The sequence below is a fragment of the Podarcis bocagei genome (assembly GCF_964188305.1).
Source record: "Podarcis bocagei genome assembly, chromosome: 14".
Taxonomy (NCBI): domain Eukaryota; kingdom Metazoa; phylum Chordata; class Lepidosauria; order Squamata; family Lacertidae; genus Podarcis; species Podarcis bocagei.
The window spans coordinates 28,952,818-29,023,490 of record NC_138139.1 but is presented as its reverse complement, the minus strand read 5'-3'; the positions used below and the strand labels follow the sequence as shown (position 1 = coordinate 29,023,490).

The 70,673-nt window shown below is 48.8% G+C and overlaps 1 protein-coding gene across 8 annotated transcripts; it reads left to right on the top strand.

The window, feature by feature from the left end:
* Positions 1 to 21,108: 21,108 nt before the first annotated feature.
* On the top strand, positions 21,109 to 69,991 carry TLE3 (TLE family member 3, transcriptional corepressor). Of its 8 annotated transcripts, none has more exons than XM_081171125.1 (20): positions 21,109 to 21,247; positions 21,872 to 21,972; positions 23,257 to 23,320; positions 25,792 to 25,836; positions 40,955 to 41,017; positions 42,521 to 42,595; positions 50,568 to 50,769; positions 51,883 to 51,899; positions 54,298 to 54,417; positions 54,730 to 54,780; positions 55,376 to 55,528; positions 57,325 to 57,457; positions 58,812 to 58,996; positions 59,795 to 59,871; positions 61,481 to 61,730; positions 62,457 to 62,704; positions 64,033 to 64,180; positions 65,971 to 66,121; positions 67,648 to 67,724; positions 68,432 to 69,991. In XM_081171125.1, exons 1-20 carry the CDS (start codon positions 21,224 to 21,226, stop codon positions 68,537 to 68,539), a joined length of 2,292 nt encoding a protein of 763 aa, XP_081027251.1. In that variant the 5' UTR covers positions 21,109 to 21,223; the 3' UTR covers positions 68,540 to 69,991. The 8 variants fall into 8 exon arrangements, with proteins under 8 accessions (XP_081027251.1, XP_081027248.1, XP_081027250.1 ...); XM_081171122.1 differs by having other exon boundaries at positions 58,812 to 59,011; XM_081171124.1 differs by having other exon boundaries at positions 50,565 to 50,769.
* Positions 69,992 to 70,673: the final 682 nt, after the last annotated feature.

Here is a 70,673-nt window from a genome sequence, read left to right as displayed (position 1 = left end):
CGAAGAATTGATGCTTTTGAATTATGGTACTGGAGGAGACTCTTGAGAGTCCCATGGACTGCAAGAAGATCAAACCTCTCCATTCTTAAGGAAATCAGCCCTGAGTGCTCACTGGAAGGACAGATCGTGAAGCTGAGGCTCCAATACTTTGGCCACCTCATGAGAAGAGAAGACTCCCTGGAAAAGACCCTGATGTTGGGAAAGATGGAGGGCACAAGGAGAAGGGGATGACAGAGGACGAGATGGTTGGACAGTGTTCTCGAAGCTACCAGCATGAGTTTGACCAAACTGCGGGAGGCTGTGGAAGACAAGAGTGCCTGGCATGCTCTGGTCCATGGGGTCACGAAGAGTCGAACTAAATGACTAAACAACAACAACAACTCCCAGGTCTCCTAGTCTGACGCTCTAACCATTACGCCACTTGTTCTCTTAACAGAGGTACAGGGAATAACCGCCCTAGCTTCTTCGCCACCTTCTTGCATGCTGACATGCACCTGAGCACTTTGGAGCCAACTGAGCGTGATACGATGCGGTTTAAAGTCATTCCAATTACTGCCTAATATTTGTAAAAGATAGTTTTCACACCTTCTGAGGATAATGTAAGAGAACTAATCTTCCTTGATGCAATACCTGCCTTTCTCATGGCAAATGGGGAGCGGGGGATCGATCAGCTGCATGGCAGCATTGCAGAGGTAAGGATGCCTGAGGGACAGAGGGCCACATGAAGCATTTAAAGAAGGGGCAGAGGAACCCACCATACAGTGGCTGTGTGGGGAGGGAGTGCTTGGGGTGGGCCTGTTGTTAGCCTATCAGATTTGTTACGCAGCATCCACAGAAGTTCTTCATGCAGCACATTCCCTCACAATGGGGAATGATGGCTGCCAACCTAGATGGCTTTAAAAGAAGCTATCCATGGCTACTAGCTATGATGTCTCTGCTCTGCCTCCATAGTCAGATGCTTCTGAATGCCAATTGCTGGAAACCACAGAAGGGGAGAGTGCTCTCATGCTCTGGTCCAGCTTGCAGGTTTCCCACAGGCTTCTGACAGACCCTCAAAGCATCCCTATTTTCCAGGGACAGTCCCAGATTTACAGAAGCCATCCCAGTTTCTGATTTGATCCCGGAATGTCCTGCTTTTCCTTTGGACATCCCGATTTTCATTGGGCAGATATTGGAGGGTTTAGGGTAGGCAAACTAAGGCCCAAGGGCCATATCCGGCCCAATCGCCTTTTAAATCCAGCCCGCAGACGGTCCAGGAATCAGCATGTTTTTACATGAGTGGAATGTGTCCTTTTATTTAAAATCATAGCTGTCAACCTTCTCTTTTTTTGCGGGAAATTCCCTTATTCCAGTGCCGTTTCCCGCTGCTTCCCGCTGCTATCCTGGATTGTTAGATATCCCATAGACTGTCTCCGGGACAGGTGAGGCTGCTGATCCCTTATTTTCAAATCAGAAAGTTGACAGCTATGTTTAAAATGCCTCTCTGGGTTATTTGTGGGGCATAGGAATTCGTTCATTTCCCCCCACCTTCAAAATATAGTCCGGCCCCCCCACAAGGTCTGAGGGAAAGTTTGCTGACCCCTGGTTTAGAGCTATGCAACCCCTGAGCCAAGGAGACAAGTGCCTTTAGAAGACATCTGAAGGCAGCCCCGTAGAGGGAAGTTTCATTTCATGACTTTATAAATGTCCGAAACCGTCCAGAGTGGCTGGGGCAACCCAGTCAGATGGGCAGGGTATCAATATATTATTATTATTATTATTATTATTATTATTATTATTATTATTATTATTATTATTATTATTATTGACATCCCAATTTTCATTGGAGAAATGTTGGAGGGTGTGATCTTGTTGACCGCAGGACTAGATGGGCCATTGGACTGATCCAGCAGGTTCTTATTTTCTAACTCAATGGCTTCCAAGGTTATAGTTTGGGAGATCTACAATTAGTTGGGAGACAGGACTCTCTTTCTCTCACCCTACAAGACACCCGCCCCATGGGAACATTCCCTCCAGGCACTGAGGGACACCCCACTCTCTTGCTTCCAAACTCCCCACCCCCGTGATCCACCCACTAGCCTTCCCCTTCCTGCCGTTGAATGGACCCGAAGCAATAATTTAGAGACCTCCTATGCAAAGCAGTCTCCGTGGTTCCCAGCCTTGCCTTGAATTCCACCTAATAAACAACAACAACAACGGCGCAGGAATAAATTAAGCACAAGTTAAGACAGCTGCATTACCCAACATTGGCAGAGCTGAGCCATATAATTTCAAAACAATACTTGGCACTGAGCTGGCACTTTGCAAACATCAATTAATTAATCCTTTAATCTACACCCTTCTGAAGCAGGTGTGCAAATAGACTGTGTGCGTGTTTCGTGGGTGCCGCAAATTGAAAATGAGGGTTAAGTGCCTTGCTTAAGTGATTCCGTGGAAGATGCATAATCAAGATTTCTTATCAAGATGGATCGTCCTTTCCTGGCTGTACCTGTTGGCCTCCTGGTTCTGTTGGACTCCAACGCCCATCAGCCCCAGCCAGCATGGCCAGTGGCCAGGGATTATGGGAGTTGTAGGCCAGGAACAGGCTCCTCATCACTGGGCGATACAACCAACACCACACTGGCCACGCAACAGTTAAAAGGGGGAGGCTTCTTGCATGCACAGCATACTTAATAATTATAATTTTATTATCTATACCCTGCCCATCTATTTGTGTCTGGCCCATGAGCTGGTTAGCACAATCTCCTGCCCTCAATCCCCTGCTATCAATACAAGGGGCCTTTTTCCAGGGGATTTTGGGTGCTCAACTGGTTCTGTGGCTTTCTCAGTGCATAAGCAGATTTCGGCTCAGCAGGACGGCATTGTATTTAGTTTTCTTTATGTCCAAGTATTTATAAAATGATCTCCACTGGAATACTCTCAATCCCAGAGTGGGGAGTAACAGACTAAAGTAATTAATAAAAAGATACAGAAACGAGACAACAATAAACAAAACTTGCGGAATCCTTTAAAACATGCTGAACAGATAACAAATTAGCAGCGCTGCCATGAAACAAGCACAGCGAAACTGCAGTGAGGCCAACAGACGTTCAAATTCTGCCAGATTCTTGGGTAAAGAAAACAGGACATCCAAGATGAATTCGGGATGCGTGTCAAATAACCCCCAAAGTTACAATCACATGCCAGGATGACAGTGAGCGTCAGTGTGAGATGACTTTTAAATGGACGGTTGGTGGCCATCTGTCAGGGATTCTTTAGCTCCGATTCCAGCATTGCGGGGGGTTGGACTAGATGACCCTTTGGATCCCTTCCAACCCTACAATTCTATCATTCTATCATGTTGCATGAATCATCCTAATCCAGAATCTTCTGCAAGCAGCAGAGACTCTGAGATGCTCCAAGTGTTGTAATTTTTCAAAGAGAATAAAATGCCATGCAATGTGTGGGTTGTTGTTGTTGTGTGTTTTTTAAAGATCAATCATTTGCCAACCATGTGCCACCCCCAGGTGAACTATAATTCCCATCAGCCCCAGCCAGCGCAGCCCTGGAGGAAATCCCAGGAGGGTGAGGGAGACTGAAGCTGCAATTCTGTGACTTCCTCCACTGGAAGTGGCCCCATTGACACTTGAGCAAATGGTGGCTCTTAAAGCAATTTGCAAGTGTGAATGCACAAGGAAGTGTGTTTTAGCTGTTAAAAATATTAATGCAAGCACACACACACCCCATTTATGTGAGGGTTACGTTCCAAGGCACTGCATGTTTAAGTGAAATTGCATGTACTGTGGTACCTCTGGTTACGTACTTAATTCGTTCCAGCGGTCCGTTCTTAACCTGAAACTGTTCTTAACCTGAAGCACCACTTTAGCTAATGGGGACTCCCGCTGCCGCTGCGCTGCCAGAGCACGATTTCTGTTCTCATCCTGAAGCAAAGTTCTTAACCTGAGGTACTATTTCTGGGTTAGCGGAGTCTGTAACCTGAAGCGTATGGTAACCCGAGGTACCACTGTATTTGAAACACCATTGAAAAAGCCTGCAAACACCCCCATTCCTACCCTGCCCCTTCTGCCCCTTTTTGTGATGTTTCTGGGTCACTTCCGGTTTTGGCGTGTTGCGTGCATGTGCATGCAGTTGCACACATATTGCATGCATGTAAATGGGGGGTTTGCCTGTATCCCACTTTTCTGGCTTGCTTTCAAAGTGGCTCACAATAACAGAGACAAATTAATATATCTGCAGATGGAACACACCAAAACTACCCAGGACTACCTGAAGGCAACAATCCTCTGCGCACTTAGAAACATGATAACATCAGAAGAGCCTGCTGGATCAGGCCAGTGGTCAATTTAGTCTATCATCCTGTTCTCACAGACTGTATACACTCTGCGGCTTTAAAGCATATCTGGAGCACATGTCTTCCTTCAAAGAGTTCTGGCCACTGTGGTTTACCCCTTGCAGAGTTCCAATTCTGATCAGCACCTAACATAAGAAGGAGGCCACTGGATCAGGCCAGTGGCCCATCTAAACCAGTATCCTGTTCTCACAGTGCCCAACCAGATGCCATTAATGGGAAACCCTCTGGCCGGATTTGAGCTCAAGAGGCCTCTCCCCTCCTGTGGTTTCCACAAACTGGTATTCAGAAGCATTGTTGCCGCCAGCTGTGAAGGCAGAGCAGAGCCCTCATGGCTAGTAGCCATCTAGGTTGGTGGTCATCACTGCCTCCTGTGGAAGTGAGTTCCACCGTTTATGCACTGTGTGGAGAAGTACTTTCTCTTATGTATTAACAGTGCCCATAATTCTTTGAGGGAAAGAATGTGATTTAAATATATATTGTATTGCACAACCGCAGGGCCAGATGCTTATGGGAAGCCCACAAATGGCTGCTTCTTAACCCCTGTGAACTCCGTGGGACTTCCTTCCAAGTAGACTGGTGTAGGATTGCGTGACAGCCGGATAAAGGAAGCAAAAGACAGAAACGCCATTCTCCAGGCTAACCTGGCAGAGTAGGAGCTCCTACTTGTGTGTGGGTGTTGATGGAAGAGAGTTGCTGTTTCCTGCCATGTAATATGACAAATAAGAGCACAACATCTTGGATCATTAATTCATATCGGTACTTGAATAACACCTGCCTTCCTTTCCTAATCCCCTGGAGGAAGTTGTGATCTCAAAGTCACTGCGATGTCAGAAGAGGCGAAACGGACAACTCAGGCTGGTTAAGTGGTTAATAAGATAATCACACCTCTTAAAGCCAATCCATTTCAATTTATTAAGATCTACTTTATATCTCCTATCAAACACTCATGGCACTACTGCCTTGTTAGTATCATTCTAATTAAGACTTGAAAGTGTTGTTCTGAACTAGTTCACAGGTCAGCTCTGCTTAGAAGTATATGTGACATGTTGCATGAGAATATTTCATATTCATTTCCTTACCTTTTCTTTCTTTCCTATCTTGCATGAAATGTTTATATGATCATGTTTCATATTTCTGCCCTATGGTATAATGTAGTTGTGTGTTAGTTTTGAATATTTTAGCTTTGTGAGCAGCTTTGGATACAAATTTGTAGAAATGTGGTATGGAAATAAACTAACAAAACTTGACGCAGAATTTTTATCAATTCATAACAAGACTTTCCCCCTCAACTAAGGTAGAGGAGGCCCTCTGAGATAATGGGACATGGATCATTTAATTTCAATGGGTCTATTCTGAGTGTGACTAAAATGCATTGTCCCTGCTGAGGAAAAGTCAAAGCAATATCTTCTGCATCTAAAACAACAGCACAGCCATTCTATAACACCCCTAACTCCATTTTATTGACTAACAAAGCTTCTGCCCTCTTGAAAAAGAGAGAGCAAAAAGGAGGGAGTATGGGGAGAGGATTGCTAACGTACTGGTGCCCAAACTTTTTGGGCTCACCACTCCCTTGGTTCCATAAACTCATCACCACTGGCCCCTTCCCTTCCCTTCCCTTCCCTACCCTACCCTACCCTACCCTACCCTACCCTACCCTACCCTACCCTATCCAAAGCATTATTTAGAATAGGAATTTGCACGACCCACTAAGGAGGATAGTAACACAATAAAATTCAAAACAGTAACAACAATTAATTGCACATTTATTCAACATCCAAATGAAACTATTTAATTAACTCACCCAACAAAGTTGATGAACTTGATCTAGTGACAGCAGCTTTTCAGAGTCTGGTAGTCATTTAAACCTCCAGTGCCCCCCTGCTGCCCCCTTGCCTCTTAGCACCCCCCTAAGTAATCCCACTGCCCACTTTGGGAACCATTGGGCCAAACTGCAATATCTTCACCATTTAAAAGAACCGACAGTCCTCATTTTATCTACTCACAAAGCTGGTGACCTCTTAAAAAATAGAGAGCAAATAATACAGGGAAAGGGTTGCCTGTTGTCTAATGAGAACTGAGACAATAGACCATCATTTGCAGAGAACAGTGCTCAAGGAGCACTGCCGTTTTCTGCTTGCTGAGGTCTCCTCCTAACAGAGGTGCCAAATTGCCCCCCACATTGAGGGGTCATATGCATAATGTCATGTGCTAGGTGGGAGGGGAGCCAGGGCCCTCTGCAGAGATTCCCATTACATTGCACCCTGCCAGTGGCAGGGGCTGGAGAGCACAAAGAGTAATGATCACCTTCTGTGCCCCAAACCCAACCGGTGGCAGTGGGAATGGAGAGCCCCCGCCAGGATGCCAGCGCTCTCCCATATGCGGCAGGGGATGGGGAATGTGGAGGGCATGTTTGCAGGTCAGAGGCCGATCTGTTTGGACACCCCTCAATATTGGGGAGGCTCGGCCCCCTGCCCACAAATATTGAGGAGGCCAAAGCCCCTTCTACTCCCTAAAATTAGCACCCCTGCCTCCTAATGTGGTGCTACGCAGAACCTGGCTGGAGGCAGCTGAGACCCAGATGTCCAATTGGGCCAATTCTACTTTGCACAACACCTTTGATTGAATGAAATCTGACTTCCTGCATCTGGGCAGCTGTATTGAAGCACCAGGTCCTCTGTGAGTGTCCTTCCAAAAGCCATCAGTGTCTTTGTTCTAGAGAAGCCTTCTTTAACCTGATGGCTTCTCCAAATGTTTTAGACTACAGCTCCCATCAGCCCTCCCATCATATGGCCATGCTAGCTAGGGGTAATAGGTGTGGTTGTTCCTACAACCTCTGGAGGGCACAAGGCTGGGGGAAGCTGTTCAAGATGTGGTGCTCGCCAAAGGTGACCACATTCCTTGAAACTCTTAAATCCACTCCAAGGGTCTGGCATTGCTGATCTGGAGCAAATCTGCTTTCAATCACCACAGAGTGCTTTTCATGGGTTTCAGCTCCTAACATATGAGGTGTTGGATTGATGCACCCAGCTTGGTTAAAACCTAGCAGGTTGTAATCTATTAGTTATTAAGCAAAGTAGCCTTTGAGTTTTATTAACTACTGAAATGTCCTGAAAACTATTTTAAAAGCACCATGCAAATTGCAAGGATTACCTTCACTGCTGTGTAATGCCTAGCAAGATGGGAGGAGGAGCTTGGCAGATGATTTACAGAGTAGGCAGCTTGAAACATACTAGAAAATTCCCTCCTTATAATTTCAGGAAGTCTTGGATTAACTAAAAACAGTCTCCCCCCCCCCCACTTCCAGGTTTTGGATCTGCACTTGGAAGCAGAGGCCAGCAAATTTCTGAGCAATGCTCTGCAGCAGATTTCTAATGATCTTTTAAGAACATGAGAGGACCCTGCTGGATCCGGCCAGAAGGCCAAGGTTCTCACAGTGGCCAACCAAATGCCTGTCTTCGATTCTTGGCTAGTAACTAGATTTGTTCAAGAGGTTGGATTTGGCTAAAGGGCCTTCACAGTTTTTGACTTTGACTTCATAGTATGCAGTTAGTAGGCTGGCAACAGTATATGTCAGCCTTCCCAACCTGGTGCCCTCCAGATGTTTTGGTCTACAACTCCCATCAGGGATGTGTGATGCTGCGGCTGATGGAAGTTGTGGTCCAAATGTCTGCAGGGCCCCGGAATGGACAGGTACTAAAAACCAAGTTAAGTCCCACATATATTATTGTTAAGGCTTGCAGAATTGTACAAGGGAGATAGAACTGGCAAGTGCAGGGCTGGGGAGCCCAGGACATTTTTGGGGAGGCTGGGAAGGTCAAAGGCAAAAGACAAGATTCAGAAAAGTCCTTTGCTTCTTGGGGGGAAATAACTTGGCCTTCTGCTTTTAGGAATCCAGAGGATTTGTTTGTTTTCATTTTTGCTACCAGGGCCAACATTTCAGCCTCTCTCCTTTCATCTTGGCAACTGGATGTTTTCTCTGAACCTCTGGATTTGGGAGTTTGTAAGTCCCCAATGAGCTCTGGGCTCCTCCAGAGGAACTATTTATTGAGCATTCATCCTGACAGGCTTGCAGGAAGCTTAGGCAATGGTGAGATTAGATCATGTATTTACTGAGTATTAACTCTTCTTTGTTGATGTACTGGTTCAAGGTAATGAGCAGCCATCCTATAGTCACCCTGATTTGCTTGTGGGTGTTTATACACCTTCCTGTTAGTCATTCGTTAATCCCGCACCTTTCAATGCATTTCCCCATCACTTTCTAAACCACAAAATGCCAGGTGGTTTTTAAAAATCCACTTTAATTGCATGAACCTAAAGTTCCGGTATATGTGTTCACACACACACACACAAGAAAAAGTGACATTCTGGGGGCGCTCTTTATCTAGGTGAATCGGAATACAGTTAATTTTCCTGTCATACGTTTGGGAAGTCCCTCATCCACCCACTGCCACATAGAAAATGTTTCTAAAAGGTTCTGCTATGCACTGTTTGCTTATACTAATTTAAGACCTGCAATATAAAATCATTCCATTGGCTTTTACTGAATATATATTTTTGGTTAAAACAAACAAATCACAACTGGTCAGGCTGGTTTGAAGGTTTAGGATCTTCCCTCACAGGCCTGCCCCTCTTTGCTTTGAAAATTAAACACCACTTGACTTGTCATTCCTCAAGAATGGGGAGGTCCGATGATGTTTCTTAATGCTGCAAAGCCTGGCTTCTTGGTTGACAGCATCTGGAGGGAGCAAAGGAACACACCATATTATTCTGTGGCCAAGGAAGCAGCAGCCCAGACCCAGTGAGTCCAGGGAGGTTGTGCAGCCCTCAGCACGGAGAGAGTGTTCTCCTTCCCTTTGTAGCTTTAATCATAAGCAAACATGTTGTGTGACCTTAAACTATTTTAACAAGCTCCAGGTACATTTGTATTTACATATTTCCTCTTTGTGGAAAGGGGAGAGACTTGTTTGTCGAGAGACGTGAGAGGTCCCTCTGGACTGGAGCGACAGTTTTCAGGCCTTGTCTTTGCTCTCCGGCTTGGCACACTTTGTGGGAGTGTGAGAGCTGCGGCAGCGCATGTTTGCTCTCCTTTGAACACACACAGGTACTCAGGCAGGCAATTATCTCTGCCATCTGGGCCCTGCCTTGCCTGTTTTGAACCTGGAGGAGAATTTGCACAACCTGAAGGTGGAGGCAGCGCAACCGAGTCCTTTTAATGGGCTCATCCACCGAAACTATTAAAGAGGAGAAGCTGTTTAATGATTTAATGGAGCGCCGTGGAGACAAGCTCTCTCTCAGATGTCAAAAAAGCCAATCCAATGAATTATTGGTTTGAACGACTAATTTCTTCCAAAGAAATTGAGCTCCCCCCCCTTTTTTTTTTTTGCAGAGAGTAATGATACGACCAAAAGTGGGCTCACTTATGTCAGGTCATTAATCCTGCCATAATCAGAGTAGCTGAGAATAGCTCTTTGCCAGAGAATCCTTGCAAGACTGCAAGGGGGCTTTTGATCACCGTCCTGTTCCTGTTTCAAAATTCCACTTGAACTCGAGGCTAGGGGCAGCTCCTCGTGAGAAGCACTCTGACAGGGAGAGGCAGGCTTTGCAACGACATCATCAATGTTCCTTTCTGTTGCTAAGTCAGTGTCACTCCAGGAAGAACCATCCCTCAGAATAGCTCAGTGTCATTAGCTGGATGTGAAATAAGAGCCTACACAATTTGCGCCTTACCAAGTCAAATCCTATGCACCCAGGGATTCATAAACTTCCTGGTTCTGCTGCCCACCTGGGACTGCAGAGTCCCCCAGGGGTTGTTGAACACCTGTCAGGTCACAAGGCATCGTTGGTTTCTGGTGTTTGGCTTGGCTGGTCAAGAGTTGTACGTGCCTGTTTGGAAGGGAAGGGAACCTCCCCAGCTGCTGAGCCAAACAGAAAATGACAGGCCGACACATGAATGGCAAAGTAGGATAAACGACTGGTGGGATGATGAATGTTTCTATTTCTTGGTTTAAGAGAGAATAATGCTGCCTGTGTTTCAGGATTATGTGTCTTTAAAATTGCCATCGCTGCTCTCAAAATAAGTAAGGATATTACACCCTGGGGGAGATGATTGCACAATCCACAGGGGCTGTATCTGGGAAACAGAAGGTGAAAGAATGAGCCCCAGAAGGTAAGAGTTGCAGCTGGTACAGTCCTGCAACCCCCTTCTTTATGTTTTACTCGCCAGCAAAGTTTCTGGCACCTGCAAGATTCTACAGTAGACTTCACCTGAAAGCAACACCTGAATGGCCACATTGGGTGACACATGACCCTGGGTCCTTTTTGGCTTTACCTGGAGAGGCCATGGGGGATCGGACCTGGGATCTGCTACGTGCAATGTAGGTACTCTACTACTGAATTACTATTGACCCTTCCCCAGTTGGATGTTTGGCTCTTTTGACCTAAGGGGCTCATCTCACTCCCCGTTCCCTTCTGTAGACTTCCTACTCTTAAACATCCCTTGGTATAACATTTAGCCTTCCAGGCTGTAAAGAAGTGAGCAGATTTGTACAGCATTCTTGGGAATCCTCCATTTTGTGTAACAGTCTGGATACTCATCTCTTTTTGACAGACCCTCCCTATTTTGTCCTCGCAAGGGAGAAACAACTCCATGACCTCACCTCTCTTGACGTAAGGCTAGAGGAACGGAAGGGCTGGGTACCTCTGGCAGGGCAGATGCTATGCCTGCAAAAGGCCCTGGCTTCAGTAGGGCTGGTAGTGTGGTGTAGTGGTTAAATTGTCGGACTATGACCTGCGAGAGGTTGGTGGCCATCAACCTTGCACTTAGCTATGCACTGAGTGAAGAAGGACTTTCTTTTATCTGTCCTGAATCTTCCAACATTCAGCTTCCTTGGATGTCTATGAGTTCTAGTGTTAAGAGAGAGAGCTTTTCAGAGGGAGTGGGGTTAAGAGGAGTTCCAGCCAGCCTCCAGAGGGCCTCAGGGTACCTCTGCACTGCTGCTGAGACAACAGCTCTTCTTGGATGAGTCCCATGGTACTGTGATCTGTCCAGCGTCCTCTTGTGATCTCGCATATACAGTGGTGCCTCGCAAGATGAAATTACGGTAATTCGTTCTGCGAGTTTTTTCGTCTTGCGGTTTTTTTCGTCTTGCAAAGCACGGTGTCGGGAAAGTTTTGGAAAAGCTTCAAAAATCACCAAAGTCTTTAAAAACTTCAAAAAAGGCTACCACACCGCGTTCTATGAGTTGCTCCTCGAAGTCAAGTCGCAACTGTATTAACGGTGTTAAGAAAAGGGAAACAAACTTGCAAGACGTTTCCGTCTTGCGAAGCAAGCCCATAGGGAAAATCGTCTTGCGAAGCAGCTCAAAAAACAAAAAACCCTTTCGTCTAGCGGGTTTTTTGTCTTGCGAGGCATTCATCTTGCGAGGTACCACTGTAGAAACTTTTGATACTGCTCTGCTGGACATGCCCATCCAGTAAGGGCCTCTGCTTCAAAACCCAGCCTCCTCTGGGAGCCTTGAGCCAAACGAGATTAATTTTTTAGGGAAAAGCGGGGACTCCTCTGAAAAATAACTGAGCGTGCACACACACAGTGCTGGGGGGGCATTTACTGTGGATGCTGATCATCGAAGTCGCTTTCCACTTTGGTCATGGCTTCAGACCCTGCTCGGCCAGCCTTTGGAGATAAGTGGGAAGTAGCTGACCCCATAGCCAGACCCAGATGGGAAGGAAGAGGCAGTGCAGCCCATACTGGGGAGATGGAAGGGGGGTAGGCCTTGGGAGGAGGCAGAGACTGATATAGCAGTTTAGATGTTGTGGTCAGGTTTTGGGTGGGCTGTGCAGTTTCCCAAATTCAGGTGCCACTTGTAGGAACATCAGGCGCTGCCTTGTACCATTGGATCATCCATCCCAGTACTGTCTACACGGATTGGCAGCTGTTCTCCATGGTTTCAGGCAGGGAGTGTCTCCCAGCCCTATGCTGGGAACTGAATCTGGGACTTTTTGATTGCAAAGCATGGGTTCTGCTTCTGGGCTACAAGTCCTTCTGCTAAAAATGAATCAAGGTTCAAGTCCTTAGGGTTCTGAGGGCTGATTTCAGCAGGAAGCTGTCTTTTACCAAATCGCACCATTGCTCCATCTAGCTCAGTATCGTCCACTCAGACTGAGAGTGACTCTGGCAGACACCTTCCCACACCCCTACCTGGAGATGCCAGGGACTGAACCTGGAGCCTTCTGAGTGCATCACAGGTGTTCTGCCACTGAGCTACGGCCCTGCCCTCCACTCATTGGAAATATAAGCAATGCCCCCTGGCAGGCAAGAAGGATCTTGGCAGTGCCTTGGCTTGCCTCAGCAGCTGTCTGGGATCTGCTCAGGCCCATCCATCGCAATGCCATCGACATGTTCCTGCAGCTTTTCCCATGCAGAGATGCCTGAGAGCCGCAATGCCGTGCCCCTTCCAGAGGGATGATGTCAACACGCACCACCACCACCAAAGGCATTCGGAAGGAACTGCTGGCAAAGTGGCCCTCATGCTTAGTACATTTGGCCAGCAAATTAGCCCAGGGCAGGAAGGCAGGAGGACCTCCAGGAAGGTTTTGCAAGGCAGGGGCCAGCCCAAGTGACCAGTTTGCTTTGCAATAGCAGGAAGTGGTTCCCGCCGGCGAAGTCAGTAAACATGGGCGGCTGCCACTTGCAAGAACCTCTTGGATTTTAAAAACAAACCAATGAATGAAACCCCAGAGGGAAGACCTGGAGCTTGAACTGAGAATGTCCTTGTGTGTCTGTGTTACCACACTGCATACATTCATTAGCTTGCCAATCTTGGTGCCAATAGCACTGACTGCCACTGCACTGCCTCAAATGGTCGCTGTCACTATTTTGCTTTCAAGATAATTGTCACCGGTGTGTTCTTTTTCTTTCTTTCTTTTTTGCATTTTGGTTCTCTCTGAAATCAACCCTCTGCGATTCACATTTCGCACGCATGCACATAGAATTGTAGGGCTGGAAGGGACTCTGAGGTTCATCTGGTCCACCTCCTGCAAGGCAGGAATTCCAGCTAAAGAATCCTAGCCAACCTTTGTTCAGAAACCTCCAAGGAAGTAGAGTGAACCAACTTGCGAGGAAATCTGTTCCACATGTTGTGCTTGCCAGTTTAGGGTTAAACATCATGCACCTGATGAAAGTGGGCAGATAATAAAATTGCTAAGGCCTTTGTACGATGCCACAATATAGGAAGCTGCATCTTACCCTTTCAGACCAACAATCTATTTAGCTCAGTGATGTTGACAGTGACCAGCAGCCACCCTCCAAGGGGCATTCCTAGCCCTGTCTGGAGATTCTGGCAGTTGCACTCAGGATGCATGCATGCAAAGCTCAGAATTGTCCTCTGCAGCAGGTCCTCTGAGCTGCAGGAGGGGCCCCTCCCAACCCTTCCTGAACTTGAGACTTTATGCATGCAAAGGTCTACTGTAGCTCTACCGCTGAGCTACATTCACTCCCCACAACAATTACTTTTAAAATAATTTTATTATTTGTACCCCACCCCTTTGACTGGGTTGCCCCAGCCACTCTGCTGACTTTGGAATTCCTTTGACTGCATTTCCAGCCCGCGACCAAAAAGTTTAGGAATCCAGGAATGATAATATGGGGCAATGGTGGATGGATGACCTTCTGATGCTGCAGAAAATAGCAATTAACTCATGTTGGGCTGAATGATTCCTTTCTCTCATTGTAAACACTTCCAGGGTGTGTGTGGTGCATTACATGGACTTACTTCTGAGTAACAATGCAGGGGATTGTGCTGTACAGCTGTGAATAAAGTACTTTTCCACACACCCCATATTTAAACTGTGGAAGTTGCTCCCACGGGAGGCAGAGATGGCCACTAACCTAGATGGCTTTAATAGAGGATCAGACAAATTAATGGAGGAGAGGGCTACTGATGGCTCCCAACCATCATGGCTATCCTCTGCCTCCATAGTCTGAGGCAGTAAATGGTTCTGGAAACCACAGGAGGGCAGAGTGCTCTTGCGCTCAGATCTCGCTTGCTGGTTTCCCACCATTGGCTTGTCCAGCAGGCTTTTCTTATGTTCTGTTCTCAGAAACCATATTTCTTCTTTTCCGCATATTTCTGCAGCTCAGAGATGGAGAACATGAAGCTAAGCCCCCAGCTCCCATAGTCCCCCAACACTGGAGTGCTGAAGAGCGTTGCAGTCCAGCAACATCTTGAGGGCACTGTGTCTTCAGGAGATGGGGGCGAAAGGAGATGAAGTGGGTGGGGCCCTGGGCAGTAGCCATGTTAGCCTTTTGCAGAGAAACCAACAAGGAGCTTGTGGAACCTTGAGGACTAGCACCTTTATTCAACCACAGTTGTTAACTCTTGGAGCTGCTCCCGATAACTCTTTGGTCTTTCCCATTTTAGGATGTGGTTTCTCTTTCTCTCTCTCTGGCCATCACTAGATACAAATGGCATTTTTATTTATTTTTAACATTGAATACATTTTTGTTCTGGCAGGCTTTCCCACCTGGAGAAATGAGTCTTTACCACCATTGTCTTCTTGTTAAAGGTAAAGGGACCCCTGACCATTAGGTCCAGTCGCAGACTACTCTAGGGTTGTGGCGCTCATCTCGCTTTATTGGCCGAGGGAGCCGGCGTACAGCTTCTGGGTCATGTGGCCAGCATGACTAAGCCGCTTCTGGCGAACCACTGGAGCTGCTAGGTTGGCAGGAGCAGGGACCGAGCAACGGGAGCTCACCCCGTCATGGGGATTCAAACCGCTGACCTTCTGATCAGCAAGTCCTAGGCTCTGTGGTTTAACCCACAGTGCCACCCGTGTCCCTGTCTTCTTGTTAGGGTTTATTTTATTTATTTGCTACATTTCACCTCCCATCTTTCCTCCAAGGAGCTCATGACATACATCATCCTCTGTATTATATTCACGGCAACCGAGTGAGGTAGGACAGGCTGAGAAAGGCCGTGATTGGTCCCCAAGGTCACCCAGTGAGCTTCATGGCCCTGAGTCTCTACCCACTCCACAACACTGTCCTCTTTTAAATGTATTTACTGTTTTTGTGCTTTAAAGCTTTTAAAATGATCTCCTTTACCTGGGGAAATCGCCCTAATCAATAAATTAATCGCAACGATAACCATGCAGAAAACCAGGCCAGCTTCAGGGACTTGTCCCCACTTGATCCAGCTCCTCGTCTCCCTCCTGGATTCCATTCCGGAGTTCCCTGGCCGCCACCGCGCTCGGGGTGGAGGGCGGTTGTTGCGCGGTGTGGTGCCAGCCTCCCCTGCCTTGTGTCCCACGTGGGGCCGGCTCCCCGGCGCTCCAGCAGGCCTCCAATCGCGAGGCGGCTGCCCGGCTGCTTAGGCGGGGTGGGGGAGGGGAGGCGGCCTGCGACCCTGGAGCGCCCACTCGGCTGCAACAGGAACGGATCCAATTAGAGGCGCGGAGGAGAAGGCAACGTCCCCGAATCGGGTGGGGGTGGGGGGCCCTGAAGACGCGGGCGACTAATGAGCTGCAGGGGGGAGGGGGGCTTCGGAGGCTTTTGTTTTTTTGTTTTGCCCGGGGAGGGAGAGAACGCCTGCGGTGGGGGGGGGAAGTCCCTCCATACTCTCATTTCCCCTCCCCCCCCATGTCCAACTTCAAAGCAAGCAGAGACCCCCCTTCCTGCAATTCTGATTTGAGTCCCCGTTTTTTTTTTAAAGGGGGGGTCAATTTAGCAAAGGGGAGGGGAACGTGGCCTATTAATTCCCCCTTTCCTCAAATTCCTTTAAATGCACACGCACATTTCACTTCCTCGAGGCAAAGGAGAGAAACGGCCCCTTCATTATTATTATTATTTAAATAGAAGCTTCTCCCTTTGATGCATAAAATCAAATTGATATTTAGCCCCTCCTCCTCCCCTTTTTCTTTTCTCATTCTCTCTCTCTCTCTCTTTTTTTTTTTAAATGCACGGCTCCCTTTTTACCACATGGTAGTGACAGATTGTTTGAGCTGGAAGGAGAAGCCATTCAGAGCTAATTAAGCGGCCCTTTCCAAGCAGGATCCGCGAGCGCCAGTCTCGGGAAGGCAACCTATTTGTCAGCGCTCGGGCTCCGGCCGCCCCACGTGCCTTTGACGGACAGGTCTCCCGGCTTGGAGTGGCAGCGGCGAGGCGCCCAGGCCAATGAGGAGCCGGCGGAGGGCTCTCTCTCCTCCCATTGGTCGGGCGCCGCTTCCCCGTCTCCCTCCCGCGCGTGTGGTTTGCTTTCCCCGCCCCGTTTCTTTACACGGCCGCGCCCCACGTGGGACAAGGAAGACGAGGAGGGGCGGGGCTCGCGCCACTCTCTCTCTCCTTCCTCGTGACGTCAGGCGAGGGGAGCCATTTTGTGCTTAATGGGCGCTGCCCGGGAGGGGCGGGCGGGAGCTTGGCCTGGGTTTCTCCTTCAATTAATTACTGCCTCTGTTCCTCCGCAGCTGGGAGCCGTCTGGGCCGGGCCTGGGCTTAAGGAGGGGACGGCAAAGGCAAGGCGGGCCCCCTTCAGCACCAGCAGCAATTGCCATTTGCAAATGCTCGACAAAAGCAGCAGCAATTTGCAAATGCTCCGGCAAGAGCCAGGGCCAACGGAGGCCCCGCAACCGCTTCGTTAGCATGCAAATGCTTCCCTTTGTCTCGCTGTCGGAGCTCCAGCTGAACTCCGCGGCGTGGGAACGGCCCCCGGCCCCGCTTCCCGGAGGCCCGCTGGACTGTGCTCTGCGCCCTGCGTTGGCAACCCTCGGGGTCCAGGAAGAGCTGGGCTCAGCCCCCAAGAGACCCTGGCCTCCCTGGCTTTGGGAAAGGCACTCTGCGCACCGCCAGAGGCACTCTTGTGTTAGGCGCTGTGTAAGAAAGCTCTGCAAAGCAGGTTCGTGGTTTGGGAGGCTTAAGTCAGTGCTGCCTTTGAATCATCGTCATTGTATCAAGACATATCTAGGAGCACAACTCCAGCAATTAAGTTTTGCGCGCGCAACTTTAGGATTGCAACCTGTCATTTGGCTCATACTTGCTACCGCGGAGGAAAAGTGGCTTAGAATCCCCTGAAAGGTCCACGTTTCAGTCCCCCGTCTCATTGGTATCCCGGGGCACGTAAAGAGCGTTGTGAGCCCCGGCTAGGGATGACGCGGGACGATCGTGCCAAGAGGGGGTTTATCTGAAACAACTCGGGGTTCGGTGTAGCTACCGCCGCTATCGGCTCCCCCGCTTTTTGGGGATCACGCGCAGCTGCTGCGCCGGATCCGGAAAGGGGGTGGCCCGGCGCAAGCAACAGGCTGACGCTTCTTTCTGGCCCTTCCGGGGCCTGCCTGAGCGGTGCTTGGTTGCAAATCGGTGCAGCCGAGTGTGTGACTTTAATGAAATTACTTTCCTCCCCCCCCCCCCAATTGAGGGGGGGCCTCCATCAAAGCCTCTCAGACTTTCAGAAGAAAAGGGAGCGAATAACAGGTAGCGCAGTGGGGGGGTCGTGTTTGCATAAAGCACAAGGCACCCCCCTCCCCCCCTTCCTGCTGGTGGGCACATCAAAGGCAGGGGGAGGGGCGGGCCCAGCGCCCCCCAGGAATTCTCCCACCGCCTGACTGCTCCCCCTCTCCCTTTGCAGCCCTGCCAACCGTTTTATCGGCCCTAAATCTTCCGAAGTGAAAACATTAAAATGACAAAAGCGATTTTGTTTGTTTTATAGCTTCTAATTGGGGCTGCTTTGCAGATCTAATGAGATTAGGAGGGAAAAGCGCTCTCGCGTTCACACGGGCTGCGGAAACAAGCACCGCGATTGTTGTCCGGACCGCGATTGCCTCGTGGGGGAGGGGCATCCCCCTCGCCTCGACGGAAGGGTCGCCTCGGGCCTGGGAGACAGCGAGTGGGTGCAAGACCTTGCTCGCCCCTCGGCCTCGTGGAGGGCCCGGCCACCCAGCCTCAGTTTCCGTTCTGTCCAAACGCTTTGAATTACAGTCTACAAAAATTGTATCTGTATATTGCAGGGATTTGGTCTGGATTACCCTTGGGGATCCCCTTCCAACTCTACAATGTTATGATTCTGTAAAATTGTATCATGAGGTCATCTTCCAGTCTTCTTTCTTCTTCAATTTTTATTTTATTTGAAAAGCCTTCAATTTCCCTAGAAAAGTGGTCACTTGACTGCACGCAACCAAACAAGATCGCTCAGGGGTGGAGTTATTCTGCTGAAAATGTTGAGTTGAAATATTTCTAGGCGGCCTGCCCGTCCAAGACAGTTAACAATAAAAAAGGATAGAAAAATCAAGCAGAGGAAAGCGAAAACCTTCAAATCCTTCCCAAGTTAAAGGTGATAAAACATCCTTGGCCAGCTGCATCAAAACACTTTTCCATCCCAACCAGGAGGGATTCAAGGCTAAGCCGGTTTGAAGAAGCTTCTGAAGTGCAGTCGGTGTTTAGATGCACCCGCAGGGAGTTCCAAAGGCCTTTTAGATTCGGGAGGAAAATGGGCCTACAGGCCCTTGGCCATTCAGAAGGTTATGTTTGCTGATTCAGAGATCAAAGGGTGTTACCAGACAGGTGGCTATTGTGGGATGAGCTGGTATCTATTCCCCTCCTCCCCCACTATAATCCGGATTGTCCCCTTCTTAGGAAAATCTGATAAATTAAAAACAACACCCAGGCTGCCAAGGCAATTCGGTGAGAACTGACCATCCCGCTGCAATACTTATCTGCACCCAACACGTGGGAAGACAATTATGTTGTCTGTACTGCTGGGGCGGGAGGAAGAATTGGACTCCTGTCCTAAAAGCATTGTTACTAAAACAGCAACAAGATCTGGCAGCGCTACAAAGTCTTAGGAACGGATGAGGACGGCGGCAGCAGCAGCAGCAGTTCTTGTGTTATTACTTTGTATACCCCTCCAAGGTGGCGTATGACTTTCTTTGCCTCAGCCTCATTCAATTCTCACAACAACCCTGTGAGGTAGCTTAGGCTGAGAGAGCCCATGACTGGCCCAAGGGTCGCCCAGTGAGCTTCATAGCCCAGTGGAGGGGATACGAATCCTGGTCTCTCCCGGTTCGTAGTCCGATACCCTTAGATTACTATGCCATCTGACGGAAGCCCTGTTTAGGGAAGCTTTTAATGTTTAATAGGTTATTGTATTTTAGTGTTTTGTTGGAAGCCGCCCACCTTGGCTCTCGCATTCGATGGTCTCTCCTCCGCCTAACACGTTGTGCCCCCCCCCACTCCAAAACCTGGATGGGCGGGGCGGGGCGCTTCTCTTGTTGCTATTCCCTCCTCACCTTCCCCGCCTGCCCCCGGAAGTGTACAGACAAACATACACAGCTTCCTAACTCATCATCAGAAGCGGCCTCCCCCCCCCCACCGGGCGCGGTGGCATTTCACGTCGGATTATATCATCAGCCCAAACCGCAACCAAATGATCCCCGGGCAGAGAAGGAGAAGCCCCCCCCCCCACGCCTGGGCAGGAGCCGTGGGAAAAAAAGGAAAAGGGAGGGGGGCAGACTTGCTGGGGAGGGGGGCTGCAGCGAGGAAGGAAGGAAGGAAGGAAGCGGCCCGGCGTTGGGGGTGGGAGTAGATCGGGGGAGGGTCCGCTGCTCCGCTTCGCCTCCCTTTCCCCGGTTCGGACGCCAGGTGGCACCGAGAGGTTCCCTCCCTCCAACCCCCTCCTCCTTTCCCCGGCCCCTCCCGCACTCGACCCGGGCGCCGACCAATCACGCGGCGAGTGGCTGCGGCCCCCACGTGGGATCCCCGCGCTGTGATTGGCGCAGAGCTCGCTCAGCCCTTCAATTCATTTCTTCCTTTCTTCTCTGCTCGGCGTTTGCTGCTGCTGCTGCTGCTGCTTCGCCTTTCTCGGTCCTCCCCCTATTTGGAGCGCGACGCGGAGTTCTCGTGTTGCAGCGGCGGCGGCGGCGGCAGCAGCAGGAGCCTCGCCTTCTGTGGGTGGCATTGCAAGGCCGGATTGGAGAAGTGGGGGGGGGGTGCCGAACGACGTTTGCTCGCGGCTTGTTCGGGGTGGGGGCCGCCGCTACAAGCCTTTGAGGATTTGCCTCCTTTGAAGAAGCGACCTCCCCTCCCCCCCTCCCGCTCTCTTCGCCTCCATGACCGCGGCGACCCCGTCTGGATCCGGCTGCGCTTTCTTGCGACGGGGAGGACCGTGGGAAGGAGAACAAGGGACGGAGCCCGCCTGACTCGGCTCCGCGCGCGCGGGGATAGGATCTCGGTGGAGTTACTGCGAAGGAGAGAGAGTCCCCACCACCACCACCGAAAAACAACAACAATCCGGGCTTTGTTTTTCTTCTTCGTGTGGTTTTCTTGTCTCCCTGCGAGCGAGCGAGGAGGAAATCGTTGCAGCCCCGGCGGCCAGGGAAAGAGCAGCCGGGCGGATTTGCAAGGAAGTATCGCCCCCCTCCCCTTCCAACACTCCGCGGCGTTTGTCTCGTCTCTTGCTCTGCCCGAGGGAGCTTTTTCTGGTGGATCTGCTAACAAAAAGGAAAGCCCAGCCGTCCGCCGGCTTCGGAGTAGCTGCGGATTGTGCGTGTGAACGCGCTTGGGTGTAATACAAACGGAGGGGTGCCGTTGTTCGAGGGAGGCGATCGTCTCTTGCCTTCTTCCTCGAGCGGCGGCGGGGGAGCCTTTCCGAGCCCGGGGAGGGGGGTAGGATGCCCGGAAGGGGCGGCGGCTCCCCCTCGCCCGCCATCGCCGCTGCCCTCCCGGGGGAAGCCCGGCCGTCGTCGTCGCTGCTGCTGCTGCTGCGCTCGGAGGACGAGAGGGAGGCGCGTCAGGCTCCCGGCCGTGGCGGCGGCGGCTGCTGAAGCGCCCGCGCTCGCCTCCTTTGTCCAGGCTCCGGAGGGACCGTCGCTCCGATCGCGGGGCCGGCCATGTATCCCCAAGGGAGGCACCCGGTGAGTAGGTGGCGGAGTCGGGGGGGGGGGGGAGGCGCCCTGCTCGGCCTTCCCGTGGCCTTTGATCCGGATCGCGGCCCTGGGGGCTTGAGCCGCGTGTAAACGGAGCAGCGCCCCTTGGGGCCCTCTTGGGAACTCGCCCTTTGGGGTGGGGTGGGGTTTGTCGTGGTGCTCTTTCCCCCCTCCCCCCATACAATTCCAGGCTCTCCCCCCTCCCTCTTCACTTTTCCCTCCAGCAAGCCCGCGGATATATGTGGGGCTGGGGGTGGAGAAGGAACGGAAGCACCGAGCCCCCTGCTAGTGGTGTCACAGAGAACTTGCTGCTTTAAAAAAATGTGGGGGGCCTTGTTTATATTTTTGGTTAATTGTGCAGCACCCCCTTTTAATCGGGGGAGCCAGGTGTCATAAGACTAGATTTTCATCAACCTCTTTTTATGTAGGCTTTTTGGGGGGGCAAGGATTTGGGGGAGATTAGCGTGTAACCTGCACTTCTCCCCCAGTCCTGTGGGAGGCATTTTGGGTGCCCACAGCTGGGGTGTGTGTGTGTGTTGATGATGGGCTTGCTGCCCCAGAGGAATTACTGATAAACCTGGTGGGGGGGGGGCTGTCTTCTCCCCATTCCAGGCACCCCACCAGCCTGGCCAGCCAGGCTTCAAATTCACCGTTGCCGAATCCTGCGACAGGATTAAGGACGAGTTCCAGTTCCTGCAGGCTCAGTACCACAGGTAACCTTTCTCTGGCTCCTTCCTCCCACCTTGCAAAGGTGAAAGGCTTATTAATCCTAACAGATGCTGAAGGGTTAAAAGAGCAGGCGGTCTGGAGTGTCTTAGAAACCACAGAGCTGGCTGACATCCAGGCTGCTTATTGTTCTCCACTCTCTGTCAACTTGGGGCTCACTCCCCCCTTTCACTTTCTTTAAGAACATTTGGGGGAGTTTCCAGAAAGGAGTTTTGCAGCCCTGTCTGCTAGGAACATCCATTTATTTCCTGCACGTTGTCTTTGCTAGTTAGTAGCTGTTTAGCTGAAGAAAACAACCCCCTTGCCTTCAGATGTGTTCCTCTTCCCCAATGCTTGCTAAGCTGTTTTGATTGCAAGGAACACCCCAAGTGGTACCATCAAGCACTCTTAAGGTTCCTTACTTGCAGCCCAATCCCATCTAGGTTTTCTTGGGAGTCAGTCCCATTTATTTTAGGGGGATTTACTCTCAGATAAGAGGCAGTCCCAAGCAGGCTTCCATAGAAAGCCTGCTGGCACACAGTCAGAGGCTGTGTGTTTAACACCAAAAGTAAATTGGGCATGTTATTTCAGAGCTGAGAGTTTTAATCTGCACAGCTTCTAGGCATTTTTGGGGAGGATTTGCTAAGATCCCAAATTTTCATGCTAATCCTCCCCTACCTTTCCACCTCAATATCAACTCTCTGGCTTTTAATTTGCTGGCATCATTAAGAGGTTCAAGACAGGTCCCTTTTCAGGTTCTGTAATTGAAGCTCTGAGGGTAAGGCATCAAAAAATCAAGCCTGTTTCTTCAGATTTTTTTTGCAACTCATCTGTCAGAAAAAGGCTGCCTTTTCACTGAGGGTACCTCCAATTTAAAGTACTTTATCACAATTTCCAGTAAATAAACGAACAAATGCCACTCATTGGCAGTGTATATAATTCAGGCTCTGCTGAATTTCCAGTGACACTTTGTTCATTAAAAAAAATAAATCTAGTAAGTCTCTTGCCTCACAAGAGCTGTGCTTCACTCACCTGTAGCCTTGTGACTCTGTTTTGAATCAGCTCTGTGAAGGATCAAGTGTCTTGGAGCATATGCAGAATGCATCCTTTTTCATAGTTTGCATGTCTGCAGAGTTAATGGGGAAGGAAGGGTTTCTGGGTGAAAAGGTGTGACTTTCAGGTACCCTTTCCTTGGCTCTCCCTTCACCCCACCCTGCCTGTCTTGTTAGCAACTTGAGTGTTTCTGGGACTTCTGAGTTGTGACGGGTACCCTCTCTCTTTTTCTTTTCTAGTCTTAAAGTAGAGTACGACAAGCTTGCGAATGAAAAGACAGAGATGCAGCGCCACTATGTGATGGTAAGAGAGACTCTTTGATGGTGACTGTTTGCCTGGGGAAAACCGGACTTTCTCTGACCCAGGCAGGGTCACTTGGAGTTGTAACCCAAAACATTGGGTGGACGGCTTCTTTCGGAACTCACGGGGTCTCATATGAGGTTCCCGTCCCATTCCGCTCCACAAACCCTTTTCTACCTATCCCCCTTTGTGTGCCCTTGTGCTTTCAGGGAAGCACTTTAACACACCTGGCTAAATGGCCCATGTCCTTAGGATTTTCTTAGGCAGTTCTGAGCGCTTTCTGCTCTTCTATGGAATATGCCGCTAATAGGACAGGTTTTTCCATATCTGAAAAATAATAGCTGTTGGCTCCCTGTGGACATATGTGAACAACCACAGTGTTTATAAGCCCTTGGTGGTGTGGTGGGTGCCCGACCTGGGCTTTCGCTTCTTTGCCGCAGGAAACTCCCCGGAAAACCCCCGCAACCCCAGGAAATGCCTTGATTCAGCTCCTCGCGAGTCCCTCCTGGCCCAACAGTTAACTCAGCCCAGCTGTAGCCAGTGCAGCCTCCCCAGTGGGATTTGAGTCCCCATAGCTGTGTAAATGCCTAATCGCTGCGGTGTGTGGTCAGTTGTTGCTTTTGCTACAGGAAAGCCTTTCCCGGGAAGTGGTCCTTGCAGTTGCTAATAATCCCTGTGGTTGTGGCAGCTCCGGGAATGCCAGAGGTTAATAGCCCTGGCAGAACCAAGTATTGGGGAATGGCTGTCAGAAACTGATCGGCCGTGCGCAGCTCAAAGGCATTTAAAGGGTCCTTTTTGTGGTAAATGTGATGGATTGGCTCTTGCTGGCTATATGGCAGAATAGTTGAGTTGAGTCTGACTATTCGCCATGTTACTCCTTCCAGGCATGGTTGGGTCTGACCTCATTGGGAGCCTCATGAGCACACCAGATGCCCAAATGAGGTTTTGCCCTCCTTCTGCCCCCCCCAAAACCCCCTGGGATTGTAATGCAAGGCTGCAGGGGACTTGGATCAAGGGCATCTCATTTTCTCAGCTGGGTTCTCACTGAGGTGGTCTAGGCTGCACATTTTAAAAGAGCAGCAGACATTCTTGTATGTAGAACACCAGGGCAAAGGGGTCTAGTTTCTGTTTCTCTTTAACTTGCTGGTTTCATATTTGGAGGAGGTTGAGGCCTGTGAGACACCCACACCCACCCGAGGAAAGTCGTACAGTCCTGAAACAAGTTGACCACTTCTGGTGTGTCTGCAGCCTCCAAAATGTCCCCCTTTCCTCCTGTGGCCGGCGCACATCAAATGATAGATTGTGGGGCCCCCCTGTAACAAATGCAGTTCATGGGTGGTTCTACTCAGAAATAAGACCCACAATGTTCACTGGATTTTGCTCCTGGGGAGGTGTGCCAGGTGGGCAGCAACTCCCATCACCCTTCTCCACTGGCTGTGCTGTGGACTAACACATCTGGAGAAGTCCGGATTGGCTGTGCTCTTCTCAGTTGCACATAGCACAGAGTGCAATTGGTCCTACCTCCTTTGTGTGTATAACATGCAGATATACATGCCACCGGCTTAGCATGCATGCAACCAGTCCCTGGAGTATTGAAAGGGCTTGAGAGCTACTGTGGTGTAGTGGTTAGAGTGTTGGAATAGGACCTGGGAGACTGGGTTCAACTCCTCGCTCAGCTCTGAAGCCAGTCATGGGCCTCTTGGGCTAGCCTACCTCGCAGGCTTGTTGTTGAGAGGGAGAACCTTGAGTTCTTTGGAGGAAAAGGTGTATAAATGCTATTGACTCAATAAATTGGAAACCTCACAACAATCTGAGAAGGGAGTTGAGTGGTGTTATGTCAAATTGTCTGTGTGTCAGGGTGTGGGTGAGAGGGCATGTCTAAAGCAATGCAGGGAATTCCTGGTGTGTTGCCCCATCCCCAGCTGCTGTGCAGCACAACCTTTAATTAACAATTAAAAACATCGTGTTCATCAATGTAGGACACTTGGATCCCGGCAGAGCCCTTTTGCACGTAGGCCTTCCTGGTCAAAGGTAGCGGGTTTTCTCAATCCCGCTTTTTGAAATCCCTTAATGACAGGTGCTGCTTATCAAATAAGCGCCTTTCTGCATGTGTGGTGTGTTACACCCTTGAGCTGTGATGTTGAACGCAGCGCAGAAATAGCTCAAGATGTCTCCCCAGAGCCTGTGTGGGTTGTCTTGCATCCAGGAGACAGAGAGCACGCAGTTCACGACTAGACTCTCCTAAGCGGCTTTCGGAGAAGAGGCAGGCGTGTCAAAGCATTGTCATCTTGTTAAAGATATGTCAAGTAGGGCGGACACTCTGCGGCTGCAGCCGTTTCTTGGGCTCCTGCAAACCTTTCTTTTCTCCTCCTGCTTCACTTTGAGACACTGGCTACCATATTCAGGATGCTTCCAAACATTTATTGCATGATTAATGAAGATCTCCCCCCCCCCCATTTTTTTCTCTTTTTCAGTACTATGAAATGTCTTACGGCTTGAACATTGAAATGCACAAGCAGGTGAGTGTCTTTGCTTACTATGTCCCTGTTCAGTGGTCTGTTGCCTCTCCCCTCCCTCTCTTCGGCTACTTCAGGAACAAGGCTTGGGGAATAGAGAGCATTAAGCTGTTGCCAGGGAGATTTGTGCGAAAATCAGGGCAGTGCAAATGTTGCCCCCTTGGACTCGATTCAGAATGACTTGTGGAGGTGAAGAGGTGTGCACGACCGTGGCGTTTATTTGGCGTTTCAAATTCCTTTGTTTTCGTTGGGCTTTGGAGTTGTGGAACTCTGACCCTTTCGCAACTGTGGTTTTGAGCAAATACTTGTGTTTTTGCGGTTGCTGTGTTGCACCAGAGCAGTCTTACTCCCTCCACCCCCATCTCTCAGCACCTCCACATCCTGCCCCTTCTCCAACCAAGTTGCACTTTCCTCTTTTGCAACGCCCGTTTCTGTCACATGATGTGTTGCAATGCATTGCTGTGGAGATCCCAGGATCGCAGAGGTAGTTTTTCTGCTGGCACCTTGGAATGCACCACGGCAGTGGGGTGCCGTTCACATGGGATCCTGGCATAAGGAGATCTGTGGGGTTGGAGAGCACATCAAGTCCATCAGCTGACTGACAGCGACTGGGCTGTGGTCAAAAGTTGGAAGCATTGGCCTGTTTAACACAACTGGCTTTTATAGCTACTGTAGTTTTGATTTATTTCTTTTTTAAAAATTCATTTAAAATAAATAAAAGCTGTAGCCTGGCTATAGGTGTATGGGTAGAAACCAAACAAAAGAGTTCAATGACCTACTTACTCATCTCTTTTTTTGGAAACCTCACTGCGTGTTGCTTAAATTTTATTCCAGGATAGCACAGTTTTTTTTTAAAAAAGCAGCAAAGTAATTAGCAGAAACCTGGAGCATTTTGTGTTTAAAGTCACTTTTGTTGTTTTAATGAAGTTGATGCTTAATGAAGTTGTCAAGCACCCAGGTCTTACTGAAAGTTGTAATTATCTCTTAGAACATTTTCCAGGGGGGGTGGGGGGTGTTTGGATGGTGCCCTCAGAAAGATTGGGTTATGGAAGTTGATTTTCTGTTGTAAGTTTAATTTGGTAGAGTTAATAGGTTCGTCCTTGTTTCATATGTGTACACAGCCCTATGATGATAATGTGAAGGGCAGTGTATTAGTATTCCTCTAAATAAATGAGTGTTGATAGAAATGTGCTTTGTATGTGTTCAAGGGCACACTTTTTTGCTACATAATCTCACCAAATGCCTGCTTCTTAAAAGAAGGGGCAGAACCAAAAGGGAGTAGACTGTGGTACATACATAGGGATGGATAGAAGGTAGATGAGACTGTGAAAGTGGTCATGGAATCCTAGAATTGTAAGGGACTCTGCGGGTCATCTAGTCTCACCCCCTGCAATGCAAGATTCCCTAACAGATGATCACCCAACCCCTGTGGAAAACCTCAAATGACTCCTTCTGAGGGAGTCCATTCCACTGTTGAACAGCTTTTGCTTTCAGAAAGTTGCTCCTAATGTTGACTTGAAATCTCCTTTCTTGCCATTTGAATCCATTGCTTCAGGTCCTACCCTCTGGAGCAGCAGCAAACAAGTAATTTGGTCAGTGCTTGTAAGACGACCTTCTCCAATTTGGTGCTGTCCAGATGTTTTAGGACAACCATTCTTATTAGCCCCAACCAGCATGGAGTTGTTGGCCAAAACAACTGGAGGGTACGGGGTTGGCAAAGGGTGCTGTAAAAGATCCCTCTCCAAAAAACTTGGACCACTGGGAATTTGGAATCCTTTCCCAACCCCCTACAGCTCTGCCAGATCCCCTTCCCCTTTTCTTGGTAGCCACAGGACCAGAAAAGCTGCCTGTGACAAAAGTTCAGACCCCATAGTCATATTCGACTGAACTGCCACCATTTCCCGAGAGTGACTGGCTTGCAAAGAGTTAAACTCCTCTTCCAGGCGATAGCATCTAATGACTATTGCAGCCCCACCTGTTTGTCTGGCAAAGAGGCAACTTCTGTCTTACTCTAATGGCTCCCCACCCCCCCCTTCTCCCCCGCAAGGGCAGAACAAGCTGAGCTGTTTGGGAATGCGATTTGCTTCCTTGATAAGCTTAAAACCTTAAGGAGCCTAGGGCCTGGGCGCATGATAGCAAAACTTCAAGGAATGAAGTTATTGAGATCAGGCCTGATTAGTTGTGATGCCTTGGAGGGGAAGAGCTGGAGCTTAACAGCGGACCATAGAACCGTAGGATTGTAGCGTTCGAAGGGACCCCAGGGGTCATTTAGTCCAGCTCCCTGCTTCCTCATGCTTCGCATGGTTAAACAGTCTCAGGAGGGAACTTGGATGGTTTTAAAACAGAATTGGACCAGTTCTTGGAGGGGAAGGCTATTGATGGCTACCAGCCATCTGCCAGCAAAGTTTGAGGCAGACAATGCTTCTGAACACCAGTTTCTGGAAACCATAGGAGGGGAGATTGTGCATGAAACCTGCTTGCTGATTTAACCTCAGCCATCTTGTTGGCCACTGTGGGGAGAGGATGCTGGCCTGATCCAGTGGCTCTTCTTAGGCTGTGATGGAATCACAGCTAAGGAATCCCTGCCAGATGGCCATCCAAGCTCCGTTTTAAAACCTCCAACAACAGGAGTCCACACTCTTCCAGTGGAGTCAATTCCTCTTCTCTTGCCCTCAGAAAATTCTTCCTAACGATTAGCCAGAATCTCCTTTCTTGTCATTTGAATCCATTGGTTCTGGTCTTACCCTCCGGAGCAGCAGAAAACAAGCTTGCACCATCTTCCCTCCAGATATTTGAGAATGGCTATCGTATCTCTGCTAAACAAACCCTCCTCTGCACATGTCCTAACTTACAAAACATCTTTTGTAAAGCTGTGATGCCCAGAACTGGACACAGGACTCCAGGTGTGCTTTTTGACCAAGACGTAAGAGATCTTGCGCTTTTTAGGTTTTTGTATTCTTCTGCTTTTTAAACTGGTCTTCAATGTGTGCCTCACTCTCTACAAGTCACTTACAACCAAAAGAGCAACTAACCATTGCAATAAAGAAATAAGGAGAGTTTAGAAGCTGTTGGGGAAAATACCCAAAAGTCTCTTGATACCTCGGTTGGCTGTCCCAGGCAACTGAACCAGGGTACTGAGAGACACTTTTGGTATTTTTCCTGACAAAGCTTTGTGGCCCAGTGGAGAGAGAGAGTCTCTCTCTCTCTCTCCCCCCCCCCCCCGCTTATTGTGTGGCTGCTGCCCTCCAGAACTCTGCTCTCAAACCTGATTTAAAGGCCCATTTCCATTTGCTGCTTTATATCTTCGCCCCTCTAAGAGAGTCGTAAATTAGCGGCTGCAGATTTCGAGCTTTGAAAGGCCTGTGGAGGCGAAGAAAGTGCCAGAGAGGGACTCTTCAGACTTGACAATTTGGCTGGGTGGTTGTTGTTTTTCTTCTTTTTTGGGGGGGGGGGGATAATTCACACTCTGCAAGCAAACCCCTCCCAGCCTACGTCTTGCTTTGGGGGACGGCTCCTTTTGATGCCGGGTTCCCTGGCTGGTAATTATGTCAGATTTATATCTGCGCGAGGGGGTGGGCGGGCAGCTTTGTAGTCGATGTGTCTGTGTGATGTTTTTGGTTGGAGATGGCATTTTAAGGATTATTGAACGAAATGAAATGAGCTGCCTTGATTGCGAGGGGAGGGAAAACCGATCCTTTAATCTGCCTTCTCGCCTTGCCTCTTCCAGCAGGTTGGGAAGAGGATTTGCTGGGCTCAGCTGGTAGCAGAGAGTTGGCTCTCCTCTCACCTGCCTTCGCGCCCATCCACTCACGTTGATGCTGCTTTTGCCAACCTGGGGTCCTCCAGCTGTTTTGGATGGCGACTCCCAGTTTTCATCCAGAACATCTGGAGGGCAAAGTGGCCAGGATGAAGAAACCTGGTCTAATGGGACTTGTTTGGGGCGACTGTGGCTTTTGTAGGATTTGATCTGAAGGCAAATGTCTGCCTGGTGACGTCAGAGAGAAGTGTGAGGCTGTCCATTATGTGCTCACCTGGCCTGATCTGGGACCCCATGGAACAACATTCATAGTTGGGTGAGGTCCCTGCAATGGGTGTGGTGGGGCAGAGGAAAGACAGGATGAAAGCAAAGACAGTTTGGGGTGTCTTGAGAAGTCTAGAGATGGCTGGGAACAAAGCCTCACCCAGTCTTTGTTAAAAATGTATTTTTCTCTTGAATGTAAGACATTCTGTATAATTGCTGAGCATGTCAGAACCGTTTAATTCTAAGGTGTGTTAAAATTCATGTGCCCCTGCTCCTCCATGGGAGGTTCATGAGTATGGGCCTTTTTGGTGGTGGCCCTCCCTGTTTGGGGATGACTGTCCCCAGGGAAACACGCTTGCTGCCAATCTTATTTGTCTTTAGACAACAGGGAAATACTTTTCTCTGTTCACCCTTAAGCTTGAGAGATTGACCTCTTTTAGCTGGAGCAGGATTTATTTGTTTGTTTATTTCATGAAATTTATACACTGTTTGACTAAAAAAAATACCCCTTGAAGTCTGTAGGATGACTCTTTCAAAAGCAGTTACTTGTTTCAAGCGGCCCCTGGGGAATAATTTTAATTCTGCTTCCTCTGTGTTTCCATGGCTTTGAAAGGGTTTGGGGTGGTTTGAAAACCACCTGTGGGCTCCTCTTTGCCTGGGGAAAGCCCCTCACCAATCCCCAATTCATATAAGAAATGGAAAGCTTTCAGACATCCCATTCAAGTCCTAGTGGGAGTGAGCCCCAACATTGCTATCTCCTTTGTTTCAGCTGCTCCTAGTGTCATGGTGATTCAGGGTATGTGTTTTAGTCTGTTGGTAATACAAGTACTTGCTCATCCCCAAAGGATTCCATCTGGCAAGTCATGGATTTGGGGATGATATCCTGGGGGAACAGTCAAGGAATTCTAGGGTAATCTTCCTATATACATAAAAATGTAAGGCTATCATCACACAGCCAGCATTGGAGGATTTGTAGTGTTTCATCACAATCCATCCAGTGTGGAACTGTTCAGACAGCAGGGAGAGAAAGAACTTGATATTTTAGTGTGGCAGCACCTACACTTTGGAACTCCCTGCCTATTGACATCAGGCAGGTGCATTACTGTCCTCTTTTCAGCACCTGCTATAAACAGTTTTGTTCAGCTGAGCCTACCCAGATGTTTAGAAATTGGATGCAAGTCTTACCTGTTTTTAGTTCATTGCTATGCTAACTTTTCAAATGCCTTAAATTGTTGTTAATTTCTCTTACTTTGAGCTTTTTTAAAAAACAACAACAGCCAAGCAGTGTATAAATTTTATCAAATGAGAAAACATTGGCGGGTTTTGTGCAGGCTGCCTTTGAATGGCCTCTGTTTAAGGAATAGCCATTGATTGGCTTTTACTGCTTGTGAATCCTGAGTGGGAAGAGAGAAGGGTTCAATCTTTTTTAAAAATTATTTAGCCGCTGGATGAGAACAGCTGTTAACACAAGCTGCCATATGTGTTTGTGTTTGTGTGCGTGTGTGTACACACACACACACACACACACACACACACACACTGAAGAAACCCAGCCAGGAGGTGTTAAATAGAAGGCCTGAATGAAAAGACCCCTGTTGCTCCTCCTCTGGCCAAGATACTCCTGCAAGTAAATCCCAGCCACTAATAGTGGTATGGATGCTGAGCAAGGAGGTTCTGAGTTAACAGAGTTCTCAAGTGACCTGCATTAGCTTTATCTGCACACCATCGGGTAGACGCTTGAATGATTCATGCTGTTTTGTGCCCTCCAGACTAGCATGGCAGAGCAAGGCGCAGGGTTCCTTGGTGGATGTTTGTCTTTGAGTATATAAAAAACGGAGGAGATTTCCTTTGGGGAAATTGCAGCGGGAGCAGCTGTCTAGAGGCTTTGATGAGCAGTGGATAACTAGGAGAAGTTGGGAACACGGGAAGCTGAACATTGGTCCATCTAGCTCAGCATTGTCTGCACTGACTGGTAGCAGTGGAAACTCTCGGGGGGTTTCGGCAGAGACTCTCTCCCAACCCTACCTGGAGATGCTGCTGGGGTTTGAACCGGGGACCTTCTGCCCGCAGAGCAGGTGCTGCCGCTGAGCCTCTCTCCAAAAGGCCTAAAAATGCATCAAGTACAACTGGTCGCCACTTAGGAGACATCCAGACAGATTGAAGGATGCTCTTAAAGCAAAATTTCACAGCAGGTTTAAGCTGCCTGTGAGTGGTCCTTTGTGTGGTGCAAGAACTCCTGCCTCTGGCAAACTAATGAGCACTAGAGTCCTCTCCTCTCTCTTGCAGTTTCCAGCAACTGCACTCAGCAGCATTGCTGCTTCCAGCTGCGGGCAGCATAGCCGTAATAGCTAGCAGCCATTGATGCTCTTTGGTAACCCTGTCTAGATGGGTGGCCATCCCAGCTTCCTTGTGGGAGTGAGTTCCATAGTTTTAACTCTGCACTGCGTTGTAGCTGTTAAAATGGCTGTTTAAGCTTAGAATCATAGAATCATAGAGTTGGAAGAGACCACAAGGGCCATCGAGTCCAACCCCCTGCCAAGCAGGAAACACCATCAGTGCACTCCTGACATATGGTTGTCAAGCCTCTGCTTAAAGACCTCCAAAGAAGGAGACTCCACCACACTCTTGCTTCTTGCTTTAAAATAGGTAAAATAATGCCAAAAGATGGAATCTGCCTAATTGGGTGAGCAGAGGGAAGCCAGGTAGGTAACTGTGTTGATCTGACGCAGTAGAACTATATATATAAAAAATTAAAATTGTCCAGTAGCACCTTAGTGTTTGTTCTTGGTATGAGCTTTCACGTGCATGCACACTTCTTCAGATACTCTGAAACAGAAGTCACCAGACCTTTATATATAGTGAGAGGGTGGGGAGGGGTATTACTCAGAAGGGTGGTGGGAATGGGTGATTGGCTGGTAGATGTGGTAAACCTGTAGCTTTATCATGTATAATGAGATAAGAATCCAATGTCTCTATTCAGACCAGTGGTCTCCATGGTTTTAAGTTTGGTAATAAGTTGCAATTCAGCAACTTCTCTTTCCAGTCTATTTCTGAAATTATTTTGTAACATGACAGCTACTTTGAGATCTTGTATAGAATGTCCGGGGAGACTGAAGTGCTTTCCTCCTGGTTTCTCTGTCTTGCGATTCCTGATGTCAGAGTTATGTCCATTTATCCTTTGGCGTAGGGTTTGGCCTGTTTGTCCAAACCAGAGTGCCTTTTCAGCCTGGTGGGGACCTGCTGCTGACACCCCCCCCGGCCCTCTCTGCTTTGAGGTTCCAAGAACATTGCATCATCTCCAGCTAGTGATCTCCTTAAGAGATAATACTAGGAATCTGCCAAGTGCTTGAGACACCCCCCGAGTTGCGGGAGCCCCCTCCCATTTAGCTCGGCTCCTTTAGTTAATGGCAGGGACGCCTGGATTCACATTACAACCCCCCCCCCACCTCGCTGCCGCCCCAAATATCTGTTGAATCTCCTGGCTGGGCGTCCTTATTTTTATCTCCTGAATCGGCCTCGTTTGCCTTGTGCGATTGGCAAATCCGTAATAACCATTTGCGCCCACACGCGCCCACACTCCTCCCTGAATTTAATTCTCATCAGCGGCGCTCTCCATCCTGGCTAATAACGCTTTGCTGCCGCAAATAGCTTTCAACACGCCATTGAGAGCCTGGTTGAAGAGCGCACTTGAGCGAGTGCTAGACAGCTGGAAGTGCCCCTAATTGTCTCCCCGAGTGAGAACCGCTTGGAGGCTCAAGGACCTTATTTTCATCTGCTTAGAGAGACAAATATTCTGCTTTCAACAAATGCTGGAGGCACTTGGGCGGATGGCCTCATCCCCATCCCTTTCCCCTGCCTGCCTCTGCCCTTAAAGACTCCTTGGGAAACTGGAGGGTGGTCTGCAGAAGCAGATAGGTGGCTGTGTGTGTTGTTTTTTTCCCAAAGGGGAAGGGAGGAATTCAACTCATTTATCCTCTTGGCTGGCTGGCCTGCTCTGCCAAGCCAAATGTCAGCAGGGCTGCTTGGTGACCCCTCTGCTCACCCCCTGGGGGGCTCGATTCTCCTGCGTGCCCCCTAAATCCGTTTCAGGAGCCCCCCACAACTCTCTGGAGCAGATTTGGGAAGGGTGGGGGAGAATGTTGGCAAGTGAGAGGGGAGGGGAAAGTCCTGCTTCCCAAGTAGAAACCCTTGCACTAAATGGATGAACACTGTTCAGCACCCAAATGGAAATCATCATCATCTTCTCTTCACCCTAAGGTCCCCAGGGCAGGTTACAACAACAACAGCCACTCAGAGTGTGGCTGGGGCAACGCAGATGGGTGGGGTGCAAATAAAACAACAACAACCCACTACAGTGGTACCTCAGGTTACATACGCTTCAGGTTACACACTCCGCTAACCCAGAAATAGTGCTTCAGGTTAAGAACTTTGCTTCAGGATGAGAACAGAAATCGTGCTGCAGCGGCAGCAGGCGGCCCCATTAGCTAAAGTGGTGCTTCAGGTTAAGAACAGGTTAAATACGGACCTCCAGAACCTATTAAGTACTTAACCTGAGGTACAGCTGTACTGGAAAAAATCTAATAAAATAATAACATCTAAGATTTTGATTTATGTGGAAATTGTTTCCCATTGGTTGTGTATTTTTTTGATGTGGTTTATTCATTGTTTAGGACTTTTGTAATTAGGTAAATCTTGTTATGCTGTAAGCCGCCTTGAGCATTGTTTTTTTAACTGTGGAAAGGCAGCATACAAATAAAAAATGATGGTAAGGCAGTGGGGTTGTCTAAAGAGCTGACTGGGCAGAAATAGGAAGATAAGGAGAGCCTGCTGGATCAGGCCAATGGCCTATCTAGTCCAGCATCCCGTTCTCATTGTGGCCAAGCAGAGGCCTCTTCTGGGAGACCTGCAAGCAGGATCCAAGCCCAAGAGCACCCTCCCCTCCTCTGGCTTCCAGCAATTGCTATTCAGAAGCATTGCTTTCTCTGACTCGGAAGGCAGAGCACAGCCATCGTACTTAGTAGCCAATGATAGCCTTTCTCCATGGACTTGTCTCACCCTCTTTTAAAGCCCCCCAAGTTCCATAGTTTAGCTATGCGCTGGGTGAAGAAGGATTTCCATTTATCTGTCCTGAATATTCCAACATGTCACTTCTTGCTCTACTTTTCTCTAAAAACCCCCAAACAGTGCAACCTCTTTTGCATAGTCGCTCCTCCCCTCGACCATTTGGGTTTCCCTTTTCCCAGCTTGCTGGACTGTGGGCCAGCCAAGTGGGTGCCCTCTGCCTGTCTTGTCCTCCTGCTCCCATCGCCCCTCGCGGGCACCACATTTGTCTACCCCCTGATAGGGAGGGTGGCGAGTCTGTGTAGATCACAGGTAGCAGAAGGGGCAATAGGCTTGGGTGGCAGGCATGAAGAGTCAAAGATTTGGACATAGGGTGGAGTTGGTGGGCATCTGGTCAGTTGACAACAACTCAGGGAGGCTGGGGAATCCATTTCTTTGGGAGATTTTCAGGGTCGTGTTCCTTCAAGATGGACTTAAGTCAGCAGGCAGCTAGTCTTGCTTTTGAGTGCTGTGATTGTCCCCCCCAAATGTTCTTCCCTGGTGAGTTTGGCCTCATGTTTGGCAGAAGAGAAAGCGAGTTTGTTCTTTAGTCTTGAGGTGAGATAACTGTTAAAGCTTTGAGAGGTTCTTTCTTTAGTTGGTATAAAAATATTTTTAAAAAGAGGTTCCTTCTTTAAAAATTGACTTTTCCTGTGTCATCTCTCAGCACGAAGAGGGTGATCTTCATGGCCAAGTGGAGATTCGAACCCTGGTCTCCTCAGGTTCTAGTCCCTGTGAGATAGGTTAGGCTGAGTGACTGGCCCAAGGTTACTCACTGAACTACATAATGGCCAAGTGGGGATTTGAACCCTGATCTCTCAGGTCCTAGTCTGACACTATAACCAACACCACACAGGCTTTCAATTGCCTTTCAGTGGGTCATGACCCCACCTGCTTGGCACTGACTTTATCTAAATCACCTCCTTGCCATCTCTTGGGATATGTCACAGACCTGGTCAAAAATTGCATTTGTAAGCATTCTGTGCATATGGCAAGAATTATGGTCCTGGCTCCTGGACTCACTGCACTTGATGGAATCTGTTTTTCCTAAGTGGGCTGAAGTTGCCTTTGTTCACCATCACTCACTTGACAGTGTCTCTGCCTGCACCTGCAGCTGCCCATTCCTCTCCCAAGTGTGGCTTTTATCCAGTGTTAATTTGTGGAGCCAACGGTGATTGGCGGCTCCTGCACTCAGCAGAATGTGACCTGCCTTGGCACAGGCATTGTGATTTTTGCAGAGAGCTGCGGTCAGGCAAAGGAGCTATTTGCATAATGTCCTAGTGGGGAATGAGGGGTTAGGGTTGCTGTGGAAACGGGAGGGTGATGAATTAAGGTTGGTTGGTGGGGAGGGGCGAGGGGGCTGAGATGCTGTGATGAATGGGGTGAATTTATGAGGAAGGTGCATTTTCCAAGACCCCCGCCTCTCTCCTGGCAGGCCTTCATTCAGCCTTACCCAGGGACAAGTGAGTTTTAAATTTTTCATTTGTCAAACTTAACTAAAGTGAACAAATATTTTTAAACGGACTATTGAATTGGATGTTAAACGGGAAGGTGTAGCTTTGATGTGAGGCCATGTTTTGGAACGCAAAACTTGGAGGTTTCTACTCACCCCCCTTGCCACACACACACACCCCTAACAAAAGTTTGCTTCTGAAATCCTTGCCAACGGCAGAAATATTTACAACTCAGGCTTTGTGACAAAAGGGCCATCTGTGTCCTGTCTGGAACCCCAGAGTACCTCAGTGTTTAGTTTTTAGGCTGCCTCTAATGATAACTTTTAATTTTGTGAGTTTCCGTGGCCTGCTTGTTGATTTTAAATGGCTTCCGTATCCTTGTGGGCTGCCTTGAGGGACTTGAAGGGAGGAGCAGAGCGAAGGGAATACATTTGGTGTCAAAATTTAGCATGAGGAATTTCCAGCCAGAGTAGCGGTCAAGGTGTGGTTCCTGCGTTCAGGGTCCCTTCCAATTCTACAATTCTGTGACTCTAAGGCTGCTGAGAGGATATAGCAAGTCTTGTCTTAATCCTCCTAGAATTTTCTCCAGCCCTGATTGGCTGGATGTCCTCTAACCTGTGGAATCCTCCACCACAATAAAACCACTGTGTATTTAAGGCTGCCTTTGCCAACCAGGTGCCCTCCAGACATTTTGGACTTCAGCTCTCATCAGTCCTAGCGCTGTTGTCCATAGGAATGTAAGAACCAACTGGATCAGACCAGCACACCCATCTGGTCCAGCATCCTGTTCTCAGTGGCCAACAAGATGCCCCAAATGAAAGTCCCAAAACAGGACCTGAGTGCAAGAGCAATTCTCCCCACTTGCGATTCCCAGAATACCTCCAAGGGTGGAGGGAGAACATAGCCATCGTGGCTAAGAGGCATTGGTAGCGCGGGTGGCGCTGTGGTCTAAACCACTGGGCCTCTTGGGATTGCCTGCTGGAAGGTCGGCAGTTCAAATCCCCATGACGGGGTGAGCTCCCGTTGCTCTGACCCAGCTCCTGCCAACCTAGCAGTTTGAAAGCATGTCAAAGTGCAAGTAGATAAATAGGTACCACTGCGGTGGGAAGGTAAACGGCATTTTTCCATGCGCTCTGGCACTCATCACAATCCTCCATGTGCCAGAAGCGGTTTAGTCATGCTGGCCACATGACCCAGAAAGCTGTCTGTGGGCAAACGCCGGCTCCTTCGGCCTGAAAGCGAGATGAGCGCCGCAACCCCATAGTCGCCTTTGACTGGACTTAACTGTCCAGGGGTCCTTTAACTTTTACCTTTTAGTCAAAAACATCTAGAAGGCACCAGGTTGGCAGAGGCTGTCTTCAGAGTGTCTTGCTGGCAGTGGTTTCTGGAGTGAGCAGCCCCTGTTTCTTTTGCCCGTGAGCCTCTCTTTAGGGTGAGGGGTGTGCGCATGGGGGTTTGTGCCACTGGGGCAAAGGGTTCTCTTTCTGGGCAAACCAGGATGCTGTTCCCTTTTGATTGCCTGTTCTTGGGGTGGGGAGTGGGGAAAGGCTGGTTGGTTACTATTTGGTTCTGATATCTGTTCCAGGATGCTCTTTTAAAAGCAGTATGGTCGTAGCTCTTTAAATTTCAGCCACCCCCCCCCCCCGACAAAGAAATAAAGAATAGAAAAGCTTTTGAAAGGGGGTTTCCGGAAATTGCAGATGCAGAGCTGCTTCCTAGCTGAACTTTTTAATTGGGGGCAGGAGGAGATGGCAGATCAAATTTCGATGGAATGCTCCTGTTTATCTGCTGTTCACTCCATTGTTGGTTAACCCTTTGCTGCCATGACACTGGAAGAGAGAGGATTATTCTCCTGCCAACAGGCCGCCTAATCTCCCTTACTCCATATATGCTCTCGCGACCTCCTCAGTCAGCAGAACTGGCGCTGTTACAGGTGTTACATAACACCCATTCCGCATTTGGAAGTGTAGGCAGCACCGTACACTTTGGAACTCACTGCCTGTTGACATCAGGCGGGGGGGGGGCATCTTTCCTGTACTATTTTCAGCACCTGCTAAAAACAATTCTTTTTTATGCAGAATGCTGATGTGTTTTTAGTTAATTGCTTGTTTGTAAATTTGGGGTGTGTGTGTGTTGTTCTTAGTAACAAGATTGTTGTTTTATTCTTTTTGTAAACCACTTAGAGGTTTTCTACAATCAAGTGGTATATAAATATTATGGGGGAGGGGGGAAATAGTGCCCCCTCCTTTGATCCTGGGAGCAGCAATTATTAACTAACTAGCGTTAAAACTTTGCATATAAATGTTTCCTGCAGCTGATGTTCTGTGAAAGGGGAAGAATAGTAGAATGCAGGAATCAGAGGCTTCCTCTACAGTTTTCAAAGCCCATTAGAAGAGAAATAGTTTCTGCTACATTCATCATGCTCGCTGTAGCTTTTCCTGTCCAGAGGAGAAGAGATATTGTTTGGATAGCCTTCACTGGAAAATCAGCAGCTTGTAAGAACAGAGGACCTTTTGGCTTTCAGGAGATGTGTCTTGAGTTGTTAAATCATTTTTAAAAATTAAATGCTTTATTGATAACAAGCTACTCTGACTTATGAAAAGGAATTTTGGATCATTTGATCCCATTCCAATGTGTGCTTTTGACCAGCCTCCATTGTTAGCCTTGTTTGTGGATTCCTTGGCCAGTGATCAGATTTTGTTTGCCTTGGAACCCAGAACTGTTTTAACAGCTGCCCTGGTCCAGGAGTGCTTGTCTTTTATTAACCCTTCCTTATACAGAGGCTTCCTCTGTGCTAGGAAAACCTGGGTTTTACATCCTGAATGAAATGGACATGCTTGTACAATGCTTCCTGCCCCCCCCCTGAAAAATAGGTACCGGTACTCACCATGAAGGGACGCGGGTGGCACTGTGGGTTAAACCACAGAGCCTAGGACTTGCCGATCGGAAGGTCGGCAGTTCAAATCCCTGCAACGGGGTGAGCTCCCGTTGCTCGGTCCCTGCTCCTGCCAACCTAACAGTTCAAAAGCATGGCAAAGTGCAAGTAGATAAATAGGTACTGCTCCGGCGGGAAGGTAAACAGTGTTTCCGTGTGGTGCTCTGGTTCGCCAGAAGCGGCTTAGTCCTGCTGGCCACATGACCCGGAAGCTGTACGGCAGCTCCCTCGGCCAATAAAGCGAGATGAGCACGCAACCCCAAAGTCGGTCACAACTGGACCTAATGGTCAGGGGTCCCTTTACCTTTACTTTACTCACCATGAAGTGGTTATAGGAAGTGCCATACTTCTTAACAACAAAAAAAGAGGTGCCGGTACTACGTATCCTTGCATACCTCCTGAAATAAAGAAGTGCTCTTGTATATTTTGCACGTATTTGCTGTTGATAGCAGTGAAGGATGTCCGAGTCCTGAAGTTTCACCAGATGCTCTCTGTGTACTTCCAAGCTCACCTATGGGTTCATGAGGATTAGAAACTTGATGTGTGCTTGTGCCCTGTTCACCCTGCCCCACCCAACTACAGTATTGCAGGATACTGCAATAGGCCTGGAACATAAAGCACTGTGATACCAATTTTGGCTCTCCCCAAAGAATCATGGGAACTGTAGTTAAGTATGCTGATGGGTGTTAGGAGATTCAGGGGACTACAGTCCCCTGAGTGATTTAACAATCAGTCCTTCACAGGGAACTCTGGGAATTGTAGCTTTGGGAGGGGAATAGGGGGGCACCCTTAAAAAACTACAGCTCCCAGCATTCTCTAGGGGAAGCCTTGACGATTTAAAATAGTATCATAGTGCTTTAAATGTATGGTTTAAATGTAGTCATAGTGCTGCTGTTACAAACGTGCATATGGAATCTGTAGTTGCTGCACAGCAGCTGAGCCAAAGACCTCTTTTTCATTCGGCCTTGGGTTACTGGAAACTTGACTAATTATAGGATCATTTAAATGTCGAGTTGGAAGTGACTCCCAAGGGTCATCTAGTCCAACCCCCTGCAATGCAGGAATCTCAGATAAGGATGTGGGCATGCTGTTCTGGGGGTTGCAAAGCTTTTGTTACAGCTGCTTCTAAACCCTGGATCATGACTCCTCCCCTTACCCCCCCCCCAAAAAAAAATCCAACCACACGCCACACACACCTGTAATATGGTGTGTGAATGACAGTAAATGGACTCCTTCCAGTAGCACCTTAAAGACCAACTAAGTTAGTTCTTGGTATGAGCTTTCGTGTGCATGCACACTTCTTCAGATACACTGAAACAGAAGTTGCCAGATCCTTCTATATAGTGAGAAGGTGGGGAGGGGTATTACTCAGAAGGGTGGTGGGAATGGGAGATTGGCAGATAGCTCACTATATAGAAGGATCTGGCAACTTCTGTTTCAGTGTATCTGAAGAAGTGTGCATGCACACGAAAGCTCATACCAAGAACTAACTTAGTTGGTCTTTAAGGTGCTACTGGAAGGAATTTTTTTATTTTGACTATGGCAGACCAACACGGCTACCTACCTGTAACAGTAAATTGACTCACTCTCTCTTTCCTATCTTCTTTCTAGACGGAGATCGCTAAAAGGCTGAACACCATTCTAGCCCAGATCATGCCTTTTCTGTCACAAGAGGTAAGGATGCCAAGGGGTTTTGCTGGGGGAGAAGTAAGCCAAACCTGCAGAGGAGCCCTGCAGGGCTGAGACCAAATGCTCTTTCTCATTTTAAAGACCTGGTTGCAGACAGGAGGGCTGGACTGATGCAGTGATGGGTCGATGGATATGCAGAAGAATCACCACTTAATTTGGTCAAGTGTGGGATAATTGTTGACCCACCATTTTGCTTCAGTACCATCCTGAGCTACTTCTTTCTTAGCCAATAAATGCTTCCTGCAAGTTACCCAGAGGATGGACTTGCGTCTCTGAGACTTGTCCACAAAGCAGTGTTAGCAGCCAGTTTTGAGAGCCAGTGTGGTGTGGCTGTTAGAGTGTCGGCCTAAGATCTGGGGAGAGAGCAGGGTTCAAATCCCCCAATTGGCCATGAAACTCACTGGGTGACTTTGGATCAACCACTGCCTCTCTCAGCCTAACCTACCTCTTGGGGTTGTTGTAGGGATTACATGAGGACTAGAACATGGGGAGACGAGGATTCAGACTTCCCACTTGGCCATGAAGCTCACTGAGTGTGACTTTTGGAGGGCAATCGCAGCCTCTTGCCCTAACCCTAATTAGGCTTGAAACGATGAAATGCTTTTTTCTAATCCCCGAAAAATCTAATGGCTGGGAGGGTGTTTGGCATATAACCCTCAGAGTTTTCTAAGAGGGAATGTGGCCTTCAGCCTGAAAAGACTTCCCAGCCCCCTTTCCTTAGAGAAACGTACCAGAAGACAGGAAATACTGATGTACGACCAAGTTCTTAAGAAGCAGCTTCTGATCTCTTGAGTACATCGCTTCCCCTCTGTTTTTGTGAGTCCTTCGGGACACATCCACTCCGCAAATCTGGCTTTAATCGCCATGACTTCCTTGCACAGGGGGTTCTTAGCAGCGTGACGTTGGGGTGATGCTGATAATTTGCTATCAGAATTCTCTGGGGTGCCCCACAGACTTGGTAGTTCCCAGAATTCCCTTGGTGGGGAGTGTCAGACTAGGAGCTGGGAGGGTCCAGGGTAAATCTCCACCCCTTGCACTCTGCCATGAAGCTCATTGGATGTGACCTGGGGGGGGCAGTCCCAGCCTCTCCGAGCCTAATCTACCTTGCAGGGTTGTTGTGGGGGTTAAATAAGACAAAGGAGACCCGTGTACACCACCTTGAGCTCCTTGGAGGAAAAGCTGAGCTATAAATGAAATACAGTCATACTTCATGTTACGTTTGCTTCACGTTGCGGCTTTTCAGGTTACGAATGTGGCAAACCGGGAAGTGTTTACTTCCGGGTTCGCCACAGGCAATCTGTGCACTTTGTGCACGCACAGTAGCGGCACTCTACTTACAGACTTTTCGGGGTGCAAATGGCACCCTGAAACGGATCGTGTTCGTAAGTAGAGGTACCACTTTAAAGCCAAACCGGTGTACCTTTCGATTGTCGGCATTTTCCTTGGATGCAGGATGCCTCAGTACTTTCTCTCTCTCTGTCCCCGCAGCACCAACAGCAAGTGGCTCAGGCTGTTGAGCGTGCCAAGCAGGTCACGATGACGGAGCTGAACGCCATCATCGGGGTACGTGGAGTTCCCAATCTGCCTCTCACCGTGTGTATTACCCCTTTATTCCTATCATTTACCGTAAACAGAGACAGCCTTGGCCTCCCTGCCGTGGCTTCAGAGAAGGGCTGCGTTTGCAAACAACACTGCCGCTGCCCTGAGCTAAAAGCAGCCTCTCTGCTAGGCCCATGTTGCTGCTGTGTCTCCAGAGGGCTGGAGACCAAATGCCTGGTTTAAATTTCTCCCAGCAGCCGGGGCAGAAAGAGCTTCTGTCTTGTTTCTTGCCCACACATGGTTTTAATTATAATGTGCCCCCCCCCCCCCAGTTTGTTGGCTGCTGGGCTCTTGAGCAGCCTGAAGAATGACCCTGTACTTTATTTCCCAAAACATTTTTTGGGCCACTATCGGTTCCATAAACTCATCCCCTGCCCTATAAAAAGTATTATTCAGAATAGCAGTTTGCACAGCCCACTAAGGAAGACAATAACGCAATCGGGTTAAAACAGTGACAATTGTGCATTGATTCAAAAGCCAGTTAAAACTATTTAGTTGAATTAATTCAATGAAATTGATGAACATGATCCAGTGATGCCAGCTTTTAAAGTCCAATAGTTGTTCTGCCGCCCCCTTGCCTCCTAGTGCCCCCCAAGCAATCCCACTGCCCCCGGGAGGGCAATACTGCCCCCTTTGAGAACCACTGCTTTCAGAGCATCTGTATCCTGCTCTTCAGCCAAAAAGGCTCCCAGAGGGGCATACATACAATCGACCCAAACAAGGCAGCCCCTGCCTGCACAGACTTACAATCCAAAAAAGACACGGCATTCAAGGGAAAGGGGACAGGGAGGAAAGAGGAAAATGAAATCTCCAATTTCTGAACACTTCTTCCTAGAATGACCTGCTGGTGCAGTTCAAGGGCAGAAGATGCCCAATAGAGCTGGGCCTCCAGCAAAGCTCTCCCATGGCGTCAATCTGAGCCAATGACTGCCCCCAAATGACTGCTACTTCACCTCCAATGTGCAGATAAATTGTAAGAGGCAGGTGCCTTATACAGTGTATAAGGCCAATGTAGCTCAACACCATCTACACCAGGGCGGTCCAACTTTTCATACCACTTGGGTCTCTAGAGTGCTTTGACATGGAATCTGCTGGCTGCACACTGCCTTGTCCCACAAGGGGTGGGGAAAGCGAGGCCAAAATTTGACACCGCCCCCCCCCCTCCACAACCCACTGCAGTGCAGGAATTACAGCCAAATTTAACATGGCCCAGTTGGGAAAACCTGCTGAGACGTAGATGGGCTGGCTGGCTTAATGCAAAATGGTGCCAACAGGGACCTGCCCCTCAGGGAGTAACTGTGGGCATTAATGGAATGTGAAAAGCATTCACTAATATATATATATTTAATGCATTATTTCCTTACTTAAATCCCTCTGTGAATTTTGTTTTTAAAAAAATATACATTCTTTGCAAGATGACCTTCCTTGCATGCCTGGCAAATCTAGAACTAGACTATGAAATTAAGCCCAGAGTATTTGCTCCCCCGGCCAATAAAGCGAGATGAATGCCGCAGCCCTAGAGTCGGTCACGACTGGACCTAATGGTCAGGGGTCCCTTTACCTTTTTATTTGCTCCTCAGCAGATCCTGCAGGATGCAATATGGGAAGCTTTGCTTCAAAACGTTCCTGAAGAATCTTGGAGTTCATTCTCCTTTGTGTTACACACACACACACATATTTAAAAAATGGTCATCAATTGCTAGCCCTTCTCCTGGCTTCGCTGAGGTCTGTTCTGTCTCTGTTTCGCCGTTGTAGTGCAATGTGTGATGTTGAACTGGGGCAGTTTGGTGTTTCCGTTGCCTTGCCTTGCTCCAGGAGGTGCTGCAGATCTTACAGGCTCTATTTAACTGGGTTTTATTTGCTGACTCAAAACACCTGCTGATTCCTGGTTCTTTGGTAAACAGCCTCCCAAATGCATTGAGGCAGCACAGGTGTGGCTAACACTTTGTCCCTCCAGGTGTTGCTGGGCTGCAGCTCCCATCATCCCCATCTGCTGAGAGTTGTGGTTCAAAATAGAGTCCCGTGTTGGCTGCCAATGATGCAGAGTCAGGGCAAGAAGAATCTCCTTGGGTTTATGTCACAGGGAAGCCAGGGCCTTGCCTTTGTTCACCTGAGTCCCTCCCTCAATAATGGATGTTTTAGTTACTTAACTTCTTGTTCCTGTTGATGTTGCTAACATGACACGACCTGGAACTCTTTCCTGTTTGTTTTTCTGCTGTAGAACTTCTGATTGTGAATGGTAATATTTGGAATTCTACATGTTTGTTTTCTCTCATGTTTGCTTGTAAAAAATGAAGGTAGATGAACCCTTGGGTCAAAAAGCAGCCTTGCTATGACACCAGATTCACCCCCCCAAAAATCCCTCTGCCCCTTAACAAATTCCTTGTTTCCTAGGCATATTTTCTCTCTGTGTGTGTCTCTCTTTTTCCTTCATGGTTATAATGGCTCATGGAAATAGACTGCTTGCAACAGTGACAAGACTGTTTTGCTCTGCAAAGGACTCCTTTGGTGGGGGGGGGGGACGACGACTGTATTTTGGAGCGGAGGAACTTTAATGTGCAGATCAAAGCTTTCCCCATTCATTGCAGACAAAGGAATGTGATGACATATGGAAACACTTTGAATGGGCCTTGTTCGTTCGTGGTGGGTGGGGCCCACTTCGCTACCCCTCCGGGTGCCTTGCAGTTGGCACAACTGCCCTAGTCTCCAAGTACCTTGAGACCTCTCCATACGGAGAGGCCTGTCAGGTCTAGGTTAGATTACTGCAAAGTGTTAAATGCTGGGCTGCCCTTGAAGACTGTTTGGAAACAGCTGCTTGTGCTTGTTGGCAGCCAGATTCTCGACGGTGGCCAGAAAGTCCAAACATACGTTGCCAGTTATGTCCTGAGTGTACTGGCCTCCAGATTGTTCTTACACCTGTGAAGTCTTAAGAGGGTCCAGTACCCTCATACCTTAGCCACATTGTTGTTTTTTCAGCCGGAACTTGCCGGAACGGGCACCTCTCAGGTGGGCACCATTACCATTATAAACGAAAAAGGGAGGCATTTATAGTGAGTTCCAGCACCTCTTTTTCTAGAAAAATAGCTCTGCTTTTATAGATCTTTGACTGCATGAGCTTTCCTGGATCTCAACGTCTTAATTTGAGACCGTTCTCAGGGTGCCACACTTGAGATACCCGAAGGGTGGTGATGAAAGAATGGAACGGCCCTTCTCAGTGGTATCCCCATGTTTGTGGAACATTTCCTCCCCCCAAATCCTGGGAGTTGTAGTTCATTAAGGGTGCTGAGTATTGTTAGGAGACACCAATGCTTCTCACAGGGCTACTGTTCTTTGACAATTAATAGCTCTGTGGAGGGAATGGGGTCTCCTAACAACTCTCAGCACCATTAATGAACTACATCTCCCATAATTATTTGGGGGGAAGCCGTGAGTGTTTGAAGGGACATCATAGTGCTTTAAATGGATGGTATGAACGCTGTTTTGGGGGGGCTTTGCTGCTTGGTGTGGGGGAATAGTGTGAAATGGGGGTCAGGGTGGGGGAGACTGCTCTGTGCCTGAATGGGCTCCTCTTTTCAAAGGCTGCAAGGCAGGTCACCGCAGCCAGAGGCAGATATTGGAATTCCATTTAGGTAAACAGTTGAGGCCTCTGAACCCCCCACCCCACCCCCGCCCTCCTCCAGCAGGTAATTGCTTCCTGGATGAAATGGAGTGCAAGCCTCTCTCAGCTCTGAGAGCGGATAATGGCCCACCTGACAGATTTCTCCAAAGCAGGAATTATTGTGCTCCTGTGGATCTCTCTCTCTGACTCAGAAGGCTGACAAGGTTGCGCTTGGCTTAGGTGGAAATGTAGCTTGCTTTCACATTTACTGAGGACCAACCAAGAAACGACTCTTACCCAGGAGATTGAGGTGGTGGTGAGAATAAGAGAGAGAGGAGAAGGCAAAATTTCAAATATATGTATGGCTGACAGGAGTGGGGGCCTTGTCAGCATATTATACTTCTGCTCAGAGATCTGTCTTGGTTGCCAATTTGCTACCGTCCAAGTTCAGGGTGTTGTTATTATATTATAAAGCCCTTAACTGTTGGGAATCTTACGTAATGGCAGTTGTCCACAGAGGCAGCTTAAAGTCCAAAATAGTTTATTGCTGCAGAAGATAAGGCTTCAGTAACACAGTTCTGGACGTTGATAAATACATATAGCTTGTAGTCTTTGCAGATACAGAACATTAAGTATTTCTGTTGCTGCAACAATTGTAGACATTGTACAGACTCGAACTCACTTCTCAAGACTGACCTTGACACACAGCACAAGACACATGAGCTGACATGCCTTTATCACCTATAGCTAGGCTTGGTCCATTAACATAGCAATTGTCTTGGCTGACATTGCACTTGTTGGCTTATCTCATACATGGAGTGATTTATGCTTATTCCCTGTTTATTGATATCCGGCAGGTGCTTTCACTGTACTCTTTTTGGTGCCTGCTAAAGACATTTTTATTCAGACAGACCTACTACCCATGATGGCTCTGCTCTGCTGCCACAGTTGGAGGAAGCAATGCTTCTGAATACCAGTTTCTGGAAACCACAGGAGGGGAGAGGGCTCTTGTGGTCAAATCCTGCTTGCTGGTTTCCTCCAGGCATCAGGTTGGCCACAGTGAGAAGAAGATGCTTGATCAGATGGGCCATATGCCTGATCCTGTAGGCTCTTTTTAGGTTCTTAACTATAACACTTGAAATGCCTTGAGCCTTTTTGGAGCCTCAAGAGAGACTTCCTGGATTATCTCCTATCCCTTGTTGCAGACTGAAGCAGCACTCTCTTGAGGACACTGGGAGCTGCCACGTAACAAGTCAGGTCCTTGGTCCATCTGGCTTAGTGTTGTCTGCACCCTGACTGGCCACGACTCTCAGGGAGACTCTCCCAGTCCTTCTTGGTGATGCCGTCGGGGATTGAACCTGGGGCCTTCTGCGTGCCAGGCACATGTTCTGCCACTTAGCTTGCAGTACATCTCCTATGGAGGCCTGTCTGGTGCATCAGTCTGAGAATGTGTCTCTTGCAGCACCCAAGAAAAGATGGATCCCCCAACTTCCATGTCTCTGGAAGGGACAAGCCAAGGGAGAACGATAGAGGCGGGTGCTGTGTCTCCTTGCCAGTCCCTGCACTGCACTCAGAGCTATAAGGAAAGTGCAGGCTCTGCGTCCAGCGTTGCACCTTTTTGGAAGAAAGAACAAATAAGGCTGAAGCATCAGAGTAATGCGCAACATGACCACGTGTTTGGCTCTCCCCCTCCTCCGCCTTGCCCAGTCGCCTTGTGCACCCAGGGCACAATCATTTATTTGTTTGTTTGCTGTGTGTTTCATAAAATTTATACACCACTTGATTATAGAGAAACCTCAAAGCGGTTGACTTTCTGTCCCTCCCCACCCCTGCCTTGCTTCAAGCCTCTGAAGCCGAGCCCTGGATTCACTTTGTAGCTCTGGAAATGATTAGAAGACTTGACTAAATTTAATGCAAGTGGTGAACCATTAAATCGGTTAACAAAGCCATGAAGCAGGATGTACATAATCCAATTAAAACCACTCTACATACCAAGATATTCATCTGCCCAGACATCCTTATATGGTGGCCGTAACCTCTCATATCCTAACAGAAATTCTTCCCTGCGCACTGAACTTACGGCATCCTTTTGTATCACCGGTATATTGAGATAAGTGCTCCCCACCCACCACCCAAGTTGGCTTTACGAACTTGCAAGTCAGCCTTCCACCCAGATGGGGGCAAAACTGAGAGGGAGGGAGAATTTCCAGGCTTTCAACTTGCCCTGCATCATTTAACCTCCTTGCTCCCAGGAACCCCACCTTGACCCATAGCAAATGAAAGGGATCTGGCACATTCTCTTTAACACACATCCCTCTCCCTCTCCCCTTTGCCCTGCCGGTGAGCCTGTGTTGTGCTATAGAGGTAACTGATCCCTGTTAAGTGATCTTGTGTAATCCGCTGAGATGAACTTGGGAGGCAGAGGGGACAGGACACCAAGAGGTTCCTAGCTTCAGGCAGCCGTCATGAGGTCACTTGCACACTTATTCCTTGGTTTGTTTCTATTTTTGAAAAACCGTAAGAGTTCAAAGGGACCCCCGAGGGCCATCTAGTCCAACCCCCTGCAGTGCAGGAATCACACCTAAAGAATCCCTGGCAGATGGCCAGCCAACCTCTGATTAAAAAGCTCCAGTGAAAATGCATGTGCGCGTATCACACTTTTGCTCATGTTGTTTGTTTCAACTTGTGCAGGTTTGCCAAACACACAAGATACTGATATCAGGCAAACACCTTCACTGTACTGTTTTGGGCACCTCCTAAAACCATTTTTTTTAAAGGCAAGCCTACCCAGATGTTGAGAAAGTTGATGCGAGTTTTAATCTGTTTTTAGTTTGTTGTTATTTTAATCTTTTGGGTATCTTAAATTATGGTTGTTGATTCCTTTTATTGATAACACTGTTTATCTTTTTTTGCAAACCACTTTGAGGGTTTTATTTTTTTGCAATCCAGTGCTGTATTAAATTTTGTGAAATAAGTAAGATTGGATTCCTAAAAGAGAGAGAGAGTAAGTTTAATAGTACTACAGTTAAGAAACCCAACCCCCCAATTAATCTGTCCATAAGTAAATTAATATTAAATGCATACTGATAAATAATGCCACACAAGACCACACTGTTATGTGCAACTAATGGAGGGGAGCTATCACCCCTTCATTTTTAAAAATGGAAGTAGTTTCCCACCCCCACACTCCTGCTAACACACACTGAAACACTGCAAAGTGCTCCCCTTTTTTGCCACCCTGATTGTGAGCCCCAAGTGAGTGTGGTTAATTACCTGGCATTGAGCATGGCCTGTTCCCCCAGTGCCTGGCTGGGTTTGATGGGAGTAGCAGTGGAAAAACACCTGGAGGTAGGCAGCAAGTTGACAAAGACTCTCCTAGAGGAAAGGAGGGGATCATTAACTAAGGACAGGCGCAAGCTTCAGGTTTTCCAATGCTCTGGCAGGAAGGCAAATGCTATCGGTGCTGTTTTGGCCTTGGCTAGGATTGGGAAAGTTTGCATACCATGTTATTACCACCACCACCATCACCATCACCCTGCCTTTCAGGATGCTAAATCCTTTCAAGGTTGCTGGCAACAAAACAAAAACCAGTGGCTATGCTGTGCTTCTGACTACCAGTTGCTGGAAGCCACAGGAGGGGAGAGGGGTCTGCTTGAGGGTTTCCCACAGGCATTTGGTCGGCCACCATGAGAAGGGAAAACTGGACTGGATGAGCCACTTGAGTGATCCAGCAGTCTCCTCTTATGTTCCTAATCTTGCCTTCATTTTCTTCTTCTTTTGATTGGTTTGCAGTTCTTGTTGAAAGTCTCTCTCTCTCTGTCTTTCTCTCTCCTCCCCCCTCCCTTCTCTGCAGCCTGCACTTTCACTTGCTTAATGTTTCATTTTAGGTTTGATTCCCAGGCCTAAAGCCAAAAATAAACCTGGCCCAGGTTTGCCATTCAAATCTCAGAATTCCAGATTGCAGAGCTTTCAAGCACTGTCAGTAAAACTCAAGGCAATAAATGCTTATCCTTAGCACGTATCAAAGTGCATAACCTTTATACTGTTTCGCCTTTAAAAAACACACACAATGTAAACTCAGTTGTATCTAGAATTATGGGTGTGGTGCCGAAAAGTACATAAGCAACTTTTTACAACTTTGTATTTATTTTTTTCCTGCATGAAGGCTTGAAGTACTAACCTTTTCCCAGCCTTGCAGCCACCTTCCTTTCAAGCTCAAGTTTTACTTCCTTCCTTTTTGTCAGTGTAATTTGACCATCTGGATTTGATTTGGTTTTTGTGAGAGCGATGCGCCAGGTCTCGTCGCAACGCTTCTTACCATTGGCTTTATTGCAGCAGCAGCAGCTCCAGGCCCAGCACCTCTCCCATGCGGCCCACGGCCCCCCTGTGCAGCTCCCGCCCCACCCCTCGGGCCTGCCGCCACCTGGGATCCCACCGGTCACAGGGAGCAGCTCGGGGCTCCTGGCTCTCGGGGCGCTGGGGAGCCAAGCCCACCTGACAGTGAAAGATGAGAAGAACCACCACGACCTGGACCACCGAGGTGAGGAAAGGGCAGGCGGGCCTCTGAACCCCTGCTTCTAAAGTGGGTTGTGGATGTAATTTCCATTCAGGAAGTATGCACCATCCATTCAAAGCACATGGCTTCCCCCCAAAAAGAATCCTGGGAACTGTAGTTTAACCCTTACAGAGCTACGGTTCCCAGCACCCTTTTCCCCAGAATTCTGTACTTTAAATGTATTGTGTGGGCATATGCAGTCTGGGAAACGCAGGGGGGTGGCATTAATGTAGGTTTCCCCAAAATGTTTTTGTATTAATCCAGGGGGAGGGACTCTTTAGGGGCAGCATCTTCTCACAGGCAGCCAGAGGCAAGAGAGGGCAGAGTAATGGGTGGGGCTCTTTTTGTGCCCTTGGCCCAACCAAACAAAAGGCAGATGTTTCTACATGCCCACAGCTCCATCCTCTTGAGGCAGGAAAATGCGCTTAAGGGAGGGGACAGGACAGGGCCTAGGAAAAGCGTGACCAGGGGCCAGATAGAAATACACTGAGGGCCACTCTGTGACTGAAGTTCTCCACCCATGTCTCAATCCATTCCCAGACTAGTGAAATTCCTACCCCCCAAAAAAGGATCTGTGGATCTCTTCCACCAGCAAAACAGCTTTTCCAGCCTTCTTCCCTTGACAGAAAACAGCCGCCTAGTTAGTTGCCGGAGAAATCTCTCTGTCTAAGGACCAACATGGGAAGGAAATGGGTTTCTTCCTCCAGATTTGGAAAGAAACGTGTCAACAAACCATTTTGCAGTTATTTATTTTTTAGTTGCCCTTTTCCCTCTTTGTATGTCTGTTCCATTTTCCCCCCTTGTGTGGTGCTGCTTGTTTGGCCCAGTAATTGTTTGCCAAAAAATAAAATAAAAGGAGCGAGGGGGTTGCTGCCGTCTGGGCCAAGATTCCTTCCAGAGAACAAAGATGAAAAGGCCAGCGGGGTTTTTTATCAAGCCAGACCAGAGATCGCTACGTGCAAAGGAACAGTTGGGTTGATGTTCTATTTTAAGACTTTCTCTCTTTTCCCCCTGCCTTCCCCACCCACTTCTTTTCGTGCTCCCTTTCAACTCGGCTGCCTCTGACCTCCGTGCCAACTCGGCCTTCATTCCTGGAAGATCGGGACGCCAGCGCAGTAAGTCCCCTTTCCTTCCCCTCTGGACATCACACCATCTTTGTATTGAACGCTTGATGAGTTTTGCCATTCCTTGGGCTCGGGCTCTCCTTCCATCAAAAGTCACGTTTTAGAAACTTCAACTCCCCAGAAAAACATTTCTCCATTCCAGAGTCAGGAATATCTGTGCCAGGCTGTCCTGGGATTCAGGCAGGGGACATTTTCAGCCTTATCCGGAGACACCGTTGAACATTGAACTTCACGCCTTCTGCATGCGAGGCAGCTGCTGTACCCCTGAGCTTTGGTTCTGCCACTGTTTTCCTTGGATTCCACTCTGCTTAGACTTTCCCTGCCACTTGGATGGTCTTGAGATCATTGGATTCAGCTTGGTTGGCATCCGCTTTTGCCAACTTGGTTTCCTCTAGGTGTTATGGACCCAGCTTCTATCACCCCCAGCACCCGAGATCCCTACTGGAGGGAGCTGTGGTCCATAATACTTGGAGGGCACCAGTTTGGCAAAGGTTGCCCATAGTGGTGGGATTCCCTGGAGGGGAAACCACTGAATTAGGGTGACTTCTCTACTTTTTTTTCTAACCATTTGGCTGTTGTTGAGATTGTCTCAACCGTTGCCAACAAGAGCGGTTCAGTCTGAGCTGATGACCTGGGGGATTGGGGGGGGGGGAGAGTGAAGCGAGAAGCCCCCTCAGCAATTAGGAAGCAATTTCATTCCTGGTAGCTGTTCCATTATCTTGGGTCATCTAATCTTTTGGGAAGGACTTGGGTGATTACGTTGTGTGAGGCAGGGACGTGGAAGGTCAGGCAGTTAACTAAGCTTCTCGAGGACGGCGGCCCCCCGCCCTGCTCCCTCGTCGCCATCCATCTGGACATTAATGGTCCTTGGTGGGGCTCAGCTTCCAGCTACAGTTATGAGGGCTCTGCTTACTCTTTCTGTGTTGAAAGAGAGGCTGTGAGGAGAGCAGGAACAAAGTGGCCCAAGCCCTCATTATCATCATCCTTTGAAAATGAGGAAGGCTGAGGGGAGGGGTCTTTGTAGACTCTGCCTCAGCTATTCTCCACCTCTCAGCTCTAACTGGAGGAGGGGATGCCCCTGAGGCGCAAAGTTCCCCCCTTTTTATTGATTTCCTGCCCATCTGAGGGACGCCAACGGCCCCTCAGAGTGTCAGACGCCATGACAGGGCAGAGCCATCTTGGTGGGCATGGGGAGATAGTCCTCAGCAGCCCCTCCCCCGAAAGCTCTCATGAAGGGGCTGGTGGGGGAGTTTCTGGGGGGATGCAGCATTTTTGCCAAATTAGGGTGAGGGGGGGGGGCAGGGCCTTGACACTCATAGATCCATCTCCAGGTTGCTTTGTTCACATTCCCTAATTGGGTTGCTGCAGCAGCAAAAATAACGAGATAGATGTATTCTGAGGAGGGGAGATTCTTGGCGGCCTGCCTGCCTCAGTGCCTCCAGAGGCCCTAATGTGATTCTTCCTCGGGAACCGTGAGCCTTTTCAGCATGACTGGCTGAGAAGAAAAGGCGGCTGGTTGATCCCCAAAGCAGCTTATTGGGGATGCGAGGAGGGAAACATGAACTGCTGGGCTTCTCCCATTCAGAGGAGAAAGAAAGGGAGGGTGGGGGCTGGCTTAGAGTCACTTTATCTTTAGCAAAAGGCTTTTGCGGGGTGGGGGGGGATGAGGGTTGAGTTCTGTGGAGAAACAAAATGCCTGTAATTTTGGCTACAGAGGCAGGAGATGCCAAGAGGCCAGCAGCTGTTTTCAGAATTGTGTTCTGTGTGCAACATGCAGTGGCAGTAAAGTTTAAGCCTGAGCTTCCCCATCCCCACCCCCAATTATTAATTAATAAAAATATTTGCATAAAAATGTACATCAAAGCAGTTCAGAGCAATACAAACATATAAAGCCATCACATGCTTGCAAAACTTTTAAAAAGCACATTTATTTGGCTGCGAGACAGGATGTCCTTCGCCAAACCAGCACCCTCCAGGTGTTTGGAACTACAACTCCCATCAGCCCTTGGCATCAATGCTGTGACTGGGGATGATGGGTTTCATAGTCCAGAACACCTGGAGGTGCTGCTGGGCTGGGGAATCCTGCACTAGGAAGTCTTAGATCTAGAAAAGGGACGAGGGACCACAAATCGAAACAAACTCTCTTCTCACTTTTAAGAGTGGTGCAGTTTCTAAGGCATGTGTCTGAAACGTGCGCACAAGTTGGCTGTGTGCTGTTGTGGTCTTCTGCCTTGGAGGATGGACTTGGGAGGGCTTGGGCCAGTGGTTCCCAAAATGGGTGGTACCACCTCAAGGTGTGTGTGTGTGGGGGGGGAGAGAATAACAAGGGGGTGCACTAAGAGGCAAGCAGGTAGCACAACCCTCTCTTCTTTTTCTCCTTCTGTTCTAGAATAACTCCATCTCCCCATCAGAGAGTTTGAGAGCCAGCGAGAAGCACAGGAATCCCACCGACTACAGCATCGATTCCAAGAAGCGGAAAGCGGAGGAGAAGGACAGCATGAGCCGATATGTAAGTCTTGAAGGCCCCTGTGGTGCTCTCCATCTGACCTGGTGTTGGCGAAGGACCATGGATCTCAGGGCGGTTCACGACAGCAGAACACATATGATAACGGGACAAACCTCAAACTGTGACAATCACATCATATTTCCCCCCCAAGCGCAAACCTGTCATCTTGCCAAGGGGCAGTGTAGCCGCAGGACTAATAATGACTCATCCACTACTTCGCAGTAGGCAGAGGGGGTGTCGTCCTAGGCAGCCCTTGCAGGCTTTAAGGAGGAGGCGTTTTCTGTCTTTCAACTGAGTCACTGCTTCTTGTTTCAGGACAGCGATGGTGACAAGAGTGATGACTTGGTGGTGGATGTCTCCAATGAGGTACGACATAGGGTCCCTCTCCCTTTCAGTCTCAAACAAGAAGTCCACTTTAACCTTATATGGAGATGGAGCAGATTGGCCAGGCTTCTTTTAAGTGCATAATCTGTAGAAAAAGAATAAAGAGATTTTTCTCTTGATGCAGAAGCTGTGGGCGTCCAGTGGCTTTACTGTGGGGGTGCTGCATCCAAAATGCTCTGGAAAGAGTGGATGCAGTATAGAACCCTAGGATGTCACCACAGTAGGCAATCCCCCCCCCCCCCGTTAGGTCTGTAATCAACTGTAGAGAGTGAACTTTTCTGTGAGAGCAGCAGCAATTTGTTTTATGCTGTTATGTGCCTCAGAATAAGTCTGTAAAGTCTCATAAGTTTGCAAGTCTCTCTCTCTCTCTCTCTCTCTCTCTCTCTCTCTCTCTCTCTCTCTCACACACACACACACACACACACACACACACACACACACACACGTAAATAGGTTTTAGTATACCAAGTAAATGTGTTATGTTAGGGTGTTTTGCAATCCCCTCCATCCTACTTTGACAAAGGGACTCCGTGGTGCCCCTCCTGCTAACAGCCTCCTTGTGTTCCCCGCTCCCCAGGATCCTGCTACGCCTCGGGTGAGCCCTGCCCACTCGCCTCCGGAGAACGGGATCGACAAAGCCCGTGGCTTGAAGAAGGATGCCCCCAACAGCCCTGCCTCGGTGGCCTCATCCAGCAGCACCCCTTCCTCCAAGACTAAAGACCTGGGCCATGTAAGTGAAGGCCTCGCCGAAGATGCCTCTGCCCTCTTGGGAATGCTTGCTGAAGGTGGGGCTGGTTCTCCCTGGAGGAGTGGAAGTCCGGCTTACGAGTGAATGTAGAGAAAGGCAGCGTTGGCATAGTGATTTGAGTCTTTAACCTAGTGGTGCAGCAATATAACTGCTAGCACATTTGCAAAGCTAAGCAGGGTCTGCCATGGTTTCAAATTGGATGGGGGACCGCGTGTTGAGATTCCTGCATTGCAGGACTAGATGAGCCTCAAGATCCCTTTCATTCCTACAATTCTATGAAACTAGGAACTGGGAGAGACCAGGGTTCAAAACCCCACTCAGGCATTCAGCTCTCTGGGTGACCTTGGGCCATGCCCTGCTTCTCAGCCTAGCCCACCTCACAGGGTTGTCCAGGGGATTAAAGGAGGGAGGCAGGGGAGAAACACGTTTGCCACCTTGAACTCCTTGGAAGAAAAGGTGGCCTATAAATGCATGAATCGGACTGTGGAGATCAGGAGCGATCCAATAGACCTGATCACATAGAAGAGGGCCTGGTAATAATTGCTGTGGATGGGACCATTTTTGCTGTGCAGATCATTGGTCCAGAAAGCAGTTTCGTTTCAAGCCAGTTTAAAGTCAACAGTCTAGGCCTTTGTTCCCCGTCTGTGTGTTGGAGAAGCAAAGAACATGCTTGCCTTGGGGCAATAGTTGAGGGTGCTGGGCACAGAACCCCCACCCGAAGGATCCAAGGGAGATGCTTTACTGATCGGAACATGCTTTGATGTGTAATGTTTGGTAACTCTCTGGCATTTGAGAAGAGCTGCATTGAAGCAAGAGCCAGAACGAATGTTCAACATTTTCCACACTTGCTAAGAAGAAATATAGGAGAGTCCACATTTGACTAGAAGAATTCAAAACTCCATCTTTGAGTAAACTGAGGAGGGGGTTGATCATAGATTTTAGCTGACCGGCAGAATCCGTGACCAGGGGAAAGAGACTGTGGAAGAGGACTGGAAGAAATTTAAAATATATCTTAAAAACTGTTGTAAAATTGAGGAGTGTTAAGATGTTAAGGAACTAGGAAATAGAGAATTGCAGCTGAAATCAATAAGTCAAAGAAAAAATCTAATGAAAGTGATTGGTTTAAATTTGATTTAAGAAGTTGCTGAAGAAATGTGAAATAAGGATGCAGAATAGGGAAGGTATGGGGAAGTCCAGGAAATAAGGTTTATGAAAATAAGGTTAAGAAATTATACGTGTTTATTTGTTTGTATGTTATTGTTATTGTCTTATCTACAGTGTGTTTTTATTATGTGTTTGGAAAATTAATAAAAATTATTTTTTTAAAAAAAGATCATAGATTTTAGCTATTTGAGGTTTCAGATTTGGTGGCTCTGCTCAGAGAGCCTTCTTCATTTCGGGAATCTCAGCAAAAGCAGAAGACTGGCTTTGTCTCAGGATCCTTCGTAGGAAGAAAGCAGAAAGCCAAACTTGCCAAAATGTCAAATGGAGGCAGATCTCAGAATTGGGTTCCTGAGGGTAGACCATTGAGTCAAACAATTGGTCCAGCTCATTCAGAACTGTCTGCACTGACAGGCAGCAGCCCTCCAGCTTTTCAGGGAGGGGTCTCACCTGGCCCTACCCAGAGATGCTGCTGGGGATTGAATCTGGGACCTTCTGCACTCCCATTGAGCCAAAACCTCCTCCCAAATTGTTTGTTTGCTAAGAGACCCCACAAGCACTTGTGGAATCGATCTTGCTGACGCCAACCCATCTTCCCCAATCTTGTTTTGCACCAGAACGACAAATCTTCCACCCCAGGGCTGAAGTCCAACACCCCTACTCCAAGGAACGATGCCCCAACGCCTGGGACAAGCACCACCCCGGGCCTTCGGCCGATGCCAGGCAAGCCATCTGGAATGGATCCCTTAGGTATGTGGCTCCCCTCGCAGGGTTGTTGTGCGTGTGGTTCAGGTGTTCGCCACTTCTGCCAAGGCAAAGCAATGTTTGGTGCTAAAAGACTGGCCTAGAGAGGGCTTAGGTTTTAGCATTTGCGTGGAATGGACAGGGAACTCCCAGCTTCCTGCTTGTCTGACCCACCTTTCCACCCCTCCCTCTACGAATCTGAGCAGCCTGTCACAGAAGAGAATGCATAGGCCAGTGGTTAGAATGTAGGACTAGGACAGAGCTTTCTAAACTGTGTGTCACCACATGAGTGTGTCAGCTGCGTCGCACAAACACTCCCCACGCTCCTCCAAGGGCTGGAAAGGGGTTAGTTTAACCTCTGGTTTGTTAGTAAAACTGAACTACCGTGTCATGAAAAGACACATGTCTAAAAAGTGTGTCACCAACATGAAAACTTTGGAAAGCTCTGATCTAGGAGACCAGGGTTCAAATCACCAGCCAGTGTGGGGTAGTTGTTAGACTGTTGAGCGAGGACCTAACGCACTGAGATTCAGATCACCCCCCAGCCATGTATGTAATTGGGTGACCAAGGGCCAGTTTCTGCCTCTCAGCCTCTCCTCCCTCACAGGGCTGTTGTGAGGATTAAAGAGGGGAGAGGAGACGTATGTACATAACCTTGGAAAGGGGAGAGATATAAATGAGCCACACCTTCTAGATCAGGCCAGTGGCCCATCTAGTTCAGCATCCTGTTCCCAAAGTGGCCAACCAGAGACCCCAGAGAGAAGCCCCCAAGCAGGACCAGAGCACAAGAGGACCAGCAACTGGTACTCAGAAGCATTGCTGCGTCCAGCTGTGGAAGCAGAGCATAGGCTTTAAAGCCCTAAATGGCTTGAAGGAGCATCTCCACTTCCATTGCCCAGCCCAGATAACTAAGGTCCAGCTCCAAGGACCTTTGGGCAGTTCCCTCACAGCAAGCTGTGAACCTACAGGGAACCAAGCAGAGGGCCTTCTCGGTAGTGGCGCCCTCCCTGTGGAACGCCCTCCCATCAGATGTCAAACAGATGAATAATTATTTGACTTTTAGAAGATCATCTGAAGGCAGCCCAGTTCAGGGAAGTTTTTTATGTTTGATTTTTTTGTGTGCTTTTAATATTTTGAGAGCCGCCCAGGGTGGCTGGAGTGACCCAGTCAGATGAGTGGCATATAAATAAAAGAACAACAACAACAACAACTATAACTGTTGTTGTTGTTATTTATTATAGCTACTGGCCACTGACAATGCTCCCCAATGAATTTGTCCAATCCTCTTTCAAAGCCAGCGTTTCTGCCCCCGAGTAATTGATCCACTCACCCCCCGCTTTCCCTTTTTCTCCTTCTCCAGCATCTGCCCTGAGGACACCCATCTCCATCGCCGGTTCCTATGCCACCCCCTTTGCCATGATGGGGCACCATGAGATGAACGGCTCCCTCACCAGCCCTGGGGCCTACGCCAGCCTTCACAACATCCCGCCTCAGATGACGGCTGCCGCCGCCGCTGCTGCCGCTGCCTATGGCCGGTCACCAATGGTGAGCTTTGGAGCTGTACGTAAAACCTTTTTAGCTCCTTTTTCAATGGGGGGCGGGGCGGTGGGTGAGGGGTGGGTTAACTGCCAATCCTGGGAACTCTGGGAGCTGCAGCTTTGTGAGGGAGATCACTCTCAGCACCCTTAACAAACTACAGCTCCCAGAATTCTTTGGGGGAAAGGCATGACTGTATATAAAGTGGTATTTGAGTGCTTTAAATGTAGAGTGTGTAGAGTGTGAAAGTGGCCCTAGATCGGCCAATGGTCTGAGGCAGTTTCTGATGCCCCTCTGGGCCTGTTGCCTAGCAGGACCTTCCTAGTTTATCTTTTGCTAGTTCTTCCATTTCTGGCCCCTGTAGCTCAGTGGTCAGAGTATCTGCCTTGCATGCAGAAGGTTCCAGGTTTGATTCCTAGCATCTCCAGGTAGGGACCCTGGGGAGCCACTAACAGTCAGTGCAGACAGTACTGAGTGAGATGGACCAATGGTCTGATTCAGTACAAGGCAGGCAGCTTTCTCTGTCCCATTCAGTCCATGTTATGTTGGTCTGAAGTGCCTGTGGAACAAGGGGAAAGCCCCCACCCCGACTTAAGAAATGGATGCTCATTTTCCTGGCCTTGGAGGGGGGTCTTTCCCTATCTCCCCGCCTCCCATGAAAAAAAACAACTGACCGCAAATTTGTGAGAACTGAATTTCCGCTCCAGTCAGCAGCACTTTGCTGGGTGGTTTCTGTGGGAGCCTGTGAGAGTATACATCTTTGTTTCTCCCAGGCTCCTGATGCCTTCACTTTTGTTTGGTTCCCAGGTTGGCTTTGACCCACATCCGCCAATGAGGACCCCCGTCCTGTCCACCAGCCTGGCGTCCATCCCCGGCGGGAAGCCGTAAGTCAGACCCTCAACCTTCTCCCCCAAAGCGTTCAGTCCACAAGTCTGAAAACCAATTGCTGCCCATCTCCAGACAAGGGGCCTACTCTGAGGAAGACCCTAGCCCTTTCCTTGCCCGTGTAAATTTGGCAGCAGGGAAGAGCTCATCTGGGTGGCTTACTATGTCTGCCTGAGTCGTAATCAGAATTAATAAAAAGAAAAGAAAAAGTCTGAAAACCAAACCAGAAAACCTCCCGCCTCAAAGTCTAAAATAAACATGCCGGGGAAAGGGAGCCAGCTAGAGGCACCAGTGGAAGTTTTGGGTGCTGCCTTGGTCTGAAAGAAATGCTGCAAGCACAGCGATGAGGTTTCTGGTTGCAGAAATCCCATTCTCCTCAAATGAAGAGGCTTGAAAAGGGAACAGAAGTGTTGATGTTCCCGTGGGATGTTCCTCGTGGTTGTTTTGGCACCATCCACACTTGCATAGCATTGCGACAGTTAGGCAATGTGATGTCTTAATTAATCCCTGGGACTGCTGCTCATTTTTATTACCTGACCTTCACCCTAGGGTCCCGATGGGGTGTTACAGCATTAAAACACAATATTGAAAATAATTTTAAACAAGCATAAAAATAAGGCGGGGTGCTAAAAATGTGCTCCTCAAAGGCCTGGGTGAAGAGATGTACTGAAAACTGTAGAATGAAGGTGTCAGAGGCCACCTGCGTGGGGAGCGAGTTTCACAGCTTAGGGGCCACCACAAAGAAGGTCATCTCCTGGAGACAACCACGAGGGCCCCTTCTGCCAATCTCAGCTCCCAATAGGGCCTGTAGGGAAAGAGGGGGTCTTTCATATATTTGGGGCCTGAGTTGTTTAGAGCTTTAAGCACCAATGCCAGCACCTTGAGTAGTGCCTGGAAATCAATTGGCAACTGCTAGGAAGGGTGGACTACACCAGCCCTAGGAGACTGTTGGGGGTGTAGCAGACAAGAGCATAAGAAGAACTTGGCTGCTGGATGATGATGATATTTTATTATTTATATCCTGCCCATCTGGCTGGGCGGCTTATAGCATATGTGAAAACATAATAAAACATCAAACATTAAAAAACAGTATCTTACATAATATATTTCAACTATGCAGACTAAGGACTACGAGTAGAAAAGCCAGCATGATACAGCAGATAAGTGCTGAATTTAGACTTATCATCACCTCTCAAGACTAGACTGCTATGGTGCAAGACGCTTTAATGAAGGGCTGAAAAGGAACATGAAGATTAAAACCATTCTCTTACACTTCCCCCTGCCTTGGATGCCTCTGAACTCTGTACATATATACTCCCTCTAAAATAGAGGCATAACCTTTCATGGAAGCCACTGTCGCTGTCAGCTTTTTTTAGGCTGGAAAAGAAGAAATCTAAACTAGGTTCTGAGACCAGGCCAAAGGGAGCCCATCTGGTCTAGCACCCTGTTAAAACAATGGCCAGTCAGATACCTGGATGGGAAACCTGCAATCAGGCCATGAATGCAACCTCAGTGCCCTCCCCGCTTGTCTTTCCCAGCAACTGGTCTTCAGAGCCCTCATTCTCCACCGCCACCAGTCTCAGCCCCCTTCTCTTGTCTCCTCCCTAGAGCCTACTCCTTTCACGTGAGTGCCGATGGGCAGATGCAACCCGTCCCATTTCCTCACGACGCCCTGGCTGGCCCCGGCATCCCCCGCCACGCCCGTCAGATCAACACACTGAGCCATGGTGAGGTTGTGTGTGCTGTGACCATCAGCAACCCTACCCGGCACGTGTACACTGGTGGGAAAGGATGTGTGAAGATTTGGGATATCAGCCAGCCTGGCACCAAGAGCCCCATCTCCCAGCTGGATTGCTTGGTAAGCGGTGGGAATGGACGGCCCTCCATTCAAGTCCAAGGAGCCTTTGGTCTTTGGGTCCATGACTCATGAGTTATAAGCCACTGATTGAGGATTTTCCATGTCAGCAGCCGGCCTTAGGGAACTCAGCCTGGGTTCTTTGCACCTTCATTTGTTTCTCCATGTATTTTAATGGATTTATATGTAAATAAACATTATAAATGCACATGAACAATAGCAATGTTTGCATGGGTCACATATAAGCTTGCTATATTTGGAAATGGCATATATTTCAGAGGACATTTACCATGCTCAATGCAACCTCTTCCTTATTTATCTCAATAATGTAATAATTTTCTAAGACGAAGAGCCGGAAGTCAACTTTTTGGAAAAATTGTATTAAACTTGATGTAATTTTGCACTGATTTGTTAGAAATTTGGAAAACTAATCAATATTATTTGGCAAAAAGTGAAAACGTAATATTCTTGCATCTGATTAATCATGTTTCAATTAAAAAATCACTTATGGTAATAGAATTAATATTTTGCTCAAGCTGCCCAACTCAGCACCCAGAGACCATTTTGCTCTGGGGAATAAATATATATATAGCAGCTAAGAGAACCTCCCCTTATATGTATCTGGAATGGTCAAATGTTCCAAAGTTAGCTAGTTGAACTGTGTGGACTCTGTCTGCATGGAGTTAGGAGCTGGGCTGTGTCATTGACGTTACGTTTTCCTGCCCCCAGAACAGGGACAACTATATCCGCTCCTGCAAGCTCCTCCCGGATGGGCGCACACTGATTGTGGGGGGCGAGGCCAGCACCCTCACCATCTGGGACCTGGCCTCCCCCACCCCCAGGATCAAGGCAGAGCTGACCTCCTCTGCCCCCGCCTGCTACGCCTTGGCCATCAGCCCAGACGCCAAAGTCTGCTTCTCCTGTTGCAGCGACGGCAACATTGCTGTCTGGGATCTCCATAACCAAACACTGGTCAGGTGAGTAAGGTCCTGGTGGTAAGGAAGGGCTTTCAAAGAAGTCTTGGGTAGATGAGGAAGGAGATTTTGCAGGAAGCGTCTGTCCAAATGAAACCAAGGGATCCAGAGAGCTGCATTCTTGCGCCATGTTCTGTTCACCCTTTGCTCTGGAAGAGCGGGAAGGGTCACAGCTCAGGGGTAGAGCACCTGCTTCTCATGCAGAAGGTCCCTGGCATCTCCAGGTCAGGCCATGATGGCTGTGCTCTGCCTCCACAGCTGAAGGCAGCAATGCTTCTGACTATCAGTTGTGGAAACCACAGGAGGAGAGAGGGCTCTTGTTCTTGGGTCTGTTGCTGTCCCATTGAGGCAACTGGTTGGTCACTGTGGGAACAGGATGCTGGACTTGATGGGCCCCCTTTGGCCTGATCCTGCAGGCCCTTCTTACAGGGAATGTCTGAGACCCTGGAGAGTTGCTGCCAGGTCACGTAGACTGCACTAAGCTAGCTGGGCCCAGTGCTCTGACCGACCTTCCTGTGCTCTGAGACCTCTTTTAAGCTTCCTGGCTTCCTAAGTTGTCATCCCCCCCTCCATATGCTCAGCTCAGGTCCTTACCTGCAACCCAAATGCAGGATTCCTCAGCAGCTGTGTCTTATCAAGCCTTCCCTTCCCAAATATCTGGAAGCTGGAGATAAGGACCTTTGGGACCCAGACAGTAGAGGCTTAAATTCCCCCCTCTCACAATAACATGGGAAGCTGCCTTACACTGAGTCTGACCATTGGTCCATCTAGCTCAGTATTGTCTACACCAGGGGTCGGCAAGGCTTACCGGGCATGGACAGAGATCCTCCGTGGGCCAGGCCGGCGCAGTGCAATGCCAGAAATCGCATCTGCGCATGCCCGTGGTGCTGAAAATTGCGCCTGCGCAGAAGTGATTTTTGGCATCTGGGCATGTGCAGAAGCAATTTCTGGCACCACAGACATGCGCAGACACGATTTCCGGTGTCTGGGCATGCACAGAAGCACTTTCTGGAGCCACAGAAGAGAGTCCCCACACTGCACTGCACCGGTTTAGCGCTGCGCATGGGGACTCCCTGAGCGGGCAGCTTGGTTCAGGGGCCCGTTAAATGGCCTCCGTGGGCTGCTTCTGGCCCATGGGCCTTAGGTTGCCGACCCCTGGTCTACACTGCCTGCCTGTGGGTCTCCAGGGTTTTCAGTCAAGATTCTCTCCCTTCCCTACCTAGAGATTCTGGGGGTTGAATCTAGGACTTGCTGCTTGCAAGGCAGATCCTGCACCGGTGAGCTTACAGCCCTTCTCCTAAATGTCTCTGAATGTTGGTTTTCTCTCTCAGACAATTCCAAGGCCACACAGACGGTGCCAGCTGCATTGACATCTCCCACGATGGCACCAAGCTCTGGACGGGAGGCCTGGACAACACGGTGCGGTCCTGGGACCTGAGGGAAGGCAGGCAGCTGCAGCAGCATGACTTCACCTCCCAGGTAAGCCGGTGTGGGACTCCCTTGGCCTTTTCTCCTAGAGGCAGCAGCCCTCCAGGAACTGCCCTGCTCAGGATGGAGGGCTTCCTTAAGAAGCAACTCTGAAGACCATACCAAGATCCCTGCTGGACCAGGCCAAAGGGGGCCATCTAGTCCAGCATCCTGCCCTCTCAGTGGCCCACCAGATGCCCCAATGGGAAACCCACAAGCAGGACCCGAGTGCAACAGCATCTCTCTCCGCTCAGGATGCTCAGAAACCAGAAGCTTTGAGCAGAGAAAAAGCCTGGACAAGGGGACAGAAAGCTCAAGAGCGTCTGGTGTGCTCACTAGCAAAGCTTGGCAGTGTTATTCCTTACCAACTTTCACAGTGGTATCTCTTGGACCTGCAAGCCTCAGGCTGAACAGTCCAGGCAACCTGAGTGAGTTCCTATCCCTATCTCTCACACATGAGCCTTCATGGGGCACTTTGGGAACTTGCTGCTGAGGTGGAAACAATAGCATCTTTCTGGTGTTGAAAGGAGGCCCTGGTGGATGGGTCAGGGGAGTTTCTGTGCAACCCCGACAAAGGAGAGCCTCTGCTTCTGGGAGCCTCTCCATGCTAGGCTGTGCTCAAATTCTGAAGGCCAGGAAAGGGGAGCCTTTGCACCCCTATATTTACTTCTCCTCCTGCAATTGCAGACATCACCCCACACACCCAGCTCCAGGTACTGGTGAGAATTGACTTGGAGTGCATTTGTGGGACAGCTGAGGTTTTGAGCAGCTTGATCCATGGCAGGGATCTCACCCCAGTTAAGTGCTGGAGGTGAAGGAGGAAGAGGACACTCCGTGCTTGAGAAGGAGCCCTTAAATAGTTTGGAAACTCTTCTGGAAATCTATCTAGGACAACGGTTCTAAAGTGGGGCTGTACCACTCCCTGGAGAGGGCTGTACCACAAGGGCGTGGCAAGATGACACTGGAGGTGTAGCTGGTATCCCTGAATCAAGTCCATCAATTTTGTCAACTGAATTAAACTCAATCGTTTGAACTGGATTTTGAATAAATGTGCAATTATTGTTTTGGATTTTATTGTGCTATTACCTTCCTTAGTGGGCCGGGCAAAGTGCTATTCTGAATAATGCTTTTGGTAGAGTAGGGGGCACTGGGGATGAGTTTATAGAACCAAGGGGGTGGGGGCCCAAAAAAGTTTGGGACCACTGGGTTAGGAGATGGTTTGATCTGCAAGCCAGAGGAGCTGCCTTCTTACCAATGGGGTGTGTTGAAGGAGGTAGGTCTTGAATGTGCAGCAGCCTCAGGGCCCTGAGTGGAGAACTTGTCAGCATCCGGGGGTCAAAAGGCCAGCTGGCTAGCCCCCAGCTGGATCGTTTCCCTCCCAGCCATCACGCTGCGAAGATCCATCAACCTCTGGAACCGACGTAAATCAGTGACTCAAGCTACCTGACTTGAGCACACTATACATAGCAGTGTAAACTGCACAAACAGAAGAGGCTGAGGCTGTGGACACATACTAATACCTACGGATTTATTAATCAAAATCAAGACAAAGAAACAGGCATGTGACACGTAGCAATCCCATGTCTGCTACTAAAGGTGGAATGGAAGCTCCCAACACCCTCTTCCTCCAGTTCCCCATCTCTTACCAGTGTGCAACTTCTCTTCCTTCCACTTGCCATATACAATGGGATTGAATTTTAAAGCTTGCATGTATGTGTGTGTCCTCCAAAGCAGACTTCAAAGTGTGGTTGCTTCCTGGCAGAAACGCCCCTTTCAGGCCTGCTCTCCTTTCTTCCCCACAGATCTTCTCGCTTGGCTACTGTCCCACAGGCGAATGGCTGGCTGTGGGCATGGAGAGCAGCAACGTGGAAGTTCTCCACCACACCAAGCCGGACAAATACCAGCTCCACCTTCACGAGAGCTGTGTCCTGTCGCTGAAGTTTGCCTACTGCGGTAAGGGGCCCAGAATATCAACTGAGTTAGTTGCCTCTTTCTTGGGGAAGGGTCTGCAGAGTCCAAAATGTCTCAGATTCAATCCTCAGTGTCGCTGCACCAAGAAAGGTCCCCCTTCTCTCTCTGAGACTCTGGAGAGCCCTCTGCCCTTTCCAAATAGAGGGGACTGGGCTTGATAAACCACAGACTGAGTGCAAAGCAGCTGCCCAAATGGCGCTTGGATTATATTGCTTGCTAAGAGACAATTTTATCATCGTGGGAGGTGCATTGTAGGGAGCCCCATAGGGAGGGGTGAATGCTGGTCTGCTCCTTACCTTAATTTCTAGGGAGATTCCTAGTTCGGTGGCAGGCACAAGGTATGGGAGAGCAACATCAGAACAGGTCACACAACATCAGAACACCTGATGAAGTGGCTTGCTTTTGTTTATTTACCTCCTTTCCTTCCATGGTGGAACCTGAGATGTGGCTGCTGTTGTGACTTAGAGCAGCCTCTTCCCACCTGGGGCCCTCCAGATGTTTGGGACGTCAACTCCCACCAGATCTAGCCAGCCTTAGGATGCTGGGGCTTATGCAAGTTGTGGTCTAAAATGTTTGGAGGGCACCAGGTTAGAGAAGGATGTCATACAATGTGTTGCAGGAGAGTATGAACCCATTACTGTCATTTACAAATGTTAGATCAGAGCAGTGGCGTAGCGTGGGTTGTCAGCCCCCGGGGCAAGGCAAGTAATTTGCGCCCCCTAACCCGTGGATTTGCGCCCCCTAACCCGTGGATTTGCGCACCCTAACCCCCAGATGTTGCGCCCGGTGCGGCCAGCCCCTCCTGCACCCCCCACGCTACGCCACTGGATCAGAGTGGTGGACAAGGTGGTAAATTGGAGTCAACCAGTCCATCTCTGGATGATTTGTGGTAGATCTACAAGGATTTCCCATGGTTTTGCAATGGCAACAAGTAAATGACTCTCCATTCCCTGGGAGTAAATTTTACTGCTGAAGTGAAGGAAGTTTGGGGTAACCAGGAGTGAAGGTTTTTGTGGGTCCAGTTCAGTTCTAGTCCCCAAAAGCAAAATCTTGGGCTCAGAATTATTTAATTTCAACCGTTACGCCTTTTGTACCATGCCGTGGTTGGTGGACCTTTTTTATTTCTTTATATCCTTATTATCCCACCTTTCCTCCAAGGAGCTCAAGGTGACATACATAATTCTCCTTGCTGCTTTACAGCAACCCTGTGAGGGAGGTTAGGTGACTGGCTCAAAAGTCATTAAGTGAGCTTCATGGCTAAAGTGGGGATTTGAACCCAGCTCCTAGCCTGACACACTTAACCACTATGCCACATTGACTCTTGGTGGTTCTAGTTAAAAAAAGAGATCCCACAAGTCTTCCCTCTCCTAGGCTAGATCCTACTGAAAGCTGAATTTCCTGGTTGAGATTTTTGTAGGGTTTATGGGAATCACGTCACTGGATTCTGTCACTATTCTGGCCTCCTTTCTGACCTGGGAGAACTGAAACTCTGCTTTGTGTGCCTTCAGGGAAGTGGTTCGTGAGCACCGGGAAAGATAACCTCCTCAACGCTTGGAGGACTCCCTATGGAGCAAGCATATTCCAGGTAAGGGTCATTCCTGCTTCCAGGATCCAAATCCTGCCTTGGGTGCCATCTGGACTGAAGGGGGTGTGTGAATGTGGGTGTGTCTGCACAGATCAGATTCTACAGTTCCATCTTGGTGCCAAGATGCAAGCTGGAAAGTGTGACTTGATGGGACAGGAAACAGCACCTCTGAGCACGAGCAGAGTGCTTTCCCCGTTAACTTGAGTAACCAGATTGGGGGTGGAGTGGGGCGTGAGATGTTACAGACCTTGGAAGACAAAGTGGAGCTGAAGCAAATTGGCTGGGTTGATAAAGGACCGACGGAAAGGGGTAGGGTTGTAAACAGAGCCTGAGGGTGCAGGATACCTCCCTTCCTCCTCCTTGAGGCCCTTGGCAAGCCCTGCAGGTGAGGGGAGGGCTTGATCCATTGCAGCAGTATTGACAGGTGTGTCTGTAGTTGGTCAGTTCTATCATCTTCATCCATCAGCACTTTCCAGAGCGACACAGTACCACCAGTACGGTCCAACCCAGGGAACTCAAACCTTATTGGGGACCCCAGTTCTAGCTCTTGTGTCTCATTGAGCCCCACCCTCACCGATTCCGCCATATTTCTGATACGTCACTTATACCCTTATTGTCTCTGAGTATTGATAGATCTTGACATGCGTTTGCTGAAGCTGATTATAGCCCTGCTGAGTTTCCCTTTCCCTTTCTTTTCCCGCCTCCAGTCGAAAGAATCTTCTTCCGTCTTGAGCTGTGACATTTCGGCGGACAACCAGTACATCGTCACGGGCTCAGGGGACAAGAAGGCCACAGTCTACGAGGTGATCTACTGAGCCCAGGGGATTCTGCGGGGCCACCACACTCCAGGCAGACTGCGATCCGACCAGGCGGCGGTTGGGACTCCAGCAGGCAGATGGAGAGAGTGCCTGAGCACGTTCCCATGATGCTCTCTGTTGTGGAAGCAGCGCCACCTGGCTATGGGGCCGGGGGGAGATCTTCCATCGCCCTCTTAGGGTCGCTGTTCTGGTGGCAATGGAGACCTTGGCGCTTGGTCCAGCTGTGCGGGATTTTGCAAACGTCTTCTCCGGAGACCTCAGCCGGCTTGTGGTTTTTCCTGGTTTTTAACTTCTTGGTTCTCATGCCTGTGATCTCGGGGAAGCAAACTCCGGACCAGATTTGCTTCCCGGCAGAGACTCGTCCTTCTTTGTCTCTCTGTAAGACTTGTGGGAAATGTAAATAGTGGACGAGTTTTAATACGGTGGGGGACTCCTTCTGGCCTTGGGGGCCAGCTGTGTATTTTTTTTTTTCTCCTCTTACTTTGGTCTGCTGTAATTGTATTCCACTGGGGTTTTGGTTTTTTGGTTTTGGTGGTGGCCATCCTTCTCCTGCCCCCCCTCCAAACACTCATTTGCTTGAGAGACTCTGCTGACCCACCACTTGCCCCTAGCGGAAGCAAAATTGCCTTCCAACCTCCCATCTTCTACTGCCGTACCTGTGAAGCATCCTCTGTCTCTTTTTCCAAGACCCAAGCCCTTGTCCGGATTACAACCTTTAGCTGCTGACGGGTGGCAGCAACGGAACAATCACCACCGTCTTCTATAGGAATTCTTCTTTTTATTTTTTAAAAGCACTTCCGTCTTTGGAGCGAAGCGATGAGAGGTCCGTGTCCGGATAGGTTTTGGACCCCACCATGCCTGTTACGTGCGACCTTCAGGCCTAGATGCTGAGGAAGGGGTTACAAGAAAGCAACGTTCAACAATATGCTCAGGGAGCCAGAGAGAGAGAAAAAGATAATAGCAACTTGTGTGGGCTTTTTTAAATTTTATTTTAAACACTCCAATGAAAGTAAAAGTGATAGAGATGGTAACGTTTAAATGCAGGTTGTTGTTGTTTTTAAAAAGTTTACTAACACGAAGCGATTTCTGTGCGACGGGGACTGGGGGTGGCGTTGGCATCTAGTGGCTTTGGCAAATCTTCCTTCTCCCAGCCTCTTGGATCAAGTGAAAGTGGGGAGGAGGAGGAGGAGGGAGACTCGCCCTCCTGACGTTTTTTGTACTAAAGGAGAAAATAAGATTTAAACACGGGGAAAAATCTACGTATTTGTGTAGCAGAAGATCTTGCCCTGTAATGTAGCATATGGAAGAGAATTTTTATACCACATTTTTATGGATTATTTTTTAATTTTTGATTTTGATCTCGTTTAAAAAAAATACAAAACACTATGGCTTAAAAGGTGAAAAAAAAACTACCTGTTTTTATTAAAGGCCATGCCGGTGCATAAAGGACGATGGAGTGGAGAGAGATTCTTTTCCTGATTGTACTTTTCTTTGGTGGCCTGTGCCTTTCAGGGTGGGGGTGTTTCTTAGCTCCAGTTAGGAACTGGGATGGAGTGGAAGGGAAGTCTCTGAACTGGCGGTGGTACAGAAATTGATCGGGTGTGCTTTGATTGTGGTGGTGGTTTTAAATTGCAACTGGCATCCAAGCAGAATTGTGGAGGAGGAAGGGACCCCAAGGGTCATCTATTCTAACCCCATGCAATGCAGGTTAGTTCAACAGCAACAACAGCAGCAGCAAGTAACTTTGTGGGCCCTTTACCATTGTGTGCCTTGTCTTCTGTTCTGTACTCAAGTCTTTGTCAACCTGGGGGGTTTTTTTGGAAGGAAGCTCCCACTGCTTCCTCCATCTGTCACTTGAGGCCATTTCCTCACTCTGCCTACTAATAGGGCCGGCTCTGCTTTAGAGATGACACAGGAAGGTGCCTTATGCAGTCCATTGATCCATTTAGCTCAATAGTCTACAGCAGCAGTTCCCGAACTTTCCCCGGCTGGAAGAGGAAAGAGCAGAGCAACCACCCACATTGCCAATAAAATATAACACAGTGAAAGGTGAAGCCTGAGTTGTAGGTAGGAAAGGAGCAAGGTAGCTGGACCTATGGCCCGGGAGATGCCCCCACCCAGAAATCCCCCA

Excerpts from the sequence above, each read along its gene's own strand:
- TLE3 (XM_081171118.1), top strand. The coding sequence starts at position 21,224 with ATGTATCCCCAAGGGAGGCACCCG. Across the intron at positions 42,626-50,564 it reads TTCCCAATCTGCCTCTCACC|CAGCAGCAGCTCCAGGCCCA; the intron begins GTGTGTATTACC and ends GCTTTATTGCAG. Across the intron at positions 59,012-59,794 it reads CAATGGTGAGCTTTGGAGCT|GTTGGCTTTGACCCACATCC; the intron begins GTACGTAAAACC and ends TTTGGTTCCCAG.